Genomic DNA, 72,089 nt, shown 5'->3' on the forward strand with positions numbered 1-72,089 from the left:
ATGGTATAATGGTGTTGAATGCTGAGCTGTAATCGATGAACAGCATTCTTACGTAAGTGTCTCTGTTGTCGAGGTGGGAGAGGGCGGAGTGAAGTGCCGTTGAGATGGCATCCTCCGTACTCCTGTTCTTGCGGTAGGCAAACTGATAGGGATCCAGTGTGGGGGGTAGGCAGCTTTTGAGGTGTGCCAGGACCAGCCTCTCGAAGCACTTGGTGATGATGGTGGTAAGTGCAACTGGGCGGAAGTCGTTGAGGCTTGCCGCAGTGGAGTGTTTTGGCACTGGCACGATGGAGGTGGTTTTAAGGCACGTGGGGACAACTGCTTGGGCAAGTGACAGGTTGAAGATGTCAGTCCAGACATCTGTCAGCTGCGCAGCACAGGCCCTGAGCACGTGCCCGGGGATGCCGTCAGGGCCAGCAGCTTTACGTGCATTAGTCCTAATCAGTGCCACGTATACGTCGTAGGGGGTGAGTGTGAGGGGTTGGTGATCGGCAGGTAGCACAGCCTTGATGGCTGTCTCTAGATTGTCCCTGTCGAAGCGGCCATAGAAGTGATTAAGCTCCTCAAGGAAGGAGGCGTCGCTGGATGTGGGGGTGGTGTTGGAGGGTCTGTAGTCCGTGATGGCCTGGATGCCTTGCCACATGCGTCGGGGGTCGGAGTTGTTGTTGAAGTGCTCCTCAATCCTGAGCTTATGGCAGTGCTTGGCCTTCTTGATGCCCCTCTTCAGGTTAGCCCTGGCTGAACAGGAGGCTCGAGCATCGCCTGACCTGAAAGCGGTGTCCCGTGCTTTCAGCAGTAGCCTGACCTTGCTGTTCATCCATGACTTCTGATTCGGGAATATGGTCACCTCTTTGAGGGAGGTGACACTATTGATGGTGGAGTTTATAAAGTCCAGAACAGAGGATGTGTAGGAATCAATGTCCGTGTGGGAGTCAAGGGTGGCCTGGGCTGCAAACGCCTTCCAGTCAGTGTTTCCAAAACACTGCTGAAGTGTGAAGTCCGCTTCCTCTGACCAGACTTTAACTGTCCTCACAGTTGGTTTAACCCGTCTGATGAGATGTGATCTTATAGAGGTGTATAAGATAATGGGAGGAATTGAAAGGGTGAATGTACAGTGCATTCTACTCAGAGTGGGGAATCGAGAACTAAAGGACATAGGTTTAAGGAGAGGAAAAAAAAATAATGGGAACCTGAGGGGCAGCTTTTATACACAGAGAGTGGTGATTATATGGAATGAGCTGCCAGAGGAGGTAGTTGAGGCAGGTACTATAACAACATATAAAACACATTTGGCCACCTAATAGAAAACATTTAGAGGCATATGGGTCAAATGCAGGCAGATGGGACTAGTATAGATGGGACATCTTGGACGGCATGGGTAAGTAGGGCCGAAGGGCCCGTTCCATGCTCTATGACTAATATTTTAATAACTCAACATCATAATTACCTTTAATTTGATTATAATTCTGTAGAATTTGGTCCTCTCCAATAACCCACATATACATTGTTTTCTAAAAGTCAATACCTGTCACATCCATTGCACTTTTTAATGTATCTGTGATCTCAAAGAAATCTGTCAGGTTTGTTGAGCACTTCCTTAATCACTGAAATTTACGTACGTTAGTTGTTTGAAGTTATTTTTATTCCAAGTTATTTTTATTCCATGCAGTTATATGGTGGTTTGATTTTAATTTTTAAAAACGTTTTCTCCATGAAGAATATTAAGCTGTTCACTCACAGAATCCTACAACTAGCTCTGGCAAACTCTCTCTGTTGCACCATTTTGTACTTGGATCTAAATAATATTCATTCCTTCAAGTGCATGTGAGCTGCAGTTTGCTGCTCTGACTGAAGTGATGCTGGCACAATTACAATAATTACATTTTCCAGATTCCTGATGGAAATGACACAGCTGGATCATTAATAATTTCATTCACAGTAATTTCAAATCATTGAAGTCTGAAGAGCCATCTAATTTTCCGTAGCATTGATTAAAGGCAAAAATAAAATAAAATGATAACGTTTATTCTAATTCTTTCCTTGATAGCCTTGATAGTTATTTTGTTTCTCATTTGGAATCCCAGCACATCGGTCTTGGAAATCCTTCACTTGTACCTGCAAAATTTAAGTAGATTTGTAATGTATATTCTCCCACCTCAACCCTACATCCTTTCACACATTTATGTAGAAAACAACCTATGTTCTGTTGACATCTTTACTTCTATTCTTCGGCTTTGCAGCTAATCTGATTAAGAAACCTACAGATTGGAATACTGCAATCTGACATTAGCAACATAGTTGAGAGAGTTACAGTGATCCAGTATGAGGAAAATAGGATGCAAATGTTGGAGGGAATTTTGTGTTAGGGCGGCATGTTGGCGCAGCGGTAGAGTTGCTGCCTTACAGCGCTTGCAGCGCCAGACACCCGGGTTCGATCCCGACTATGGGTGCTATCTGTACCGGGCTTGCACGTTCTCCCCGTGACCGTGTGGGTTTCCTCCGAGATTTTTGGTTTCTTCCTACACTACGAAGACATATAGGTTTGTAGGTTAATTGGCTTTGTATAAATGTAAATTGTCCCCTTGTGTGCGTAGGATAATGTTATATTGCGGGGATCGCTGGTCGGCACGGACACGGTGTGTTGAAGAGCCTGTGTCCACGCTGTATCTCTAAACTAAACTAAACTAAACCTGTAACCTGAACCTCGCTTTCACACGAGGCCCAGTTGCCCTCTTAATTACAGCTCAGATAGGAACAGGCACAAATAATATCTCATAGAGCAGAAGTGAATTTCTAAAACAAATCTGCTTAGTTTTGTTTAGTTTAGAGGAGAAAACAGGCTCTTTGGCCCACCGAATCCACACCGACCAGCGATCCCCGTACACTAACACTATCCTATACACTAAGGACAGTTTACAATCTTTACTGAAGCCAATTCATCTACAAACTTGTAGGTCTTTGGAATGTGGGAGGAAACTGGAGCACCTGGGGAAAACCCATGTAATCACAGAGAGAACGTACAAAGTCTTTACAGACAGCACCAGTGGTCAGGATCCAACATGGGTTTCTGGCGCTGTAAGGTAGCAACTCTACCGCTGCGCCACTGTGCATCATGTTTATTCAAGGCCTTAATAGTACCCACTGGGAAATCTCTGAGAGAACCCAAAGTATTTCAAACTCAATTATAATAGATGATGTCTTTCCGCTGACTGGTTAGCACACAACAAAAGCATTTCACTGTATCCGTGTACACATGACAATAGACTAAACTAAACAGTATATACAGGCCCGTATGAAGCTTTTCAAAAAGGGGGGTGGCATGACAGGATTACAAAAAACTTAATGTGAAATAGTGTGCGCGCTGCGCAGTGCGAAGCATGAAGTCCCTCGATGCCAGGGTCCAGGGCCCGCTTAAGGGCCTTGGAAGCTCAGGGGTTTTAGATGCTCTATGATCCATTCTGAGCCTTGTTTTGGAGCATTTTTGCACCAAATTTATGACCAATATTTCAGAAATTAACAGGAAACTGAGGTAGCTTTTTCACACAAAGGGTACTGGGTGTATGTAACGAGCTGCCAGTGGAGGTAGTTAAGGCTGGGACTATCCTAATGTTTAAGAGACATTTGGACACGTACACGGATAGGACAGATTTAGATGGATATGGGCCAAACGCGTGTGAGTGGGACTAGTTTAGATGGGACATGTCGGTCGGTGTGGGCAAGTTGGGCTGAAGGGCCTGTTTCCACACTGCATCATTCTATGACTAAAAAGTGAAATACATGTAGATAAGTAGAGCAAATTTGAAAGAGGAGTGAAATGTAAAGGCAGAGAGAGGTTTATGGGTGGAAAGGAATATAGGAAAGGAGGGGGGAGAGTGGGCTTGGGCAGATGGGTGAAGGGAAAATAGTCACAAAGTGCTGGAGTAACTCAGTGGGTCAGGCAGCATCTGCAGAGATTATGAATAGGCGACGTTTCACAGAGTGCTGGAGTAACTCAGCGAATCAGGCAATAATGCATTTCGTTGTCTCTGTACTGTACACTGACAATGACAATTAAAATTGAATCTGAATCTGATCTGTGGAGAACATGGATAGGTGACATGTCACAGAGTGCTGGAGTAACTCAGTGAGTCAGGCAGCATCTGTGGAGAACATGGATAGGTGACATGTCACAGAGTGCTGGAGTAACTCAGCGAATCAGGCAGCATCTGTGGAGAACATGGATAGGTGATATGTCACAGAGTGCTGGAGTAACTCAGTGGGTCAGGCAGCATCTCTGGAGAAAAGGTATAGATTATAGTTCGGGTCAAGACCGTTCTTCAGTAATATTCATGATGTGCCATGCATAGACATTCCTGAATGTTACCCAAACCATCGTGAGCTACTTTGTTACGGTGCTTGCCCTCTCATATAACATCTCGGCTGCCTTGGGTGATGCAGGACAGGACACAAGCTTTGGGACACGGTGTGAAGCTGTTGCCGTCTGTCCCAGCCTGGTAAAAACCTGGATGGAGTGGATTTGGAGAGGATGTTTCCACTAGTGGGAGAGTCTAGGACCAGTGGACACAGCCTCAGAATTAAAAGACATTCCTTTAGGAAGGAGATGAGCAGGAATTTCTTAAGTCAGAGGGTGGTGAACTGTGGAATTCATTGCCACAGACAGCTGAGGAGGTCAAGTCAATGGACATTTTTCAGGAGGAGATTGATAGATTCTTGATTGATACGGGTGTCAGAGGTAATGGGGAGAAGGCAGGAGAATGGGTTTGAGAGGGAAAGATAGAGTCATAGAGTGATACAGTGTGGAAACAGGCCCTTCTGCCCAGCATGTCCCTGCTGCACTAGTCCCACCTGCCCACGTTTGATCCATATCCCTCCGAATCTGTCCTATCCATGCACCTGTCTAACTGTTTCTTAAATGTTGCGATAGTCCCTGCCTCAACTACCTCCTCTGGCAGCTTGATCTATACACCTACCACCCTTTGTGTGAAAAACATACCCCACAGATTCCTATTAAATCTTTTGCCCTTCACCTTAAACTTATGTCCTCTGCTCCTCGATTCACTTACTCTGGGCAAAAGACTCAACCATATCTATTCAAATCATGATTTGAATATCATCCTCCTGTGCTCCATGAAATACAGCCTACTCAACCTCACCCTATAGCTCTGGCCCTCTAGTCCTGGCAACATCCTCATAAATCTTCACTGTACCTTTTCCAGTTTGATGACATCTTTCCTATAACATGGTGTCCAGAACTGAACACAATACTCTGAATGCGGCCTCACCAACTTCTTATGCAATTGCAAAATGACCTTCCAACTTCTATACTCAGCCTGACCCGCTGAGTTACTCCAGCACTCTGTGAAACGTCACAGAACAAGGCAAGATTAGCAAGTTTGCTGATGTAACAGAAGTGGGTGGTTTTGCAGATAGTGAACATGGTTGTGAAAGATTGCAGCAGGATCTGGATCAGTTAGCCAGGTGGGCAGAGGAATGGTTGATGGTTGCATGGTTCCTTGAAGGTCGTGTCGCAGGTATATCAGGTAGTCAAAAAGTATTTTGGCACTTTGGCCCTCATCAGTCAGAGTATTGAGTATAGAAGTTGGGAGGTCATGTTGCAGTTGTATAAGACGTTGGTGAGACCGCATTTAGAATATTGTGTTTCGTTCTGGGCACCATGTTATAGGAAAGATGTCAAACTGAAAAGAGTACAGAGATCCCCATCCTGGATCAGTCCAATCAGAGTTGTGTCATCCGCAAACTTGAGAAGCTTAACAGAGGTGTCTGTGGAGGTGCAGTCATTGGGTGTGAAGTGGTGATTGGAGTGGGGTGGGTGTAGAAGGGCCCAGTCTTTGCAGACTGAGGTCAGGCTGTGAGTGGGTGTGAAGTGTTGGTTGGGGTGGGAAAGGGTCCACTCTTTTCATACTTGAGTCTTGCCTTAAGTAGGTGTGAAGTGGTGAATGGGAAGGCCCCCTCCCCCCGATCTCAAAATGGAAATGTTACATCTGTATATAATGATCCCACTAACATGTGTATTTATGTCACAAACTATGGAATTCATATATTTCAGTATTGTTATCAAGGAAAAGAAAGCAGTTCCAATTGTTTGATATTATTTGATATTGTTTAATATTATTCATATGGAGGAGAAAATATAATAGCTCTAAAACCTACCTTAATTTTGCAATCTCACTCAAGATAATCCCTCTTTCCCTCTCCCCTACCCCATCTCTCTCTCCTCTCCCTTCCCCTCTCTCTCTCTCCCCCTCCCCCTCCCCCTCTCACATCCCCCCTTTCTTGCGGGGGGGGCAAAGATGAAGGTGGCGCGGGCCCAGCAGGGGCCCAGCGGGCGGGGGGATGAAGGTGTCGTGGGCCCAGTGGGGATGGCGGGGGCCCAGCGGGTGTCAGTGGGGGTGGCGTGGGCCCGGCGGGGGTGTCGTGTGCTCAGCGGTGGTCAGGGTGGGTGGCATGGACCCAGCGGGGGTCAGTGGGGGTGGCGTGGGCCCAGCGGGGGTGGCATAGACCCAGCGGGGGTCAGCGGGGGTGGCGTGGAACCAGCGGGGGTGGCGTGGGCCCAGCAGGGGTCAGCAAGGGTGGCGTGGACCCAGCAGGGGTCAGCAGGGGTGGCGTGGGCCCAACGGGGGTGGCGTGAGCCCAGCGGGGGTGGCATGGGCCCAGCGGAGGTGGCGTGGGCCCAGCGGAAGTGGCGTGGGCCCAGCGGAGGTGGCGTGGGCCCAGCGTGGGTGGCATGATACCAGCGGGGGTGGCATGAGCCCAGTGGGGGTGGCGTGGGCCCAGCGGGGGTCTGCGGGGGTTGTGTGGGGGGAAGATGGCTTGGGCCCCGGCGGCGGGGGGAGGCGAGGGGAGCGGGCTCCGCCGCAGCGGCGTCTGGTGTTGGGGTTACAGCCGTTGGGTTCAGATTCAGCCACTCCCGCCCAGGGACGGGAAAACAGAGGACTGGCCATTTCCAAAGTAGAAACGTTGATTTTTTTTTCCGATGTTTTTTATTTTGTTTTTTTACCGATTTTTTTTTTTTTTATGGTGACTTTTTTCTTAGGGGAAAAAAAGGGGGGGTGCGGTCGCACCCAACGCATCTCCCCTTCGGACGGCCATGATATATTGCACTCTGAAGGTGGTCAATGGGGACATGCAAAACACCATTAATCTGAGATTTTGGTGGTGCCAGACTGGCAGATTTTCTAGGCTATTTGTTATTATTTAGACTTATTATTTTTTTAGACACTGTATTGTAGCTTGAGACTTTTTTTTTCCTGGAGAATCGGGTAAGTTTAAAAGGAACAAGCTGAGTTTAAATGGACAACAGGTAGAAAGTCAGGTGGGATTCAAGGAAATGGTGTAAACGGAAGCAGGTGAGTTTCAATGGAGCACAGGAAACAGGGTGCTGGTGAAATTGCCTGACCTGCTGAGCGCTTCCAGCAATTTTTGTTTTTATTTATTCAAGAAGCATGAGTGGATCTCTCTGCAGGCTACTGATTGCAATTTGATATATAACCCATCAAGGTTAGACTGCAGCCTTATAATAATTCCCTACAGGAGATCAAGATAAGCAAGCCTGGTGGGGTGTACAATCTTACTGCATCAGGTAAAAACACTGTCCCATTTTCTCCCATTGAGTCAAACGGATGTTCATATAAACAGTTAATGTCAAAACCGTGTATATTTACAGTAAATTAAAGCCAGCATCCTCTGGAGACTTTGTAACCTTTAAATTAAAAGGCCAGCAGAACTTACTTAGTGGAAAACATTTAGTTTAATTACTAAGTGAACCTTATCTGTCAGGTATTTATTATTTTTTAAATTCTATTTCTTCATGGTTCATGGGACTGAAGTTTGTTCAGTTTCTTTCATTTATTGATTTCAAAATAAGCATGTAGATGTGTAAGGTAGAATAAAATTACAATTGATAAATTGCTAAATGAAAATCTATCTATTATTAACACAGACATGAGGTTTGTACAACTCACTCATCCGTTCATCAGGACCAGAAAGGCCATTCGACTCATTTAATCATGGTTCATCTACCTTTCCCTCTCAACCCCATTCTTCTGCCTTCTCCCCGTAACCTTGCTAATCAAAAACCTCCCAATCTCTGCTTTAAAAATATCCAATAACATTGCCTTCACTGCCATATGTGGCAATGAATTCCACAGATCCACCACCCTCTGACTAAAGAAATTCCTCCTCATCTCCTGTTATTCTGAGGTTTCAAGACATCATCACATTTTATAACCAATATGATTACTTTTAAGGAGGAGAAATTGCAACAGCCACTTAACCTTAAATATGTATGAGGTTACTTTAAAGTTTAGATTAAAGTTGCAGAATCATAGAAGCAGGGAATGACACAGTACAGATCAAAGCTATTTGGCCAATTGTGTCCTTGGAAAGAACTATAAAATGTCTCACTTTCCTCCTCCTTATCCAGTGATTGTCCAGTTACTGATTTTAACATGGTTATCAAAATGGCTTGCCTTTCAAGCAGATTTTTTTTGCCTATGTATATTTTGTAATTTTCTTCAAGGGCACATCATTAGCCACAGTTCTCCACTTGGAACCTAACTGAGAGCATATCTTTCTTAATTAAATCTCTGTTTATGTTGCCAAAAGTTCTGCATGTTTTTGAATAATCTCCTTAATTTGTCTTTCCATCTTCAAAACTTGCCTGTTGCAGTAATAATCCTTAATAATGTGATTTATTCAATGAAAACATTATTTAAAACAATTCATATTTGGACTAAGGTTGACTGAATTCCTAAATGAAGCAATGAGGAGCACGGATAAAGGTAGTGTAATTAATATGATTGAATGAACGTGTATAAACTTTGTAAACAATGCGGGTCCCTATGTCATGAATGCATGCATGCTTGAAGTGTGCTACGATCCTCCAATTGTGTTTCAAATATTGACTCTATATCAATGTTTAAGTCGATATTATGTATCAAAAATATAAATTACTCCAATGTCAGATCCTTTTAGCCAATGCTCATTTCAGCCACCATCTCTATTACTCTCTACTCTGTGCATCTCAGCCAAGTCCATACCAATCCAACACAACTCTAGGTTAGTGCCATGTTCTTTCATTCAGATTATGTCTGCATTTAGTAGATTATCATATACATTTTCTAAATCCATAAGCACAGCATCTACTGTTCTCCCACGCATTAAGCATCTGTTACTTTGTTATGGACACTAACACAGTTCATCAAATGTAAATTGCCTTTAATAAATCTGAGGCAATCTGGCTGGCATGATTTTGGACTGCTGTTATTTTTACTGCCACATACAGTATCACAGCTGCAAGAACTGTATGTGGTGATGTTTGATTATAGTAGATATATAAAATTAAGGCCCAAAAGGTGCAAATACCATGAGAGTGATAATCACTAAACTAACAATTTCATTCTGTAAATCCATTGCAATATTCTTTGCAAAAGATATTTCCAATTAAAAGTCGGTCTACAATTAATAGACAATGATTCATCTGTGGGAATGAAATTTGGGATATGCCAGTTAATATAAGAAAGAATCAAAGAAACATTTCGCACTACTTAATAAGTAATTAAGGCTTTGAATGCAAAGCTCTCCCTTTGGACCCTTCTGCGCATTGCAATATTTCATATCACTCCTAGAAGAGGCATTCCAAAGGATGATTGAGCCGCATCTTTAATGTATGAGAAAATATGTTGGCTATCTTCTGCTTAAATAGCTGACAAACCTTTCAATTAATTGAGAATTTGAATCCCACTGCTACAATAAGAAGCCTTATTATGCAATCCTAATGCCACACTTATCAGAAATGCAAAACAGAAAATACGCATTCAAATAATTAGCTTGAGAAAGTTGATGGGTTGAGCAGAATCTGTTGGAGGGTGAGGGTGGGGGTTTTGTGGAGAGCAGAGCAGTTAACGTTTCAGGTCGAAACCCTGCATCAGTTTGATGCAGTTTTTACCCAAATGATTGGCATGCAAAGACACACTTCTCTTTCTTATACACTGCTTCACTGAAACCATAGCTAATCAACACAACTGATAAATCCACAAGACTGACTGAGGACTTGCAGAGATCAGCTATTATGTGCTAAAACTAAACTTATTAGGGATGTTTTAGCACAGTTTTTTTTAATCTTTTTTTCTGAAATAATATAATAACTTTTGTTCTATTTATGAAGCAGGAACTGGGAGTGTTTTATTAAATATGTAAGAATCATATAGCTATATAGCATGGAAACAGGCCCTTCAACCCAACTTGTCTATGCTGACCCATATGCCCCACCTAAGCTAGCCCAATTTCCCCGTGTTTGGCTGATATCACTCTAAACCTTTCCTATCCACGTACCTGCCCAAATTTCTTTAATCCAAAACATTGACGAACAAATACCCACTTTTCTTTCTTCTGATCCAATAAAACTGTATTTTAAATGTTGTTATAGTACCTGCCTCCACGACCTCCTCTGGCAAGAGTAATTACTATGGTGTTAATTAAAAATACCTTTCAAATTACAATTTCTGCAACTGATGTTTACTATATATATGGTATGGTATGGTGTATTATGGTATGGTATAGTATGTTAAATCATATTCTAGAACTAGTGAATTGTTTGTGTGAGAGCTATACTTTGAGTGACTTCCTGTCATCCTTAAAAGTCCTGCAATTCTTTGATTTCTATAGTTTGAACTGTCTGTTCAGATATGCGGATAAAAACGGCAATCTCTGCCCATTATGACAGGAGGCAAGCATGTCCCCTGTGGAAAGGATGACAACTATTATTCCAAAGGTCCATGAGCATTTGCATACCTCATGATGCACAAAGAATGCAGGGATAATGCATAAGAAAACAATAGAAGAATTTGGAGCAAGACTCTACAAATGGCTCTACCATTTATCAAGATCATGTCTGATTTTCTGTGTATGAAGGAACTGCAGATAATGGTTTAAACCAAAGATAGACACAAAATGCTGGAGTAACTCAGCAAGACAGGCAGCATCTCTGGAGAGAAGGAATGGGTGACGTTTCGGGTTGAGACCTCGAAGGATGAAGAAGGTTCTCGACCTGAAACCTCACCCATTCCTGCTCTCCAGAGATGCTGCCTGTCCCGCTGAGTTACTCCAGCATTTTGTATCTCTGTCTGACCTTCTATCTGATCACCATTTTCCTGCACTATCCCAACATTCTTTACTTGATAATTAAACACAAAAGATGGCCGTTCTGTTGGCTCTGCCCAACAGTCCCATTCTACCTCTCCCTAATTCCCAGTATCCTTGCAACTTATTCTCTCACATGCCCATGAAGGCCTCTTTGGTGTTTTGCCACTCTTCTACACTGAGAGATTATTTACAGTCACATGGAGACACAAGAAACTGCAGATGCTGGAATTTTGTGTCAGAAATCACTGGAAGAACTCAACGGGTCAGGTTGCACCTGTGGAGGCAATGGACAGGCGATGTTTCGGGCCAGGAACCTTCTCCAACTGATTATTTCCAGTATCCATTTAACCTATCATCACAATTTTAGGATGCAGGAGGAAACTGCAGCGCTCGGCAGAAGCCCACATGGTCATGGAGAGATGTCACCTGAGGTTAATGTTAAGCGAATCAAACATAATCACAAGTATGGTACAACAGCATTTATTGAAAGGCACACATAACACACTACAGCATGTTGCTTCTACTGTACAGCAGCATGGACTGACTGCACATGTCGGGTTGATGTGAACAGCGTAGTAGTGGGCGGAGCTTCTAATAATAAAGCACTACATTGGTTAGTAAGTGAAGTAACCAATCTACATCTTTCCTTGTAGGAATGAAAATGAAGCACATCTAAATTAAAGTGACATATATGAATAAACATGTTACTATGACTGAATAATACAGTAACCGCAACGCTAGTAGCGCATACAGGGAAGTACAGATGGTTTGATTTTTTGTTCAAGATTCCAGCATTTGCAGTCTTTTGTGGCTCTAGAGATTCCCACTTGCTGAATGAAAACATTTCTCCTCATCAGAGTATAAAACAGCCTATGCATTAATTTGACACTGTGATGTTTGCTTCAGAACTTGTTAGCTAATAAAAACATCTTCTCTGCATCTTGCCTTGTAAGACATTTGTAAGTTTCAATAATATCATCTCTCATCTAGTTTTTAGTTTTAGTTTTAGTACTTAAGAATGCAGTGCGGAAACAGGGCCTTTGGGCCACCGAGTCGGCACCGACCAGCGATCCCCACAGATTAACACTACCCAACACACATTAGGGACAATTATACATTCATGCCTAGCCATTTGACCTACAAACCTGTATGTCTTTGGTGTGGGAGGAAATCGAAGATCTCGGAGAAAGCCCATGCAGGGAATGGAGGGAACATACAAACTCCATTAGACAAGCACCATAGTCAGAATCGAACCTGGTCTCTGGCACCATAAGCAGTAGTTTAACCATTACGCCATTATGCTGCCTCTAACTTTAAACAATACAGTGGGTTGAAGGGCCTGTTTCCATCCTGAATCTCTGAACTGAACAAATCTAAAAGTGCACATCCTTTAAAGAGGCATCAAAAACACCTAATGTCAAGATTTGAAAATGCATGCTGTTTGCATTTTTTTAATTAAAAAGAATAATGCAGATATAAACAAAAAATAAATAGAATAGGTAGCAAAGAAGGGTCAGCTCCTCTAGCCAATGCCAGTAGGACTTGGATGTTTAAAGATCATCCTCTCATTCTAATTAATACTGCAACACTCTTCTCCATATCCCCATGTCTGTGTGCCTCTTTCTCCTGTACTATGAGCCTCCCCATGAAAAGTTTAAAACAATGAATCCACTTGATGTGCCAGTACATCCTATATTCTCACTCTGCACTCTGTGTAAAGACATTTCAAATAATATGTCTGACAAGAGAAAGACACTTAGATCCATCGGGAATGAAAACCAAGGCAGAACAAATCCTTCACTGTGACACATGTATGAGAAAGGTCTGTATTAAGGCCAGCTCCTGTAGAAGAAGCCTAATGTCATGAAAGCTTTGCTGTCTAAGTGCCTCCCATTGAATGCACTGTTCCTCTCCAGATAACAAGTTGCCTTTGAGGAGCAATTTGCTCCTCAATTTGCTTGTGGGCCTGCACTTTTCATCTGAAATATGGGGTCGTTTGAGTGCATCACCAGAATGGGGATGATAGATCCAGTTTCTGAAATTTATTTTGTTTTATGAGGCTCTCACAATGACTGAACAGATGGTGACTTGTAACTTCTAGGGGATCTTCATCCAGAAATGACTGCGTCAAAAAGTCTGTGCTGCACAGCATTTTATCTGTAATTGAGTGATGAAAGGTCATTGAGTCTCGTGGGAATAATATAAGCTGTTGTTTCACTGTGGTTTTATGGATAATTATCTGCTATGGGTATTTAAATTTGATGTGACAGCATTTTCCTGCTCACGATCGTGACGACTGCATACATAAACACTGAATGAGATAGCTACTATTTACGTATCAGAATAGGTCATATAAGCAAGAACAAAAACAACTTACTAGTGTAATGGAGAAGGTTGGTCATAGGAAATAAATTCATGTTTTATATTTTCCCTTTTTTGATTAAAAAAAAAAAAATTATAATTGAGACTGACTTATTGGTGGCACAATGGTGCAGCGGTAGAGTTGTTGCCTCTCAGCTCCAGAGTTCCTGGATGTAATCCTGACTACCTGACTAACTAAACGAAACAAATAAAGACACGCATTTGTAATTCATGCAATAGTCAAATATCTTGGAAATTGGAAGTCTGATCAGGAAACAAAATAAGGAAATGCACAGCAGGTCAGCAACATATGTGAAGGTTGGATTAGAGTTACTCTTTCAGTTAGAATATAAACAGTACAGCAAGTCACCAAGCCCTTCAGCCTACAATGTCTGTGACAAACAAGTTTCCCAGATTTCCATACTGCATAATGGTATGGGGCAGCTGCTTACTACATTCATCAAATGCTGCATTCCCGCCTCAGCATAAACATCGATGACTCTATCTCTATAAGTGGATTTATTTTTCAAAGTGAATGAAAAAACAACCACTTACCAAAAGAAAAGCATTAATCACATTGACTTTGAGTCACAGATGTAATCAAGTTACTCTCAGTCTGAAGAAGTGTTTCGACCTGAAATATCATCTGTTCCTTCTTTAAAGAGATGTTGCCTGACCCGCTCAGTTACTCCAGCATTTTGTGTTTAAGAAAGAACTGCAGATGCTGGAAAAATCGAAGGTAGAGAAAAAAGCTAGAGAAACTCAGCGGGTGAGGCAGCATCTATGGAGCGAAGGAATATGCTGCCTCACCCGCTGAGTTTCTCCAGCTTTTTTGGCTATCAGCATTTTGTGAATATCTTTGATGTAAACTAGATCTGCAGTGACTGTATGGATATTGAGTTCTCTAACTTCAAGTAACCCTTGCAACTCTCCCGCTCGATCCCACCCCTACCCAAGTAGTATTAGCTTCAAAGTCTTAAGTCTCATTGTCTGCAACTCGTTTTCATCTAGACCACAGCTAACAAGCTATTGAAACATATAAGATTATTAAGGGATTGGACCCGCTAGACGCAGGAAACATGTTCCAGATGTTGGGGAATTAGGGATAGGCCATTTAGAACGGAGATGAGGAAAAATAATTTCACCCAGAGAGTTGTGAATCTGTGGAATTCTCTGCCTCAGAAGACAGTGGAGGCCAATTCTCTGCATGCTTTCAAGAGAGTGGTAGATAGAGTTCTTAGTGATAGCTGAGTCAGGGGATATGGCGAGAAGGCAGTAATGGGGTACTGATTGTGGATGATCAACCATGATCGTATTGAATGGTGGTGCTGGCTCGAAGGGCCGAATGGCCTACTCCTGCACCTATTGTCTATTATCTATTGTCTAATGCCTTTCTCCTTTATCATTGTTACTTTTTTGCATATCTTTAATTCATTTGTTCTCAGTCTCTCTATCATCGTCTCTATCTCTGGTTTCCCTTGTCCCTGACTCTGTCTCAAGAAGGGTCACCTATTCCTTTTCTCTAGAGATGCTGTCTGACCCGCTGAGTTACTCCATCTTTTTGTGTCTATCTTTTTGTAATAAAGTAACTCTTTGACTCTTAACAGGTCTGTCAGAGTGAAGCCACAAGCAAATTCGAGGAACAGCACTTCATATATTGCTTGGGCGGCCTACACCCCAGCGGTTTGAACGTTGACTTTTCTAATTTCAAGTAACTCCTGCAATCCCTCTTCTCCCCTCTCTGTTTTTTTAAATTCCAATTTATAGATTTATTTATTTATTTTTAGATTTTATTATTTTTAAAATTTATTTTTAGTGTTTGTTAAAAGTTTGTTTTAATGTTCTCTGGTTTGTCTTATGTGAGGGGAGGGGGAGGGGATCGGGGGAAACTTTTTTTCAGGTTCTTACTTTGCCGGAGATGCGATTGATTTTCGCATCGCATCCTCCAGGCGCTCTGCGGCTTTCCATCAATGGAGCTGGAGGCCTCCTCAGACTGCCGTAAGCCCCACTACGGGGCGCAGAGTTAACATCAGAGCTGAACCCTTGCCTGGGATCGCTCCAACCGTGGCCTGCGGATTTATCATCAAGAGCTCGCAGTCTCGGGAGAGACCCTGACGCGAGGTTCGATCGTCCAGCGCGGGAGAGCTGACATCCCCCGATGCGGGAGCTTGATCGCCTTGACGCAGAGGGCCAAAACGCCGCCGGTTACGGGAGTCAAGATCATCCCATCAATGGAAGACTCAAGGCCCCCGACCGCGGAAGAACAAAGGGAAGAGACTTGAACTTTGATTCGCCTTCCATCACAGTGAGGAATGTGTAGGTGTTACTGTGGTGGATGTTTATGTTAAAATGTGTTTTGGGAGATCTGTTGCTTTTTATTTGTATGTCTGACTTGGCAAATGAAATTCTTCATATGTTACAAAACATACTTGGCAAATAAAGTACTATTCTGATTCTGATTCTGATTAATTTCATTTCTGATCACACCTTCCCCAGCCAACAATGGGCCATTATGGGTTCCACCTTCCTGAGATCATTTGCAGGTGACCCTGATTTGTTCTGGCCTGTTCTCACACCTCTGCCCCCCCTTACATGCTTACATCATCATCCATGCCAATCATTAGTAACGTCATAAAATTACCCTTTGGTGACAGCTCCACAATTTAAAGATTAAATTAGCACATGGACTATGAACATTAAGCAGATGACCTCAAATTTTCAAGAACTTGAGTGGATTAAAAGGGAAATTAAAACACAGTGAATCATAAATAATTTGTAAACATTGCATTATGTTGCTATCTCGTGTGGCTTTGTGGTAAAGATCTTACTTTGATTTCTCCAATTTACCGGGATAGTTCTTTCCGACTTTTACGAACTTGTCATACTTAGGTCCTATTTTGTTTCAGTAACAGATTTAACATCTAGACTCAGTGAGAGTTTAGGGAGCTATTCTTAAAGGTCAAGGAGCCGAATTAATTTTGCTTCAGGTATTTGAAGAGCAAAATAGACGCAGAAGGTCTTGGATGTCCAAGGATTATAATCTATCACCCAGTTCTTGCTATCACCCAGGCAATAGTGAATGCCAAACCACAGCAAATGGTCTATGTTACAGAGATGTTTATATATAGAGTTTTAAATTATAATTATGGATGAGCGTAACTGCTTAAAAACTATTTTTTTTAATAACTTGAAAAGAAGGAATGTTCAAAGTGGTTTAGACCATGCATATTAAAAAATATGTTTAGAATTACAAAAATAGACAATAGACAATAGACAATAGACAATAGGTGCGGGAGTAGGCCATTCGGCCCTTCGAGCCGGCACCGCCATTCAATGTGATCATGCCTGATTATCCCCACAGTAGCCCGTTCCTGCCTTCTCCCCATCTCCCCTGACTCTGCTATCTTTAAGAACCCTATCTAGCTCTCTCTTGAAAGTATAAAGAGAACCGCCTCCACCGCCCTCTGAGGCAGAGAATTCCACAGACTCAAGATTCAAGAGAGTTTATTGTCATGTCCCACAATGAAATTTGTGCTTTGCTTCAGCACAATAGAATATTGTAGGCATAATAAATACAGAACAGATCAGTGTGTCCATATACCATTGAATATATATATACACACTTAAATAAGCAGATAAAGTGCAATAGGCTATTAAAGTTCAGATTTTTTGATAGAAACGGGACTGTGGGTCCCCATCCTACCCCTTTAGTTCCTTGGTTTTGCTGGTGTTGAGAGCCAGGTTATTGTGCTGGCACCATTTGGTCAATCGGTCGATCTCACTTCTACACTCCGACTCCATCAGTGATACGTCCCACAACAGTGGTGTCGTCGGCAAACTTGATGATGGAGTTCGCATTATGACTGGCTATGCAGTCATGAGTATAGAGTGAGTATAGAGTGAATACAGCAGGGAGCTGAGCACACAGCCTTGAGGTGCTCCCGTGCTGATTGTTATCGAGGCTGACACATTTCCACCAATACGAACAGACTGTGGTGTGTGAATGTGGAAATCAAGGATCCAATTGCAGAGGGATGCGCAGAGACCCAGTTCTGAGAGCTTGGTAGCTAGCTTGGAGGGGATGATTGTATTAAATGCCGAGCTGTAGTCAATGAATAACAGCCTGACATATGAGTTTTTGTTGTCCAAGTGGTCCAGAGCGGAGTGGAGAGCCAGCGAGATCGCATCCACCGTTGATCTGTTGTGGCGGTAAGCGAACTGCAGTGAGTCCAGGTTTTTGTCGAGGTATCAGTTGATTTGCGCCATGATCAGCCTCTCAAAGCACTTCATCACCACAGACGTTAGTGCCACTGGTCATTGAGGCATGTCACCTTGCTCTTCTTGGGCACCGGTATTATTGATGCCCTTTTAAAGTAGGTGGGAACCTCAGACCTCAGAAGTGAGAGGTTGAAAATGTCCTGAAAAACTCCAGCCAGTTGGTCCGCACAGGTATTTAGAACACGACCGGGTATACCATCAGGTCCAGGCACTTTCCGAGGGTTCACCCCTCTGAAGGATATTCTGACGTCGACCTCTGTGACTGTGACCGAAATACGATCACGGATGGGGGCTCGGGAAAGCACATCAGTGTTCTCCCTGTCAAAACGTGCGTAAAATGCATTGAGCTTGCCAGGGAGTGATGCTTTGCTGACATTTGAGCTGCCTCCTGATTTTGCCTTGTCAGAGGTGATTGCATTCAGGCCCCGCCACAGCTGCTGAAGATCTGTCTCATCCTCGAGCTTGGAGCAGAAGTCCCTTTTGACCTTTTTAATGGCCTTACCAAGGTCGTATCTGGAGTTCTTGTAGACCTCTGTATCTTCAGACATGAACGGCCGGTGTCTGGTTTTCAGAAGATTACTGATATCATAGTTCATCCAAGGCTTCTGATTGGGAAACACTCGGAAGGTTTTTGTAGAGATGCAGTCCTCCACACATTTCTTTATGGTCTGTAACGGCTGTGGCGTATTCGTTCAGGTCTGTTGCCGAGTCCCTGAACAATGCCCAGTCTACAGACTCCAAACAGTCCTGGAGTTGTTCCTCTGCCCCCCCTGACCAGCTCTGTACAGTCCTCACATCTGGGGGTGCGCTCTTCAATTGCTGCCTGTAGGCAGGAAGAAGCAGCACCGCAGTATGGTCAGATTTACTGAAGTGAGGGCGAGGGATTGAGCGATAGGCATCCTTGATGGTCGTGTAGCTGTGGTCGAGGGTGTTTGGTCCTCTGGTGCTGCAGGAGACATGTTGGTGGAAGTTAGGGAGTGATTTCTTAAAGTTAGCTTTGTTAAAATCCCCAGATATGGTGGTAAATGCCTCGGTGTAAGACGTCTGGTGCTTATTGACCAGGGTGTGCAGCTCCCCCAGTGCCAGATGGACATCAGTCTGGGGAGGGATGTGGACCGCGGTCAGGATGATGGAGGTGAATTCCCTTGGTTGGTAGAAGGGACGGCACTTCACAGCCAGGTGTGGAGAGCAGGAGTTGGACAGGATTGCCACGTCTGAGCACCACTCAGAGTTGACCATGAGGCAGACGCCCCTTCCTCTCCCTTGCCCAGATGCCAGTATACGGTCCATGCGATGAATGGAGAAACCATCAGGCTGGACTGCTGATTCTGGGGAGCTGGGGGTGAGTCATGTCTCTGTGAAACAGAACACAGAGCATTCCTTCAGCTCCCTTTGATAAAGCAGCCTTGTTCTTAAGTCCTCCACTTTATTTCATGGGACTGTACATTGGCCAGAAGGATGGTAGGGAGAGGGGGTCTAAGTCCCCTGCGCTTCAGTCTGACACGAAGTCCTGCCGTCGGCCACGTTTCCAGACACAATGTAGGCCTCTCCATCGTTTCCAGGTACTGTACTTACTATACCTACTGTTTCTGCGAACCTGCGCTAGAACGGGGATTTCTTCACACTCGGCAGCTCCAGCTCCGTACGAATGGGGGTTCTCTCGCAGACGTCAGCTCCAGCTCCATTGCTCCTGGGAGGTCCTGCCCATCGGCTCCGGAGGTCATCCTGGAGTTTTCAGGTACTGTACCTGCGATCCTCCATCGGGTCGGGTGTTTTCCAGCGAGCAAGGGAACGTTTACAGCCGGAGGCTCTTGCAGCTGCAGGAGATCGCGATATGGCTAGTGCATTCAAGTGCACTAGCAGCTTGTCTGTAACAGCGCCGATTTCTGCCGTTTTCCTGACCCAGGTGAGTTGATTGAAGCTGTAAATAATCCTTTTCTGTTGGGCTGTTTTGCAAATGTCGCCACCGGCATGCGCCATCTTTAAAGGTTAAAGAGGCTCACAACTCTGTGAGAAAAAGTGTTTCCTCACTTCCGTTCTAAATTGCTTAACCCTTATTCTTAAACTGTGGCCCCTGGTTCTGGACTTGCCCAACTTCGGGAAAATGTTTCCTGCCTCTAGCGTGTCTAAACCCTTAATAATCTTATATGTTTCAATAAGATAGCCTCTCATCCTTCTAAACTCCAGAGTGTACAAGCCCAGCCGCTTCATTCTCTCAGCAAATGACAGTCCCGCCATCCCGGGAATTAATCTTGTAAACCGACACTGTGCTTCCTCAATAGCAAGAATGTCTTTCCCCAAGTTAGGGGACCAAAACTGCACACAATACTCCAGGTGTGGTCTCACTGGGGCTCTGTACAGCTGCAGGAGGACCTCTTTGCTCCTATACTCAACTTCTCTTGTTATAAAGGCAAACATGCTTTCATCACTGCCTGCCATACCTGCATGCTTACTTTCATTGACTGATGAACAAGGACCCCCAGATCCCATTGTAGTTCGCCTTTTCCCAACTTGACATGATTTATATAGTAATCTGCCTTCCTGTTTTTGCTACCAATGTGGATAACCTCACATTTATCCACATTAAAATGCATCTGCCCACTCACCCAACCTGTCCAAGTCACCCTGCATTCTCATAGCATCCTCCTCACAGTTCACACTGCCACCCAGCTTTATGCCATCTGCAAATTTGCTGATGTTACTTTGAATCCCTTCATCTAAATCATTGATATATATTGTAAATAGCTGCGGTCCCAGCACCGAGCCTTGCGGTACCTGCCTGCCATTCTGAAAGGAACTTGTTAATCCCTACTCTTTGTTTCCTGTCTGCCAACCAATTTTCTATCCATGTCAGCACTCCACCCCCAATACCATGTGCCCTAATTTTGCCCACTAATCTCCTATGTGGGACCTTATCAAATGCTTTCTGAAAGTCTGGGTACACTTCATCCACTGGCTCTCCCTTGTTCATTTTCCTAGTTTCATCCTCAAAAAATTCCAGAAGATTAGTCAAGCATGAATTCCCCTTCATAAATCCATGCTCTCGGACCGATCCTGTTACTGCTATCCAAATGTGCCGCTATTTCATCTTTTATAATTGGCTCCAGAATCTTCCCCACCACCGATGTCAGTCTAACTGGTCTATTATTCCCTGTTTTCTCTCTCCCGCTTATCTTAAAAAGCGGGACAAGGAGTGCTGCTTTTCATATCTTGTGATGAAATAATACATGACAGATGGCACAATGGGCTAAGTGTTTGGCTGGCAACCTGATGGTGGCCGGTTCGAATCCTGCTTGGAGTGTGTACTGTCGTTGTGTCCTTGGGCAAGACACTTCACCTGCCTGGGACTAGAGACGGAAATTAGCTACTGATTGGCTACAATCTCGCATATTTACATGCAAATGTTCATTAATATGCACTGTCCCTATAAACAAAATATTTATTTTTATTTATTTATTCCAATTTTATTTCACCTTTTCAAAGCACATCTATATTACTAAATCTCTGATCTTGACCGCATTTGTCCCACTGTGCTGCGATTTCTGACAGAACGCCGGCACCTACGGCCGTCATTTTTGGTCGCCTCGCTCAGAGCCCCTCTCCGCCTTATGGGTGCGGAGGATTCTTCCCATTGATGAAAGATCAGAGATATATTAATGTTTTTTAAAAATTCACCATTCCCTCTGCTGCCCCTGCTGGAGGGCGGGGGTGGGACTATAAAACCAGGAAGTGGTGTGCCTCACTTAGTCTCTGCAAGATGGATTAAGCCAAGGGTCACGTCTCTCTGAGCTCTGAATAACACTGAACAACACTGAACAAATGTCTACACAACTGTGAGTACCCATATAGGCCTTTCTCACGGGGCGACTTGACGCAAGAGTTAACCAGAGCTTAACATCGTGGGAACCTCGTGCGATAACAGTACGGCATTCGTGGACCACCGTGAGCCACCATGGCGCTAACGGCAGGTAATCGTGTAACTTGGTGACTCGGGAGAAAATTCAAGCAAGCTTGAATTTCTCCAATTCAAGCAAGCTTGAATTTCTCCAAGAGTGACTTGTACACTTGTGGTTGAGCATTGCAACATTATATGAACGTAGTGGCCAGTGCGATATCCGTGCGATATCCGTAATAACTCTTGCGGTTACCGTGGGAAATCCTGCGAACGGTAAACCCGGAAGCTGGACAGAGGGGACAGAAGGTGAGTAAAAAAGGTGTTCTCAATATCCTTTATAAATGTCTGTATTTTAATATGTGTGTCTTTTCCTCTTGGGCATTACTTTGTTTCTGTTGGTGGCTCCACATTTTATGATAGCCTGAAGTGTGATAAAGCTTTTACCTCAGCAGTTTGATTGTCAGTGCTTGTTTACCTCATTGGTAAATAAATATATTTTTTACTATCAGCTTGATGTCTGCAATTCTTCATTAACACATCACTACAAGATGAATGTCTCTAATGTTATAATCCCTCTCATGCTGAAACACAAAATAGTTGAAGGGAGGTGATATAATCACATTTTCATTAAGTTTCATTTTTGAGTGTTCAGGTCCATCAATTGTTGAGCTATTTAACCGTTTGAAAGTTTCACCTCTCGGTAGAAAATAAAATAAGCCAATCAGCACGGTAAATGTGAGACAAAGTCTTTATTCCTATTTGACAATATAAAAAGACGACTTCTTGCACATATTGAGAGAAGGTGCATCACACCAAACATTTGTCTATAAAAGGGCCTCGCAAACACGAAAATCAACAAATGAGGCACGCTAGATTATTTTAAACACATTATATTCATTAACCTCCGCAACAAGCCTAAACTCAGGCATTAAAAGGGACAATGCAATGTGCTAAATGGCAGGTTTTGCGGACGAACATCTTATAGGAAGCATTTTTCAGAGGACAACACTAGAAAGTCAGCTTATTTGCTATGCATTTCTGCTAACATGCAGTAGTGTTCCTGTGGTCGGCTACCCATCAATATAGCTGTCCTGCCACGGCACACTCCCCAATTGTGAATTGTAGTAAGCGCAGAGATGGCCTCTTTGCTCTTTCACACCCAGTGAGACTTCCTCTTAATTCTCTTTTTAATTAATCTCTCCCTTCTGCCTTCACGCAAGCGTCCTCGATGCACATAGTGGGCTGCTGCATACAGCGCGTCAATGAAAAAAACCACCATCCTGTACTCGAAACTACTTAGTATAGGCATGTCTCCAAATGAGCCAATTCAACCAAGGGAGGATATTTATAGTATGTGAAAAAAAAAGTGACATCATTTGTGCCACGTGTAGTTCACAATGTTCATTCAAGATTTAACGGGAAAGCTCGGGAGACGGACAAGTCACTCGCACAAATAACAGAAATGCCGAGTACCGTGGGACCTCTTTATCTACCCCCCGTTATATCGTGTGATATCGTGCTAGACCACGACCACTTCACTCTGGTTACATCTTGCGTCAAGTCGCCCCGTGAGAAAGCACTTTTAATGTGGTTTGAAAATGAAGATATGGTTTGTTTGAAGTAAAAAGGCACTGCCTGCAAATAGTTGTTTGGGTGCTTTGGCTTGAAGTTGAAAGGCACTACTTACTGCAAATGGTGGCGGGTGATTTGGCTTGAAGTTGAAAGGCACTTTTTACTGCAAATGGTGGCTTGGGTGCTTTGGCTTGAAGTTGAAAGGCAGTACTTACTGCAAATGGTGGCATGAAGTTGAAAGGTACTACTTGCAGCAAATGGTGGCTTTGAAGTTGAAAGGCACTACATACTGCAAATGGTGGCTTGGGTGCTTTGGCTTGAAGTTGAAAGGCACTACTTACTGCAAATGGTGGCTGGGGTGCTTTGGCTTGAAGTTGAAAGTCACTACTTACTGCAAATGGTAGCTTGGGTGCTTTGCTTGAAGTTGAAAGGCACTACATACTGCAAATGGTGGCTTGGGTGCTTTGCTTGAAGTTGAAAGGCACTACTTACTGCAAATGATGGCTTGGGTGCTTTGGCTTGAAGTTGAAAGGCACTACTTACTGCAAATGATGGCTTGGGTGATTTGGCTTGAAGTTGAAAGGCACCTCTTACTGCAAATAGTGGCTTGGGTGCTTTGGCTTGGTTGAATTGCACTATTTACTGCAAATGGTGGCTTGGGAGCTTTGGTTTAATGTTGAAAGGCACTACTTACTGCAAATGGTGGCTTGGGAGCTTTGGCTTGAAGTTTTAAAAACATCACCATTCGATCTGCTGCACCTGCTGGAGGGAGGGGGATGGACTATAAAACCAGGAAGTGGTGTGCCTCACTCAGTCTCTGCAAGATGGATGAAGCCAAGGGTCACGTCTCTATGAGCTCTGAATAACACTAAACAAATGTCTACACAACTGTGAGTACCCTTAATGTGGTTTGAAAATGAAAATATGGTTTGTTTGAAGTAAAAAGGCACTGCCTGCAAATGGTTCTTTGGGTGCTTTGGCTTGAAGTTGAATGGCACTACTTACTGCAAATGGTGGCTTGGGAGCTTTGGTTTAAAGTTGAAATGCACTACTTACTGCAAATAGTGGCCTGGGAGCTTTGGCTTGAAGTTGAAATGCACTACTTACTGCAAATGGTGGCTTGGGTGTATTGGCTTGAAGTTGAAAGGCACCACTTACTGCAAATGGTGGCTTGGGAGCTTTGGCTTGAAGTTGAAAGGCACTAATTACGGAAAATGGTGGCTTGGGTGCTTTGCCTTGAAGTTGAAAGGCACGACTTACTGCAAATGGTGGCATGAAGTTGAAAGGCACTACTTACTGCAAATGGTGGCTTGGGTGCTTTGGCTTGAATTTGAAAGGCACTACTTACTGCAAATGGTGGCTTGGGTGCTTTGTTTGAAATTGAAAGGCACTACTTACTGTAAATGATAGCTTGGGTGCGTTGGCTTGAAGTTGAAAGGCACTACTTACTGCAAATGGTGGCTTGGGTGCTTTGGCTTGAAGTTGAAATGCACTATTTACTGCAAAAGGTGGCTTGGGAGCTTTGGTTTAAAGTTGAAAGGCACTACTTACTGCAAATGGTGGCTTGGGAGCTTTGGCTTGAAGTTTAAAAAAATCATCATTCTCTCTGCTGCACCTGCTGGAGGGAGGGGGAGGGACTATAAAACCAGGAGGTGGTGCTTTGGCTTGAAGTTGAAAGGCACTTCTTAATACAAATGGTGGCTTGCATGCTTTGGCTTGAAGTTGAATTGCACTACTTACTGCAAATGGTGGCTTGGGTGCTTTGGCTTGAAGTTGAAAGTCACTACTTACTGCAAATGGCGGCTTGGGTGCTTTGGCTTGAAGTTAAAAGGCACTACTGCAAATGCACTTACTTCCTGTTTGCACTGTATATTGATTTAAGATAAAATGCTACCACTTACGGCTGTGATTTTTGGCCATCTTACTCAGTCCCCCCTCCGCTGAGCAGGTGCAGAGAATTCTTCCCATCAATTAAAAATAAAAGTGTTATTGGTGTTTAAAAAATGTTGAGAATCTCTCCTGTAAATCACGCCCTGAAAGCCACACCTTTTCCGGTGGGACGGGGAGGGGTTATAAAACCCGGAAGTGTGGTTGTGGCTCAGTCTCTGCATGATGGGGGAGGGAGAGGTCATGACTCTGTCTGAGCTGTGAATCAACTGAACACACTGAATGTCTACTGAACTGTGAGTTTGGTGTTTTGTGTGGTTTTATGGTGGTTTCACCCTGCATGAAATGGTATGAAGCTGCATTTGAATTTGGTGGCCTTCGACCCTGTTTGAAGTGGAATGAAACTGCACTTGAATTTGGCGGCCTTGCATCCTGCTTGAAGTGGTATGAAACTGCACTGAATTTGGTGGCCTTGCACCTTGCTGAAAGTGGTATGAAACTGCTCTTGAATTTGGTGGCCATGGATCCAACTTTGAAGTGGTATGAAAGTGCACTTGAATTCGGTGGCCTTGCACCCTGCTTGAAGTGGTTGGAAACTGCACTTGAATTCGGTGGCCTTGCACCCTTCTCATAGTGGTAAGAAACTGCACTTGAATTTGGTGGCCTTGCACCCTGCTTGAAATGGTAGGAACATGGATTTGAATTTGGTGGCCTTGCACCCTGCTTGAAATGGAATTTCAAGGAATAGTCACGAGTCAACTGCCAGCCCACCAGCCGTGAGTTAGCTGCCAGCAGATCAGGCTTGAGGGACTGAGCTGCCACCTCAAGAACCCATACCAGCACTCCAGAAAGCCCCCCCACTGGCCACCAATAATGGAATTGGTGGAGAGGTGGAATATTGCGTCGGTGGACCAGCCCTCCCGTGTGAACATGGGACCCAACGGGTCCCACTTAGTCTAGTTAGATCATAAATTTAGTCGTTTTTTTCTGTACGTTGTTCCTCATGCTAGAAAGGAGGGAATAAGACATTGGTAAAACAGGGTTGTTTATTTTAGGAATATGTGTTGAGAAGAAATAATAGAGTGGAAAGAGAGATAGAGAAAATTAAAATGAAGACTGAAAATTAAAATGAAGACTGAAACATAGTTCATACGATCATAAGATATAAGAGCAGAATTATGCCAATTGGCCCATTAAGTCTATTCCACCATTCAATTATGGACGATATATCTATCTTTCCCTCTCAACCCCATTCACCTGCCTTCTCCCCATAACCCCTGACACCCATACAAGTCCAGAATATAACATGTTAAGAAGGTAGAAAATCTCTTCTGCTAATGATATGGGTCAGTTATTAATTTTAACCCGTGAAATTGGTAGATTTCTCTCATATTTTCTTATTACACAGAAGATAGTCATTTTGAATTTCATGTCAAATGCTTGCTCAGATCAGTTTCATTAGTCACTTTCCCTTACTTGTTTCCTCGTAATGATTAAGGAATGTAGAGAAAAAGGGAGGCATAGGTAATGGATCACCTATGGATTATTCAATGGCAGAGCTGGCTTGAGGGACTAAATGGCTTGCACAACATTCCAAAGTGCAACAAAGGAATTGAGGAGAGTGAAATTTTAAACACTAAAAGGGTGTTAGTTGTGGTTTTCAGTTCACTTCACTTCATTTCAGTTTAGTTTATTGTCGCGTGTACTGAGGTACAGTGAAAAGCTTTTTGTTGCTTGCTAACCAGCCAGCAGAAAGACAATAAACCAATACATGATTACAATCAATCCATTTACAGTGTAAAGATAAAGGAATATCGTATAGTGCAAGGTAAAGCCAACCAAGTCCGGCCAAGGATAGTCCGAGGGACATCAGAGGTAGGCAGTAGTTCAGCACTGCTCTCTGGTTGTGATAGGATGATTCAGTTGCCTAATAACAGCTGGGAAGAAACTGTCCCTGAATCTGGTGGTGTGCGTTTTCACACTTCTATACCTTTTGCCCGATGGGAGAGGGAGTGGCCAGGGTGCGACTCGTCCTTGATTATGCTGCTGGTCTTGCCGAGGCAGCGTGAGGTATAAATGGAATGAACGGAAGGGAGTTTGGTTTGTGTGATGCGACCACAATTCGATACAATTTCTTATGGTCCTGGATGGAGCTGTTCCCAAACCAAGCATTTTACAATGCCAGATGTTGTTGCAGGCCGAATCTCTAGTAGACATTGTATACTTTTGTAAACATAATCCAGATGGGAGTATTACTGTCACGCCCAGCTGATGACAAACTACACTTGAAAAGGGGGCAGTGTGCAATCTTCGCAATCTGCTGTTATCCTCCCTGATGAGTCATGCATTATGTATTACATTGTACCCAACATAATTTAAAATTATTATGTAGAAACAAAGAACTACAGTTGCTGGTTAATACACCAAAGGACACAAAGTGCTGGAGTAACTCAGCAAGTCAGGCAGCATCCCTGAACAAGGATAGGTGACATTGCGGGTCGAGACACTTCTTCAGATGATTGTTAATTTAGTAACTAATGAATGCTATAGCTGTGAAGTTAAAAATGTTGCAAAAAATTGACATTGTTTCAATATTCTGCCTCTGCTCAGCAGAATGGGCAAGTCCACTGGTCATCTGCTTCCATTGTCTAGTAATAATTTAATGCCAGTTGGGCTCAATGGTCTGTTTCTGTTCTGTAAATGCTATTTGAACCATGGAATATTCCTAGATGTAATATCTATTCACATATGTGTCTGGAAATGGCAGACATGTAAGTTCATAATAATGTTGTCTTCTTGAACAACCCTTCTTAAAATTCCTTATGGATTCATTTTTGTCCATTTACATTGTCACTCCATTCAAGGGTGTAAAGAATTCACCAACTTTTGGCAACTGTAAAACTTTCACAAAGGACAAATAAATGACTTTATATCAAAGGCAACAATTGTATTTTTACTTCAGGCAATGTTACACAAATAGGACTCAATCAAACTGCTTCAGTGACTTGATTCTGGGGCTAGGAGCTGTGCATTGAAATTCCTGAGAATTGTACTAGTAATTACTTGTTGGGACAACACCTCAAGCCTGTGCAATCATTGTAAACTTCCACTGTCACTATTGATCCTTTTGAAGAAACTGCGAAGCAAGCATAATTCAAAGACAGACACAAAATGCTGGAGTTACTCTACAGGAAATGCAGCATCTCTGGAGGGAGGAAATGGGTGACGTTTTGCGCCAAGACCCTTCTTCAGACTAGTCAGGGGAAAGGGAAACAAGACTTGTAGACAGTGATGTTGAGGGATATTGGACAAATGAATGAAAGATATGTAGCAATGATAAAGGAAACAGGCCATTGTAAGCTGTTTGCAAGGTGAGAACGAGAAGCTGGTGTGACGGGTGGGGGAGGGATGGAAACAGAGGAAATGCAGGGGTTACGAAGTGAGATAAATCATTTATCACACCACTGGGTTGTAAGCTGCCCAAGCAAAATATGAGAGGCTGTTCCTCCAATTTGTGTTTAGCCTCACTCTGACAATGGAGGAGGCCTAGGACAGAAAGGTCAGTGTGGGAATGACAATGGACAACAGACAATAGACAATAGGCACAGGAGTAGGCTATTTGGCCCTTCCGAACCCATTCCGAACCCATTCCGGCCTTCTCACCATATCCCCTGACTGCTATCTTTAAGAGCTCTAGCTAATTCTTTCTTGAAGGCATCCAGAGAATTGGCCTCCACTGCCTTCTGAGGCAGAGATTCACAACTCTCTGGGTGAAAAAGAAGGGGAATTAAAGTATTTGGTCACCGGGAGACCAGGCGGACTGAGCAAAGGTGTTCAGCGAAACAATCGCCCGGTCTACGTTTCACCTGGGCGATGTACAACAATATATGTATATCTTGAATAATGGATACAGTAGATGAGGTTGGAGGAGGCAAGCATAATTCACCAGGTATTTGTGATAGGCACCAAAACAGGATGCATAATTGTCAGTATATCCACTGCTTTGTAAATTAACTATTTAAATACTAGTGCATCATTTTTGTGCTTTAACATGAAACAAAATCAGATAGAGAAAAAGTTACAAATTTAATTCTGATTCAAATTAAACTAGACTTTTCCCATCACCATTAGAATACAAACAAGTTGCATCTACCACTTTGAGAGTTTGAGTAGTTCAAAGGTAGAATGGGCTGGAACATGAGACTGATGGGTGATCTTTTAGATGTTACTAGACTAAGTGGGACCTGTCGGGTCCCAGTCACATGAGAGGCCTGGTCCCCCAACGTAACCCATTCCCCAACGCAATATTCCACCACTCACCTGTTCCCCCAAGGCAACGGCGGGAGCGTTCTGTCGCAGGGGGATGGGGCGGCTTCAGGCGGGAAGCGTCCTGCAGCCAGGGGAGGGCAACGGTTTCAGGCGGGGCCTGTCAGGGGCTGGTGGGGATGTGTGTGGGGGAGGGGGGGGTGCGTTGTGGAGGCGGGGTGGTATGTTGGGGAGGGGAGGGTGTGTGGGGGAGGGGGGGTGCATGTGCTGATCTCACCATTTTTTAAACCTTCTTAACTTTTGTAATCTTCCACCGATTGAAACTAAACTTGGTGGCTTGGAGCAGAGGAGAATGGTGAGTAAGGTGGCGAGTATTCCTAGCGATATAGGGTACTGTTTATGTGCAAATTTAAATACAACGCAGACCGGAAGTGGTAAGGATGAGAGATTTATTAATTTAGTAGGATAGGGTAGGATAGGGTAGGGTAGGATAGGGTAGGGTAGGTAGGGTAGGTAGGGTAGGGTAGGTGGGTAGGTAGGTAGGTAGGTAGGTAGGTAGGTGGGTAGGTAGGTAGGTAGGTAGGTAGGTAGGTAGGTAGGTAGGTAGGTAGGTAGGTAGGTAGGTGGGTGGGTGGGTGGGTGGGTGGGTGGGTGGGTGGGTGGGTAGGTGGGTGGGTGGGTAGGTAGGTAGGTAGGTAGGTAGGTAGGTAGGTAGGTAGGTAGGTAGGTAGGTAGGTAGGTAGGTAGGTAGGTAGGTAGGTAGGTAGGTAGGTAGGTAGGTAGGTAGGTAGGCAGGCAGGCGAAGATAGAGATTTCTAAAATCATGAGAGGCATAGACAAGGTGAATACCCATAGTCTGTTCTCCAGGGTAAAATAGTCTAAAACTAGAGGGTATACATGTAAGGTGACAGGGAAGCGATTTTAAAAGGACGACTTTTTCCACATAGAAGGTGGTGTGTGTAGAACATAGAAACATAGAAACATAGAAATTAGGTGCAGGAATAGGCCATTCGGCCCTTCGAGCCTGCACCGCCATTCAATATGATCATGGCTGATCATCCAACTCAGTATCCCGTACCTGCCTTCTCTCCATACCCTCTGATCCCCTTAGCCACAAGGGCCACATCTAACTCCCTCTTAAATATAGCCAATGAACTGGCCTCGACTACCCTCTGTGGCAGGGAGTTCCAGAGATTCACCACTCTCTGTGTGAAAAAAGTACTTCTCATCTCGGTTTTAAAGGATTTCCCCCTTATCCTTAAGCTGTGACCCCTTGTCCTGGACTTCCCCAACATCGGGAGCAATCTTCCTGCGTCTAGCCTGTCCAACCCCTTAAGAATTTTGTAAGTTTCTATAAGATCCCCTCTCAATCTCCTAAATTCTAGAGAGTATAAACCAAGTCTATCCAGTCTTTCTTCATAAGACAGTCCTGACATCCCAGGAATCAGTCTGGTGAACCTTCTCTGCACTCCCTCTATGGCAATAATGTCCTTCCTCAGATTTGGAGACCAAAACTGTACGCAATACTCCAGGTGTGGTCTCACCAAGACCCTGTACAACTGCAGTAGAACCTCCCTGCTCCTATACTCAAATCCTTTTGCTATGAAAGCTAACATACCATTCGCTTTCTTCACTGCCTGCTGCACCTGCATGCCCACTTTCAATGACTGGTGTACCATGACACCCAGGTCTCGCTGCATCTCCCCTTTTCCTAGTCGGCCACCATTTAGATAATAGTCTGCTTTCCTGTTTTTGCCACCAAAATGGATAACCTCACATTCATCCACATTATACTGCATCTGCCAAACATTTGCCCACTCACCCAGCCTATCCAAGTCACCTTGCAGTCTCCTAGCATCCTCCTCACAGCTAACATTGCCCCCCAGCTTAGTGTCATCCGCAAACTTGGAGATATTGCCTTCAATTCCCTCATCCAGATCATTAATATATATTGTAAATAGCTGGGGTCCCAGCACTGAGCCTTGCGGTACCCCACTAGTCACTGCCTGCCATTGTGAAAAGGACCCGTTTACTCCTACTCTTTGCTTCCTGTTTGCCAGCCAGTTCTCTATCCATATCAATACTGAACCCCCAATGCCGTGTGCTTTAAGTTTGTAAACTAATCTCTTATGTGGGACCTTGTCGAAAGCCTTCTGGAAGTCCAGATACACCACATCCACTGGTTCTCCCCTATCCACGCTACTAGTTACATCCTCGTGTATAAGGAATGAGGTCGAGAGAGGCACAATTATGTTATTTAAAAAAAACCCTGGACAGGTATGTGGATAGGAAAGGTTTGGGGGATAGACCCACGCGTCAGCAAGTAGGACTAGCTTGGCTAGGCCATTTGGTCACATGGACGAGTTGGGCCGAAGGACCAGTTTCCATGCTGAGTAGCTCTATGACTGTTACAAAGTAAGTATATTCTAACAGGGATTGCAGTTAACAATTGGAATACTAATTGGCTTCTTTTCTTTTTTCAAGCCACAATCAAATGCAAAACCACTGCACATTCGGGCAGCACAGTGGCGCATTGGCACATTGTTCCTATTGTGTAGGGTAATTGCAGGTCAGCATGGAATCGATAGGCCGAAGGGCCCGTTTCCACACGATAACTCTAAAACATTTTTAGCTGACATCTTTACATTGCACAATGAGTTACTAAAGGCAACTTTAGACTTTAGAGATACAGTGCAGAAACAGGCCCATCGGCCCACTGAGTCCGCGCTGACCAGCAATTACCCCGTACACTAACACTATTTTAAACACTGGGAACAATTTTACAACTTTACCGAAGCCAATTAACCTACAAACCTGTATATCTATGGAGTGTGGGAGGAAACCGGAGCACCTGGAGAAAACCCACATGGTCACAGGGAGAATGTACAAACTCCATACATCCAGCACCCATAGTCAGGAACAAACCCAGGTCTCTGGTGCTGTTAGGCAGCAACTCTACTGCTGCGCTGCTGGGCTGGCCTATAACCATAGACAAAAGGTTAAACCATTCATTTAAAAATTACTAAGGTCCCCTTCGGTCGTGGCTGACCATGGACGTTTCCAGGATGCTATTCCCTATATGGAGGACGCCTGTGCGTGACTTTATTTAATGTGGGGAGACTGGTGTACAGACAGCCACCCCAAGGTCCTTGACAGATCTGGTCAGGATCCAGTGGCATGGAGTCCAAGACGACCGGAGACCCTTTTCTGCTGCAGTCTTCAGCCGCCTTCCCAGTCGTTGTGACACTTCACTAAGGTGAGCCATTGTCCTCCGCCTATTCCACCGTTGAGGTCTTGGTTGGATTGCTCTTCGTTAGAGACCTCCCCCTCGATCTGACCACCATGGGTGGCCCTGCCAGGAGTATAGCTCCAGACGGCATCGCTCTCAGGATTTCAGGACCACACAAGCTTCTCCACCATGACAAGGTGACAGTATTCACTCACTCCATTAAAAAGAGTACTGACATTTGTCAAGTGAACATATATAGTATGTTCTAAAATCAGAAACCATTATTCGGTAGCATTTGGAAATATCTCACTGTATAACTACACCTTGTGGAATTGACTGCCACCTGGAGTAATAAATACTTACACCATGAAAATATTTTAAAGCAAACTTCATAATTTTGAAATTATATTGAATAAAAGTATATCTCATTGCTTGATTAAGAGATTGACTGAGTACATTATAAAGAACTGATAAGCCTTTTCAATATTATCTTCTGGAACGAGGATGTAAATTTTCCCAGAAGTCATTTTATTTTGTGTTAAATCTGTTGCACAAATAATTAGGGAATGCGAGTTCAAATCCCACCATGGCAAGCTGAGAAAATGCACTCCATTTAAAAATATAGTATAAAAAGATCAGTGAATGTAATTGTGAAAGTGTTAGAATGTTGTAAACTGTTTTGCTATTGCTCTTAAAGGTAGAAAATCTATTCTCAGTCTAATAATCTGAATTATTTACTAAAGTTCTGGGCTCATAACTACTTTTCAAAGATACATGAAGAGCAGGGACTACATTAAATGCCTCCATTGCCAGCAACACATAAACCGTCTGTGTAAGTTTATGCTATAGGTTTCTGCCTAAGGGGGTGGGAGCAGCTACAATGAATCCTAGGATGGCTGAAGAAGGGTTTCGGCCCGAAACGTCGCCTATTTCCTTCGCTCCATAGATGCTGCTGCACCCACTGAGTTTCCCCAGCAATTTTGTGTACCTACAATGAATCCTAGGCAGGTATTGATAGGGTAGACAGTCTGAACCTATTACCCATGTTTTAAAAAATCTAAAACTAGAGGGCATAGCTTTAAGGTGAGAGGGGCAAAGTGTAGAGGAGATGTGCACGACAAGCTTTTTTACACAAAGGGCGGTGAGTGCCTGGAATGCACTCCTGGGGTTGGTGTTTGAGATGGTTACAATAATGGCATTTAAGCGGTATTTAGATAGGCACATGGATATTCAGAGAATAAAGAGATGTCGTTTATGTGCCGGCAGGAAAGAGTTTGTTTGTCTTGTTATCATGTTCAGCAAAGACATTGTGGGCCGAAGGACCTGTTCCTGTGTTATATTCTATGTCCTATGTATTCCATGTAATAACCGTTCCCAAAATATTCTGAAGCACTTCCAGAAACAATGTCAAATCATGGGCACTGAACCAAAAGAGAACTGACCAAAATCTTGTTTGCACAGCCTTGCTTAAAATAGTCAATTGGAAGTCCCAGATTACATTCAGATATATTGTTTTTCTGCAAGAGGTAATCGATATGAAGCCATTAGGACGGGAAGAATGTGAAGGAGCTTTGTCAAAATGCAAGCAGAAAAAAGAATTGAAGTGTCACTTAACTGGTAGCTCTTGATTTATGTGTGATTTTGCTTCAGTCTTGCACTTTATTGATTTAGTAGCACCACTGTTTTCTAAACTGCTTTGGTGATAACATTCTTCTGACATATTCTGTTCCTAAGAGCCTGAAACTACTTATCGGTCTGTCATTTTGTGATCACCAATAGATTATACTATCACGTCGAACAATCTTTGTTTGTGGCGTACCATGGCCCTATCCCCGAACTCCACCTCCGCTACATCGACGACTGCATTGGTGTTACCTCCTGCACCCATACACAACTCACTGACTTCATCCATTTCACCTAACTTCCATCCGGCACTCAAATACACCTGGACCATTTCCAACATTTCCCTACCATTTCTAGACCTCACAATCTCCATCGCAGGTGATAGACTATTGACCGACATCCACTATAAACCCACCGACTCCCATGGCTATCTGAACTACACTTCTTCTCACCCTGCTTCCTGTAAGGACACCATCCCCTACTCCCAATTCCTCCATCTACACCACATCTGCTCCCAGGATGAGATGTTCCACACCAGGGCATCGGAAATGTCTTAATTCTATATTTTCACTGGCGTGCGTCTGAGGTCCCTGACAACATGCGAGCCAAGTGGAGGAAGAAGCGTATGCGCAGATTGAAGCGTAAAAGACGAAAGATGAGGCAGAGGTCCAGGTGAACTGCCGATGATGCAGTGCTGATCAGACTATGTTGAATCTTCCTTGGCAAATGGACTCTGGACATTTCTGCTTACAATTGTTCCTCTTAAGATCAACAATTTATGTAGATGTTTTGGATGCCGGTCATGAAAGATGCAGAACATTGGACTGTTGTAGTGCTGTTCCATGATGTATATTAGTTACAAAATAAAGTGTAAACTAATGTTTAAAAAAAAAAAAAAAAAAAAAAATTCCTCCACCTACGCCGCATGTGCACTCAGGATGAAGTGTTCCAAACCAGGGCATCGGAGATATCCTCATTTTTCAGGGAACGGTGGTTCCCCTCTTCTACTATAGATGAAGCTCTCACCAGGGTCTCTTCTATTCCGCATAACTATGCTCTCACTCCCCATCCCCCCCACTCATAACATGGGCAGAGTCCCCCTTGTCCTCATCTTCCACCCTACCAGCCGTCACATACAACAAATAATCCTCCGACATTTTCGCCACCTCCAACGGGATCCCACCACTGGCCACATCTTCCCATCTCCTCCCCTGTCTGCTTTCCGCAGAGGCTGCTCTCACCATAACTCCCTGGTCAATTTGTCCCTTCCCACCCAAACCACCCCCTCCCCTGGCACTTTCCCTTGCAACAGCAGGAAATGCTACACTTGTCGCTTTACCTCCCGCCCTTGACTCCATTCATGGACCCATCAGTCTTTCCAGGTGTGGCAGAGGTTCACCTGCACCTCCTCCAACCTCATCTATTGCATGCGCTGCTCTAGGTGTCAGCTGCTCTACATCGGTGAGACCAAGCGTAAGCTTGGCGATCACTTTGTCCTACACCTCCGCTCGGTTCACAATAACCAACCTGATCTCCCGGTGGCTCAGCACTTCAACTCCCCCTCCAATACTGAATCCGACCTTACTGTCCTGGGCCTCCTCCATGGCCAGAGTGAGGCCCACCAAAAATTGGAGGAGCTGCACCTCATATTTCGCTTGGGCAGTTTACACCCCAGCGGTAAGAACATTGACTTCTCCAATTTCAGGTAGTCCCTGCTTTCTCCTCCCCTTCCCAGCTCTCCCTCAGCCCACTGTCACTTCCTTTCTTCTTCCCACCCCTCCTCCCCCCCCCCATGCTCACATCAGTCTGAAGAAGGATCTTGACCCGAAACGTTGCCTATTTACATCGCTCCAAAGGTGCTGCCTCACTCGCTGAGTTTCTCCAGCATTTTTGTCTATATACTATATGGGGCATAATTCTTCACCTGTAATAATTCACCTCAACTTGAACCTATGTGGTCGGTATACGTAGTTTCAACAAATAATTTCTGTCCTAGGTCAGTGTTATATTCCGGGCGGCAGAATGAATAACATCTTACACGCTGGTTGCCTGGATCACGAGAGAGAGATTTATTACCCAACATTCCCTGCTTATATTGAACACCAACTCATTAACATATACATGAATATGTATGAATACATTACACTGCTCTCCCTTTATTATGTATTAAATCATACTCAGTTGCAATTTTGTTGTTGTGATACTTGATTTAAACTAGTTTTCATGAAATTCTAAATGATAACATGATATATTTATTTTACATATCTACACACTGTTGTTTTACGTGCAGTGATTTATTTAACTTTCAAACCTAACTTGACTACTGGTTTACGGATCCTGCCTGATGGTCTGACAGTAACAGGTGTAACAGGTTTAGGTGTTGACTCAACTGTTGGCTTGTTTGGCTCTGTTTTAGTACCCTGACTTTGACCAGAGGAATCTGTTTCTTTGTCTGTACTAACTGAACTTTGTGTTTCAATCATAGTTGTCTCTTCCAACACTTTCAGATAAAAACTCATGGATTAGGACTTCATGCTCAGTTTTTGTTTCATCTTTGGCTGGAATCTTTTGATCAACATGAACACTTTTGATCCTATCTCCAACTTCAACTAAGTATCTTTTTGTTCCACACACTTCCTCTATTTTCCCAACATCCCATTTGTCTCAACTGGACTTGTTAGGAGGACTGAGAACACAAACCTGCTCACCTGGCTTGAAGTACCTCTCCTTTTTGTGGGAGTCAAAATGGCATTTTTGACTTAACTGTTTTTGCTCAACTCACAAGGCCAAATTGGGTTGAACTAGACTTAGGCATATTCTTAGCCTTCTCTTCATCAACAGTTCTGCAGGTGAGTAACCTGTTGTTGTGTGTTGTGTGGTTCTGTACATCAGCAAGAAACTAGCCAAACGATGTTTCATGCTGAGCTTTGAACTACCCTGCAAAACCTGTTTCTTGAGAGCATCTTTGACAGCTCTAACAGACATTTCTACACGTTGGAGGCTGGATGATATGGGGGAACAAGTGTGTGTTTACACCATTCGCTTCATGAACTCTTTGAACCGTTCTGAACAAAACTGAGGCCTGTTATCCAAAACAAGTTCTTCCATTAAGCCATGGCATGCAAAAATTGTTCTTAACTCATCTATGGTACACTCAGTAGTAGTGCTTGACCCTATATGCTTAACCTCAATCCATTTGGAATGACTATCTACTAGTACCAGAAAATGATCATTACCCTTTTCACAAAAATCTACATGAAATCTCTGAAAAGGTCTACTTGGCCATGACCAGGGTCGCAGTGGTGTTTTTGGTGGTTTACTCCGGCAATTTTGGCAGGCACTACATTTGCTCACCAGTGACTCGATGTCACTATCAATACCAGGCCAGTACACAAAACTTCTGGCAATTGACTTCATGCTTACTATGCCAGGATGTTCGTCATGAAGTTCATTCATCATTTTATTTCTCGAAGACTCTGGTACAACCACTCTGTAAGCCCACTTAATGCATCCCTGCTCACATGATAATTCATGGCTTTGATTATGGAAAGGCTTCAGCTCTGAGTTCAGAACTGAGTTCAATCCACTATCGATTTCAGTCCAACCGTTCAATGTCTGTTGATAGACCCACTTCAGCACAGAATCTTTCTTTGTTTCTGCTGCAATTTCTGTTGCAGTCACCGGAGAGTCTTCATCTACAACTTGCAGTGTGTAGTTTCAGTTCTCCCTTCCCACATCAAGAGTTCTCATGGAGCAACTCGGATAAAGCATTTGCAACTGTGTTGCACGTGGAGCTTCTGTACTCAACCTTGTAGTCATACTGGGACAGCAGAATTGCCCAGCGCTGCATCCTTGATGCCGCCATGGAAGGTGTAGCTGACTTGGGACCAAGTATCACTAGTAGTGGCTTGTGATCAATCACTAGGGTGAATGGTCTGCCGAGAAGAAACTGATGGAATTTCTTGATTCCGAACACGATGCTGAGGGCTTCCTTTTCCATCTGTACATAATTGAATTCATTCGGTGATAGGGTGCAGGATGCAAAAGCAATCGGCTTTTCCTGTCCATCAGACTTTACATGGGAGATCACTGCACCTACACCATAACTTGAAGCATCACAAGCAAGTTTCATCTTGCGTGTCATATCGTAGTGAACAAGGAGTTTGTCACTTGTCAAGTTTTCCTTGCAGATATCATATGCATGTTATTACTGTTCCTTTCCCCACGTCCATTTCACACATTTTTGTAGCAGATGATGTACCTGCTTTAACACAGTTGCTAAATCTGGAAGGAATCGTGCATAGAACTGCACCATCCCAAGGAATGATCGTAGCTCTGACATATTGTTGGGTTTTGGAGCATTCACTATTGTTTCCACTTTCGCCTTCTCAGGGCGAAGTCCATTGGAGTCCAAGGTAGACCACTTCTGACTGCGCAAATGCACATTTACTTTGTCGCAGTTTGACATTGTGGCAGTTCAGTCGTGTGAGAACTTGCTTAAGGATTTCCAGATGTTCTACCATGCCCTCTGTGAATATCAGTAGGTCATCCTGGTTGCACACACATTGCGAGAATGCCTTGTAACATTTTGTCCATGACAGACTGAACATTTTTCGGGGAGGATTTCACACCATAGGGCAGCTTTGTATATGAATACAAGCCCTTATGTGTGTTGATAGTCAAGTACTGCTGATTTTCCTTGTCGACATTGAGTTGGGCGTAAGCGTGAGACAAATCCAGTTTAGTGAAGACTCTTGCTCTGCTAAGTTCTGCGTACTGATCTTGCGAGGTTGGTAACGGATATTGTTCATCATCAATGGCTTAGTTGATTGTGACTTTGTAATCACCACATAGTCGAACAGTTTTGATGGCTTTGGGTACGGCCACAATTGGCGTTGCTCAGTTACTCTGGTCTGTCTTCACAAGAACTCCATTCCGCTCTAACCTGTTGAGTTCTTCCTCCACTTGTTGCTTTAGTGCATATGGTACAGGTCTTGGTCGAAAACACAGGACTCACATCTTGCTTAAGTCAAATGTGTGCAGAGTACCCTGTCATTCCCATGAAACTGTCAGCAAAAATGTTTGCATGTTTGCCTATGATGTTTTCAAGACGTGATTTGGACAAATCGACGCTGAAAATGCTCTTCCAGTCTAACTCTATTCTACTCAGCCGCTCCTTTCCAAAGAGGGTTGGTTTATTTCTGCAGCTGGCCACTATGATGGGCAGTGTTACTGACTGACCATTATGCTGAACTTTACAGTTCATTTGTCTACATGTCCCCAAAACATTGCTCGAGTAGGTTCTCAGCTTGACCTTACTCTCAAACAATGGTGTCTGTGGGAACTTTGTTTCATACAGGTCTTTGCTCATGACCGAACAATCTGCTGCCGTGTCAATACACATATTGATTAACTGTTCATTAATCAATAGTTTAGTTCGAAAGTCCTTGCCTTGGCTGGTTGTATGCTTATCGATGTTGGTTGCATAAATGGTGTACAACCCAAGTTCATTTCCATCTGAGTTAATCTCCAAGTTGTGAACTCCTTTTTGGTGTTGTTGCTTGTTTCCCGCAGATTGGTGGTTTCCTGCTTTAAGCTTGGCCCGACATGCTGAGGCGATATGGCCTTTCTTCTGGCAGTTATAGCACTTGGCCATTTTGAACTGACAAAATTGGGATGAGTGATTACCATTGCAACTATAACAACTGGCTGAACCCGGCTCCCCGCCATACTTTGATTTTGGTTTAGAGCCTCTTGGGTTGGCCATAGGCACTACCTTGTGACTATAAACGGCCACTGCAGTTTGTGGTGAACGAAACTCACGAGCATTCTTTGATGCCATCTCCATTGTGGTAGCAATCTTGCATGCTTTCTCAAATGTAAGATCTGGAGTGTTCATGAGTTTGGACCAAATCCGTTCATCCATTAGACCACACACAAATCTGTCATGTAGTGCTCGTCCAAGAAAAGTTCTAATATTACAGTGCAAACTTAATTTTTTCAAGGCAACTATGTACTCATTGATTGTCTCATTCTGCTTCTGGTTTCTAGTGCCAAATTTATAGCTTTCTGCAATTTCCAGAGGCTTTGGGTTGAAATGCTCCTCCAACTTATTCATAATGTAATTGAATGGCATGTATTTTGCCTTTATGGGTGCAAGGAGATTCACGAGTGTGCTGTACACTTCAGGACCAATCTCCATGAGCAGAATTACTTTCATGCATTCGCAAACGGCCTTAATTGTTTGTCACTATCTCTCCATCACCACTAATCTCCATTATGTTGTTTGCCGTGAAAAACATGTTCACTCTCTCCATATAGCTGAACGGCTCTCTACTCTTGTCAAAAGTGCCAAGATTTCCGATGTAGCCCATGGATGCTGCCATCATATCATTCTCTTTTTTTTTGTCAGTTAAAAAACCCCGATTTCCTGTCTGAAGTCATGTTCCGAAGTCCTGTTCCATTTCCGAAGTCCTGTTCAAAAACCCCGTATCCTATCAATTCACCTAAAACTTAGCTGTACAAAGGCTATTCAGCTTGAGGAACTCGACACAAAAAAACTTATACAATCCCAAGGACGGCATCTTGCCATGTAGACACAACATAGAGATAGCCTGATAAGCTCTCGACAATTTGTCCAGCTGCTGTTTTAAACTACAGTCCCCTGCATAGAAGGATCTGCGGCCTATCGAGTCCAGCTCGCAAACAACTGCGACACAACTCCATATTTACTGTTTAAAATGTTAAACAATACTGCATGTTGCAAAACTGTCCTGCACTGTATTTAAAGGATGAGTTCACAAACTCTATCCCATCCTAGTCGCCAATTGTGTTATATTCCGGATGGCAGAATGAATAACAGCATACAAACTGGTTGCCTGGATCACGAGAGAGAGATTTATTACCCAACATTCCCTGTTTATATTGAACACCAACTCATTAACATATACATGAATATATATGAATACATTAAAGTCAGTATGTTATCATTAACAAATCACAGTATCAATATTTTTTTGTAAAATTGGGTTATATTAGGATTGGTAATTGGAATTGGTAATATTTAGGAAATATAAATCACTTTTTAACCAAATAAGGAAAATAGGAAAGAATGATAAGCATTTAAAGGCTTCACAGTAAATGGCAGGACTCTGGGGAAGTGTGTAGAGCAGAAGGATCTAGGAATGCAGGTATATAGTTCCTTGAAAGTCCCATCACAGGTAGGTAAAGTGGTCAATAACGGTTTTGGCTCATTGGTCTTCAGCAGTCAGTGTTTCAAGTATAGAGGTTGGGATGCTATGTTACAGATGTACAAGGCACTGGTGAGGCCATATTTGGAGTATTGTGTTCCGTTCCTGTTGTAGAAAATATGTTGTTAAGCTAGAAAGGATACAGAGAAGATTTACGAGGACGTTCCCAGGACTCGTGGGCCTGAGCCACAGCAAGAGGTTGGGCAGGCTAAAATTGTATTCCTTGGAGGGTAGGAGGATGAGGTGTGTAAGCTCAAGAGGGGAATAGATAGAGAGATGCCCATTGTCTTTTACCCGGAGTAGGGAAATCAAGGACCAGAAGATATAAGTTTAAGGTGAGAGGGAGAAGATTTATTAGGAAACTGAAAGGCAAATTTTAGACACAGAAGGCAGTGGGTAAATTGGATGAGGTGCTGGAGTAGGTAGTTGAGGAAGAAACTATAATAACATTTAAAAGGCATTTGGACAGGTTCATGGGTAGGAAAGGTTTAGAGGGACATAGGCCAAATCATGGAATAATAATAATAATAATAATACATTTTATTGATGGGCGCCTTTCAAGAGTCTCAAGGACACCTTACAAAAATTTAGCAGGTAGAGGAAAAACATGTAAGGGGAATAAAATAAATAGTAGAGACATGACTAGTACACAAAGTAAAGACAGAATTCAATTCAAAACACAATATGAGGTAATTAATGCACAGATGAAAAGGGAGGGGGACGTGGGGCTAAGGATAGGCAAAGGTGAAGAGATGGGTCTTGAGGCGGGACTGGAAGATGGTGAGGGACACGGAATTGCGGATCAGTTGGGGGAGGGAGTTCCAGAGCCTGGGGGCTGCCATGGAGAAGGCTCTGTCCCCAAAACTGCGGAGGTTGGACTTGTGGATGGAAAGGAGACCGGCTGATGTGGATCTGAGGGACCGTGAGGGTTGGTAGGGGGAGAGGAGGTCAGTGAGATATGGGGGGGGGGGGGCGGATGGTGGAGGGCTTTGTAGGTGAGGATAAGGATTTTGTAGGTGATCCGGTGGGAGATGGGAAGCCAGTGAAGTTGTTTGAGGACTGGAGTGATGTGATGCCAGGATTTGGTGTGGGAAAGGTGAGACTAGTGTATATGGGGCACCTTGGTCTACATGGGCAAGCTGGACCAAAGGGCCTGTTTCCGTGCTGTATGACTATGACTATGACTTGCATGTGTAAAGGTTCTTTTCATGTAATGGGCACATTTCAATTGACACCTCAGTTTCTAATCTTTATTTTATCAATATAATGTTGTTGAATTAAACAAAATGGAAGGAAACAAAAATGACTTAATTTTTAATTTCCATAAACATTACCTCATCCAAAATGTTACTTTCTGTACCTTAACCTGAATCTGTTCTTGTACATCCTTCAGATTTGCAAACATACATAGTAGCTGAATCCAACAAAGCTGCATTTTTAAGGTTCTCCTTCAAATCATTTACAAAGCACTCCAACATATTGCCAGCACGAGATTTCCTGTGTATGCCTCCAATTCCTTCCTTCTGCCTGTGTGAATCTGAATTCTGAAACTTTTCCTCAGAAACCTCTTCTTACCCATCCTTCTAAGATGTTCAAAATGCCATCTATGACAACTTCCTTCATCATCTCTTCCAATATCTTGCTATTTTACTCCGTTAAATGTTCTCTAATTACTATCCTCTGAAGAATTTGAGATATTCTACCATATTACAGATCATCCAAATAATTTCATATGTAATGGTGCACATTAAATGCTGTGTTAACATTTAAAACCTGGCATTCCCTATTTTTGAATCTACACCTACGATGTGATTTCACAAAAGGAGGTACCACTTACTGAGGCTTGTCACGTAGACATATAATTTTGCAGCATACAAGGTAAGTCATTATGAAAATCAAAGACCAAAAAACTGCAAATGTTGGGAATCTATCTATACATTACTGAAACTCTCATCTTGTTTGTTTGTTTGTTTGTACCTATATTTGGGCAAAAACGGTACACGATAGTGCTACAGTTTTGGCCCACCTTACTCATCATTGTCCTGCAATGTAAATTAAACAAGTTTCATTCAGATTAATGGTATATTTTATGTTATTGACATTTAAAACTAAAAAAAAAGAAAGCAGCACACCCACTTGCCTCGTCCCCACCTGTTTGCCCTGCCCCCACTTGCCCCGCCCCCCATTTGCCATCTTTACTTGACAGGCATCACAAAGGACACCCCACGGGTCCAGAGAATTTTAAACCACCATCTTTTTTTCCCGTTACAATGGAAACCTGAGGTAAGTTTGCTTCTTCCGGATCCAGCACGCTCCCCCCACCCCCCATCCCCTCCCCCCCGATTCCAGCATGCTCCCCCCCCAACTCCAACATGCTCCCCCCCCGACTCAAGCATGCTGCTCCCCCCCACCCCCCGACTTCAGCCGCCCCCCCCCCCCTCGGCTCCAGCAGGCTCCCACCCCGACTCCTGCATGCTCCCCCCCCCGACTCCAGCACACTCCCCCCCAGACTCCAGAACACACCCCCCCCCCACTTCCCTGACTCCAGCATGCTCCCCCCAACTCCAGCATGCTCTCCCCCGACTCCTGCATGCTCCCCCCCCCCGACTCCAGCACACTCCCCCCCAGACTCCAGAACACACCCCCACCTCCCCGACTCCAGCACGCTCCCCCCGACTCCAGCATGCTCTCCCCCGATTCAAGCATGCTCCCTCCCTTATCCAGCATGCAGCCCTCCCCTGACTCCAGCATGCTCCACCCCCACACCCCCTCAGCTCCAGCACGCTTCCACCTTCCCCCGACTCCTGCACGCTCGCCTGCAGCCCCGATTCCAGCACGCTCCCCCCCCGACTCCAGCACACTTCCCCCCACCCCCTGACACCAGCACACTCCCCTCCCCTCCAGACTCCAGCATGCTCCCCCCCACACCCCAGGCTCCTGCACACTCCCTCCCCCAATTCCAGCATGCTCTCCCTGACTCCAGCCGCTACCCCCCCACCCCCGGCTACAGCATGCTCCCCGCCCACCCCCGACTCCAGCATGCTCCACCCGTCCCTGACTCCAGCACACTCCCCCCCATGATAGCATTGAATTGCGAATGGGTATGTTGCGAAATGCTGGTATTCAAAGGGAAATTGTTGTAATGTTTGAAAACTTGATAAGACAAAACAACCCTTAAAGGGCTTTCTCACGGTGCGACCTGACGCAAGACTTAACAAGAGTTTAACATCATGGGAACCTCCTGCAATAACAGTACGGCATTCGTGGACCACCGAGGACCTCCGTGGCGCTAACGGCAGGTATACGTGTAACTTTGTACGGTCGGGAGAAAATTCAAACATTTTTGAATTTCTCCAAGAGTGACTTGAGCACTTTTTGGTGAGCGTTGCAACATTGTATGAATGCAGATGCCAGTGCGATATCCGTGCGATATCCGTAATGACTCTTGCGGGTACCGTGGGAACTCCTGCGAATGGTAAACCTGGAAGCTTGACAGAGTGGACATAAGGTGAGTAAAAAAGGTGGTCTCAATATCGCCAATGGACCATGTGTCCATCGAGGACGTCCCACCTAATTGTCATTGTTTGAGAATCTTTTTCACAGTAAGACTTGCAGAGATGCCTCTCAGAAAAGCGCAAAGAAAGGGGTCAAAGAAAGTCAGAACGTTTTTAGCCATGCAGGTAAATGAGGAGGAGACTCAGCAAGAGAGACAGGTGGAGAGGCAAGAGGAGATGCCAGAGATACCACTGCCTGTGGGCTCCTTGGAGCAGGGAGAGGGTGATCAAGGTGGATTTGAGATTGCCTCCCCAGTAGCTGTTGCCTCCCCAATAGCCTCAGCAGACGATAACATAAAGGGAAGATGGCAGAAGGTAAGGCCATATAACTTCAACAGAGAACAAGAGGGGGAACTGGTGGAGTGGTACCAATGCAATGAGATTCTCTATGACAAATCCAGAGAGGATTATAGAAATAGGGAGAGAAAGCGCAACCTGCTGGAGACGAAGGCTGCGGAGTATCCCGCTCATGTGAGTATCTATAACAATATATCAGTTTATGTACAGGAGATTAATTTAATGTTATCCATGATTTAAAAATATACAATGCTACAGATGTAAAAGTGCTGTTTTTGCAGTTACCTTTAATTTATCTTATAAGTCTGTCTGTTCCCTGCAGCTGCAATGTAAAAGTAGTGGCAGACAGCTTTTACACCCTCTTTGTTTGAAGTAGGAATCATGTCTCTAAGAGCCATAAAATAAATTATGCATGAGGGCAGGCAATTTTCACTTGTAATGCTTGTCTTCAAAAAGGCCATCTGTATTTACCGACGTGTGCTCTGTTATCCAAGAAGAACAATAAATAGCACATTAAATGCGGAGGGCATGCTCTTAAACAGGCCTCTCTTTACTGACCAAATCTTTAATTTAACGGAATAGATCCAATGCTTGAAGTTCCATTTAATTCCAGCACCCTAGTTTAATGCAGATGACCAACTTTTGCAATGGTTCGCTAACCAGAGGACCATTTACGGAAAAATCACCGCACTTGGGACCAGATCAGGGTCAGCTGGAAACAGACAGACAGAGAGGAATAGGTGGATAGAGGAGAGGTGGCGTTTCCTATCAGGGCATATTGTGCGTGCAGTGACCAGGACTAGCGCACCCAAGGTACTTTTATTACAACAAATTTTTGAGGTCTTGAGGCTCTGGACACTATGTGTAAATGACCATGTAATTCCTACAGGAAAAACACATCATTGAACAGGCGTTGGATGATCCTCTGGAAGGGACTTCCACACCGAGCCCATCCACCAGCCAACAGCACCGCAGTAGGCACAGTGCAAGCATCGACCTCACCACACCCGGAGGTGCTGAAGAAGGGACAGATGTAGACAGCATTAGTAGTGTGAGTATATAAACTTGATGCTTATTGGACAATGCACCCACCCAGCATTTTGCTGATTTTTATATTTGCGCTCTGAATTTTCAGCTCCATAAAACTATTCGAGACTGCGAAAGATTGTTGGAGGAAGGACGCGTGACACCAATGGGCTTCACGCACAGGACATTCGACTTCTGTCACTCAATGATGGAAGATGAAATAAGTGATGGTCAATGGGATTTTGCATGGCACATGATAAATGGGGCGATCACTTATAGAAATAACAAGGTATAGATCTATTCTTAAAATTCTTCCCTTCATTCAGCGTCTCTGTTAAAACTCTTTAATTCTCACATCATAAAGCAACATAGTTTTAATGTGTGGTGTTGTCTGTGCAGTTAATGGAAGCACGTGCACCTGAGGCGCAGCGTCCACTGGTTCCTCAGCCTCGCCCGCCTCACTTCTATGACCAGGTATTAACAAATATATGTGCGCTTTCCTAACTTGATTCATAATCTGTGTTTTTTTTATACATTGACTAATAAATAACTCTGTGATTCTAAAGTACACAGCCAGGTCCTATGGATTGCCGCGTGCAATGGGGGGACATCCACCATTCCGTGCTGAACAGGTAAACTATTGTGTTTAGTGCGATATAAATTTAAAAATAAACATTAGCATCCGCATATGGACAACAACTTATTCATGAGTTGTGTTAATGAGATTCAAGAGAAGAACTGATCTTCAAAGGGAACTTTAATGAAAGGTCCCGAAATTGTAAGGTCCGTGAGAAATTTTTCACATGTACTTCTTAATTTCCTTCTAGAGACATTCACCATCACCTCTGATGTTTGCAGAGCTGCAGCCTGCTCGAAATCCACCTTTGCCTGTTGTTTACGGAGAGGTCCGTGCACAAAGTCCTTTTCAAGAAAGGGCAGAAGGTTGCGCTGACGTCAACTACCCCAGTTAACCCTCGGAAGCTGAGAATATTTTTTGTGGTGTTTCAAATAACAGTTTGAGTTTTAGTTTATTTTATTTCTTGGCCACTCACCATTTGGTGTGACATCTATAGTCCTTTGTAAATGTCTGTATGTTAATTTATGTGTCCTTTACTCTTGTGCATTTTTTTTTCTGTTGGTGGCTCCACATTTGATTATATCCTGAAGTGTGATAAAGCTTTTACCTCAGCATTTTGATTGTCATTGCTTGTTTACCTCACTGCTAAATAAATTTATTTTTTACCATCAGCTTGATGTCTGCAAATCGTCATTAATTAATCACTACAAGATGAATGTCTCTAATGTTATAATCCCTCTCATGCTGAAACACAAAATACCTTAATGGAGGTGATATAATCACATTTTCACTCATTTACATTTTTGAGTGTGCAGGACCCTGAAATGTTCAGCTATTTAAACGTGTTTTTCACCTCTTGGTAGAAAATGAAATAAGACAATCAGCACGGTAAATGTGATACAAAGTCTTTATTCCTATTTGACAATATAAGAAGATGAATTCTGTCACATATTGAGAGGAGATGCATCACACAAAACATTTGTCTGTAAAAGGGCCTCGCAAACACGAAATACAACAAATGAGGCACGCGAGATTATTTAAAACACATTATATCCATCAACCTCCGCTACAAGCGTGAACTCAGGCATTTAAAGGGACAATGCAATGTTCTAAATGGCAGGTTTTGCGGACGAACATCTTATAGGAAGCACTTTTCAGAGGACAACACTAGGAAGTCAGCTTATAACATGCAGTAGTGTTCCTGTGGTCGGCTACCCATCAATATAGCTGTCCTGCCACGGCACACTCCCCAATTGTGAATTTTAGTAAGCGCAGAGATCGTCTCTTTGCTCTTTCACACTGGATGTGCCCGAGTTACCTTTCAAACGCTGCAGTGAGACCATTTTCAACTTGTTCGCACCACTTCTCCAAGCACCTAGTGTTACTTCCCCTGTGTCACTGTCCACTATGTCACCGTCCTGGATGGATGTTGCTGATCCAGCAGCTGCACCTCTCATTCGGATCAGGTTGTGCAGAACACATGCTGCATATACTATACTCTCCACATTCTTGGGCCTCTGCTCCATTGTCTTGAGCAAGCATCTTAATCTGTTTGCCAAGATGCCAAAATAATTTTCTACTACCCTCCTGGCCCTTGACAGCCTGTAATTGAAGATCCTCTGTTCCCTAGTTAGATTCCTCTGTGGATATGGCTTCATAATCCAGGGCCGTAGTGCAAAGGCTTCATCAGCAATCATCGCATATGGGATGTCCGGGCTGTCTTCTCCTGACAGAGGTTCTGGATCAAGCATGCCTGCTGTTCCACCTTCCATTTTCTTTCCAAGCCAGGTTTCTTTCCAAATCCGGCCATCACCAACACTTCCAGGTGTGCCCACATCCACATACAGGAAGTTGTAGTTATAATCAACCACCGCCATGAGTACTTTTGAGTGGAATTTCTTGTAATTGAAATAATTTGAGCCACCTCCGGGTGGTTTACGAATTGCCACATGCTTGCCATCCAAAGCCCCACATGTGTGAGCAAAGTTCCACCTGTTTTCAAACCCCATTGCAACTCTCTTCCACGCATCTGGTGTACTGGGGCATTCCATCACTTCAGCTGAATAAAATTGGATGATCGCCTCACAGGTTTCTCGGACGATACCACAGATGCTGTTGGTGGCGACAAGAAAGTTGTAAGATAGACTTTTATAAGAATCGCCTGAGGCCAAGTAGCAGAGGGTGATTGCTATGCGCAACCCTGGTTCCAGTGCCTTTCTCATTACAGTGTCAGTCTTCTTCAGCAGAGGTCCCAAATTATTCTTTAACTCATTAAAGAGCTCGGGTGAAATTCTGACAACGTTTTTGAATGCACTTTTATCCTCTTCGCACAGCACATTAAGCAGTTGCTCATATTGTCCAAATTGAGGTCTCCGTTGAAACATGGGCTTAACCCAGTGAGACTTCCTCTTAATTCTCTTTTTAATTAATCTCACCCTTCTGCCTTCACGCAAGCGTTTTTGATGCACATGTAGCGCTAATGCATACAGCGCGTCAATGAAAATAACAACCAGCCTGTACTCGAACCAACTTTGTATAGGCATGTCTGCAAATGAGCCAATTCCACGAACGGAGGATATTTATATAGTGTGTGAAAAAAAGTGACATCATTTGTGCCACGTGATTAACTACACTACAGTCCACGATGTTCATTCACGATTAACGGGAAAGATCGGGAGACGTACAAGTCACTCGCACAAATGACAGAATTGCCGAGTACCGTGGGAACTCTTTATCTACCCCCCGTTATATCGTGCGGAACTCGTGCTGGACCACGACCACTTCACTCTGGTGACATCTTGAGTCAGGTCGCACCGTGTGAACCGGCCATTACATTGAAACACGTAAAATGGCAAAGGAAATAATTTGAGGTATACCAGAGGCATCAATTGTCATTCATCCAGATCGTCGACCAGCTATGGAACATGAAAGGCGTTTTAACACACAATTTGCCGACGGAGTTGCCGTTATAATACCAAAAGATAATCACCCTCAAGCAACATCCCGGCACATTGTCGTGAAAGAAAGAGGAAGAGTCCTGAAAATCATTTCAGAATCTCATAGATCATCTGATAGTTTTCAATATGTCCTTTTCTTTCCACATGGAGATGATGGATGGCAAATAAGTAATCACAAGATGGTTCCAAATAAGTAACCACAAGCAATGCAATATTATGCCTATAGGATCATGAATCATGATAAAGAGTTTAACCACTTTTTGAGAGGAGGACAACTCTTTCAACAATATGTGGTTGAGATGGCAACTAAGATTGGGACTGATAGGCTCAATTATATTCGCATGAATCAAGCATCGTTGAGATCAACAACTTACAGAGGCCTCATGGATGCATTAAACGATAATGATGATTTGGAAAACATCGGAAAGCGCATCATCCTCTCCTCAACATTTGTCGGTGGACCGAGATACATGATGGAATGATGCCAGGACGCCATGATGTACATTATGAAGTATGGCAATCCGAAGTGGAGTGAGAGGCGACAGTGCCTCTTTCACAATCAGCAGCCGTGTGATGGACCAGACTTGATTGCAAGAGTATTCGATCTGAAAAGAAAGCTATTCATCAAGTACCTCACTGGACCACATGGCCTCTTTGGCAACCTTATAGCTTTTGTCTCCACTGTGGAATATCAGAAGAGAAGCCTGCCTCATTTGTACTGTATGTGTGGCTTGATGAAGTGACTAAGCCAAGAGCAAAACATTTTGACAGATTTGTTCAAGCAGAAATATCAGCCCCGCAAGTAGTTCCTGAGCTGCATGAATTGGTACTCAAGCACATGATTCATGGACCATTCTGCAACCACACCTCTCCATGTTGGGAGGATGGAAGATGCAGTAAGAGATTCCCAAAACCCTTTTTCAAGAGCACAAGGTGTGGACATGATTCATATGCTCTGTACACGAGAAGATCACCAGACATGGGAGGATTTCAGGGACATCAAGAGCGACACAGGCATCAACCTATTACTTATTGGGTGATGCCCTATAATAGTAAGATTAAACAAGAACTTACCAGTTTGAAGTTTGATCTGTATTTTATGAGGAGTTACGATGAGGGATTACGTGAAGACCCCGTCCAGCATGCATGCGCGACATACTTCAAAGCAGCGGTGTGGAATCACAGAAACAACAGTAATTGAAATAAACCTAGTAAAGATTAGGAGAATTAAGTTCCCAGTTGATCTCTGCAATTGAAGGTGGGTGCGGAGGGCACATAATTCCTCATCATAACTCCTCATAAAATACAGATCAAACTTCAAACTGGTAAGTTCTCGTTTAATCTTACTATTTTACTTCGGAGTCACGTGAGTGACTACGTGAAGATTTTAAAGCTCTGTGATTTCAAACCGTGTAACAGTTCATACTTCACTCGCTGCCGAAGTCATCCAAGGGAGGAAACATAGAAACATAGAAACATAGAAATTAGGTGCAGGAGTAGGCCATTCGGCCCTTCGAGCCTGCACCGCCATTCAATATGATCATGGCTGATCATCCAATTCAGTATCCCGTACCTGCCTTCTCTCCATACCCTCTGATCCCCTTAACCACAAGGGCCACATCTAACTCCCTCTTAAGTATAGCCAATGAACTGGCCTCGACTACCTTCTGTGGCAGGGAGTTCCAGAGATTCACCACTCTCTGTGTGAAAAAAGTTCTTCTCATCTCGGTTTTAAAGGATTTCCCCCTTATCCTTAAGCTGTGACCCCTTGTCCTGGACTTCCCCAACATCGGGAGCAATCTTCCTGCATCTAGCCTGTCCAACCCCTTAAGAATCTTGTAAGTTTCTATAAGATCCCCTCTCAATCTCCTAAATTCTAGAGAGTATAAACCAAGTCTATCCAGTCTTTCTTCATAAGACAGTCCTGACATCCCAGGAATCAGTCTGGTGAACCTTCTCTGCACTCCCTCTATGGCAATAATGTCCTTCCTCAGATTTGGAGACCAAAACTGTACGCAATACTCCAGGTGTGGTCTCACCAAGACCCTGGACAACTGCAGTAGAACCTCCCTGCTCCTATACTCAAATCCTTTTGCTATGAAAGCTAACATACCATTCGCTTTCTTCACTGCCTGCTGCACCTGCATGCCCACTTTCAATGACTGGTGTACCATGACACCCAGGTCTCGCTGCATCTCCCCTTTTCCTAGTCGGCCACCATTTAGATAATAGTCTGCTTTCCTGTTTTTGCCACCAAAATGGATAACATCACATTTATCCACATTATACTGCATCTGCCATAGGAAGTATGTTATCGTAATCAACCATGAATCTGTTTATAAAACAATAATGGTATTTATTTTGAAAACAATAACAAAGTAATATAATGCTCCCCCAGGCTTAAATTATATGTTTGCAGAGTCCAAAATTATTTCTGCAAATAAAACAGGTTCTGCTAACGGCTTGTCGTAGAACGTTTGGAAGGTTTTCTTCCTGGACCACCCTGCTGTTGCCAAGCTGTGGTCTAATGGCATGTCCATTCTTTTAGCCGCCAATGTGGATGCTGCCCTGGTGGAGTGAGATGTGGACGACAGATGGCACAATGGGCTAAGTGTTCGGCTGGCAACCGGAAGGTAGCCGGTTCGAATCCCGCTTGGAGTGCATACTGTCGTTGTGTCATTGGGCAAGACACTTCACCCACCTTTGCCTGTGTGTGAATGTGTGTGAATGTGTGTGAGTGACTGGTGGTGGTCGGAGGGCCCGTAAGCGCAGATTGGCAGCCACGCTTCCGTCAGTCTGCCCCAGGGCAGCTGTGGCTACAGAAGTAGCTTACCACCACCGAGTGTGACTGAGGAGTGAATGAATAATGCGATGTAAAGTGCCTTGAGTAATAGAAAGGCGCTATATAAATCCCATCCATCATTATTATTATTAAATGTCAGTATCCACTCCAGCAGCTCCCAGTACCTGTTTGAACCACCTAGAGGTGGTTTGGCTCGACACCCGACCATGTGGTTTTTTGTGGCTGACCCATAAAGCTTTTTCTCTCCCTCGGGAATCTTTAGTTGTGTTGATGTGTAACAGCAAATGAGTCATGACACATAAACGGGGGTCAGGTGGGTACGCCCGGAATTCCATAACAAGACCTGAAGTTCCTGGTCTGCTCTGTTTTACCAGCTCCTGAATGGTGAATTTGGTCTGGTGTTATGACCATGTTGTCAAGTCTGAGTAAGTGAAGGGACTGGACCCTTTGTGCTGAGACTAATGCCATCAGCATGACCGTTTTCAGGGTTAGCTGTTCCAGAGTGAGGGATCTGGCTGGTGACCATCCCCTTAGGTATGTCAGGACAACACTGACATCCCAGATCTTGGTATACCTGGGTCTTGGGGGGTTGAATTGAAGATCCCTCTCATTAATTTGATCACCAGCGGATAGGACCCAATGGCCTGTTTTCCTGGTGCCTGTCTGAGGTAGGCTGACAGTGTACTTCTAGCACAATTGATAGCGCTATAACTCAGACCTTCATCATGGTGAAGGCTGGTCAGGAACTCCAGTACATGCGTTATGGTGGTTGATGATTAGGTTGTCCCTGTTCTCGAGCAGTATGTTTCCCATTTTCTTATGCTCGAGAGGTATTGTTTCTTGGTGGAGAGTCGGTGAGACACTGTCATCGTGTCCTTGGTCCTGATTGACAATCCCAGGTCCAGCAAAGGTCTTTTTAGAATCTGCAACCCAGTAGGTTAATTCTGTCATGGCATGGGTGACTTTCGCCTGACACAGGGTGAATCAGTAGATCTGGCTTACTGGGAATGGTCATTGGTGTTTCAATGATTCTGTCAAGGACCACTGGGAACCATGGCTGTGTAGGCCAATCGGGTACTACCAAGATGCCTGAAGCAGAGTCCATCTGTATTTTGCGTAGTACCCGACTGATGAGGCAGAAGGGGGGAAAGGCATAGAAAAAATTAGTTCCCCCAGTCCAGTGCGAATGCATCCATCGCCGCTGCCTCAGGGTCTGGTTCCCAAGCGACATACATTGGTACCTGGTGATTCAGTTGGGATGCAAAGAGATCAATATCTGGTGTGCCATATTGCTTTGTGATTTCAGCAAATACTTTGGGATTTAACATTCATTCGGTGTTATAATTAAAGTTGCGTGACCTGGTGTCTGCCACTGTATTTAACTTACCTGGTAGGTAAGTTGCTGAGAGCCAAATATGTTTGTCGACACACCATTACCAGATTGTGTTGACCAAATTGTCACATGATATCGATTTTATCCCGCCCATGTAGTTAATATAGGCCACCACTGTGGTATTATCAATTTGTAAACGAACATGCAAATGGTGCATATTTGTACAATATGCTTTTAAACCATAGAACGCACCCAACATTTCCAAATAGTTTATGCCCAGTGTCTGTAGTAGTAATGATTCTAGATTAGTCCATCTACCACCTGTGCTGGATATGGTATTAGTTGCTCCCCAACCTTGGGCACGGGCATTTGTTTGTATAGTTAACATTGGGTTATTGATGATGATAGGGCTGGAACTATGCCAAATGTTCTCTATCCACCATTGTAGCTCTGATATGGGGTCAAGGAAAGAGCGTTCACGTCGTGGCCCTGTTTCAACCAATCTTTCCACCACCACGCACAAGACGCACAAGAAGCGCAAGACAGACACCATTGTGCAGATGCCGAGAAGTGTGTTCAGCTCTTGCTGAACAACTTCTAATCTTGTGTGTGGACTCGATAAGAAGAAGAAGCTCTGATATAGCTTCAACGGGCAATTTCATGGTTCGGTCAAAATGTCCTACATGTCATTTTAACGCTTGCACCTTTGCTCTTTGTAAGTTTTGATATTGCAAAGGTCCAAACTGGGTAGCTGGAAATGCTGCTACTATTTTTCCAATTACTCTTGCCACTTGACGGATGGTTGGTCGATTGTTGACCATTAATTTGTTACACGTTTGTGCCAATTCTGCTGATTTCTCTTTTGGCAATGTTACAGACATGTGGACTGAGTTAATTGTGAATCCCAGATAGTCCATAGTTGTGGATGGTGTCAACTTAGGTTTTTCTGCATGTATGACAAAACCCAGGGTTTCAAATAAATGTTTAGTAGCTAATACAGCTGAATTAGCTAATTCCATGGTTTTGCCTATTATTAAAATATCATCAAGATATGCCATGACAAAATGTTTTTGTTTTCTAAATATTGCCAAGGCTGGTTTTAGTATCTTGGTAAACAGTCTTGCGCCTGATGTTAATTCATTAGGCAATGATTTTAACTGCCATCGTTGCCCCATCCAGGTAAATTTTAGGTATCTACAAGGATCCTTGTGAATAGGTACTGAATAGTAGGCATCTTTTAAATCGATGCTTGCCATAAAGTATCCTTTGGAAATCAGTTGTTTGGCAGTCACAAATGTTTCCATTTTAAAGTGTATATACTTAACAAAGGTATTCAATGTAGTTAAGTCAATGATGTACGACATCCACCATCTTTTTTGGTTTTGGTAAATATATTTGAAACAAATTCCAAAGGTTCATGTTCAGATTTCTCAATGATACCCTTTGTAAGTAACTTCTCCAGTTCTGCTTGTCTCTCTAGTTTTACTTTTAGTGAGAGGGTAAAGCCCCTTTGGGGTGCATGCTGAACTGGTGGCATGTTTTCTTGAATAAATTCAATTTTGTATCCTTGAATACTGTTAAGTATATAACTATCAAGTGTGATAGTCCTCCATGCTTCCAGGAACAGGTGTAGTCTCCCCCCTGTTAGCACAATTCCCCCGCCTGTTATGTACAGGTAGGAACCAGACCCACCTACCTCCATTGTTATTGGTGGATTTATTTCTTCTCTTTCTGGTTCTGGTTCTTCGTCGGTCGGGGTGGTGCTGTGTGGGGGTGGTGCTGTGTGGGGGTGGCGCATTTTCCATGGAGTCAGCTCTGGTCCCTGGCCTAAAAAAGGCTTCCGGGGATGGTGTGCGGACCCTGAGCTTTCACAGGTCCCATGGAATTGATGTCGACTGATGGATGCGATGGGGTACTGCCGCTTTGGTTGAGTGGTTCTGCTCGTTCCGGGACCTCATGAGGCCAAATGCTTTTGATTCCTCATCCAGGTCTTTGACCTGTTTGGGCAAGTCCTTGCCAAATAGCAGGACCTGTGGTTCTGAGGCCGGTGTTCTGCACAGTTCTGCGAATTTCGGATTGCTTCCTTGCGGAGGTTATTGATCTCGTACTATGTGTTACACAGTAGAGCCAGGGTATCTTGCTGATTCGTAGTCATTTCTACCCCGTCCATGGAACGAGCATAGGAGGTGACAGCCGACGTCAGGAGCTTCAGTATTCGCTGCAGTTTCAGTTCATGGGTTCTTATACCCTGCCCAATGTACCCCCAGATTTGGCTGTTTACAGCAGGTACATTTAGTGAAATGCAGTTTTCTGGAGGCGTGTAGAGGTCCAATGCCTCATTGACTACCTGTTCTTCCTGTGGTGTGAATGAGAGGTAGTCAATGCTGGCCGCCAGTTTTGGCTGTACCGGCCGCCCCGCTCATGGTGTTGCCGCGTAGCGGTTCACCACTCCCAGCAGCTCTTCCTGTTCCTGTACCCCGTGCATACTCCCGATATCTTCGGCCAGTGGCCCTGTTCTGGACCAACCCAGTCCTGGTCGCCAACGCTCCCCTCTGCTGAGGGAGATGCGATGGCCAGTGCGTGGTAGTGCACTGGGGCGGGAGTGCCTGAACTCCCTTGGCGAGCTTGCCCCATCTCCCGGAGCAAGTCACGATGGAGCATTTGCTCCATGAGCCTCTCCATTCGGCTCAAACGGCCACCTTTGCCGCTCTCGGGCGGCGAGTCTTCCGTACCGGACTCGTCGGAGTATACCGGCCAGTCCGACTTCCTTTTTGCCTTACCTCCAGCCCGCTGCTGTTGTTCAGGCTGTGCTAGCGGCGCTGGGGTCGGCTCGGAATTGGTGTCGGTGACTGTGGACCGCAGCGTGTGCGGTCCAGGTGCCGCCAGTCACCCCCCACTGATGGAACTCTCCTGTTCCGTCAGAGTCGAACGGGGAATTACCTTTTTCCCTTGTCTTGACTTGTTCATCCTGTGAGTGCACAAACCAGAACAAGGTATACGAAAAACACGACCTCAGAGTAAGTTACTTACCTGAAGGTCCCGTTTTTAAACTTCTAGCCTGTACTCCCGTTCGTCGCTGTTGCACTGCGTGAGATGCTATGTCGTGCATGCATGCTGGACGGGGTCTTCACGTAGTCACTCACGTGACTCCAATGTAAAATGTTCAACTATTGAAGTTGTTCAAATCTCACATCAATATTGAGATATGATCCTCTGTAAAGTCAGTCAAAAAAGTCATCAAGTACACCTTGAAGGGTAGTGATCAAGCAGTATTTGGAGTTAACAGGGATGACAAAATTACACAGTACTTGACTGGCAGATACATTGGTCCATCAGAAGCAGTGGCATCAATCCTTGGATTTCCGACCATGAGAGACTCCCCTGTCTTTCAACTACGGGTACATCTACCACAAGAACTACGAGTCGTTATCAGTCAATGCTGCTCAGCGAGTAAGCAATGATGATATGACGAGAACAACTTTAACTGAATTCATGGCATTGTGTTCTCGAGAGACATTTGCAAGAATGCTCTACTATGCTGATGTCCCTCGATTTTACAAATGGAACAATAGGAGATGGCAAAGAAGGAAGGTTGGCAAGAGAGTGGAAGATCTTCCAGGTATTTTTGAAGCTAATGTTCTGGGATGAGTATATACCGTGTCTCCAAGATGTGGTGACCTCTACTACTTGAGACTGCTTCTCCATCACGTCAAAGGACCAGTATCCTTTGATTCATTGAAGACACATGATGGAGAAATTCATACTTCCTTCAAAGACGTCTGCAGACAAAGAGGTTTGTTGCAGACTGACGACCATTGGCAACAAACAATGTAAGATGCTGAGAAGACAAGTGCAATGAGAGATTTGTTTTTGTTTTGCTCACGAATACTGAGATCAACAATCCTAGACAATTATGGGATTGCTTCAAGAATTCAATGTCTGAAGATTACCTTGAAAAAGAACGGAGAACAACGAGAGATCGTAATATCATGATTGATAATAAGCATCATGATCAGGCTCTGTTGTATATTCAAGACAAGCTTGAGAATTACAACAAAATAATGGAATGCTTTCATTTGCCATGAACAAGAAATGGAAGGATGCACCTTGATGATGATAATCCAGAATTGCTGCAGGAATTGCAATTAAATAGTACTGAACAACAGCAATTTGTTGAGGAGAATGAGCCTCTGCTGAATGCTGAGCAGTGCATGACCAGGTGTGCAACTGCTTGAAAATGAATCTTCCTTTCATTGATTCATTAGGTGGAACAGGAAAAACATTTATCACCAATTTGATCCTCTCCAAAGTTAGAGGTCAAGGTGATGTGGCTATTGCTGTAGCATCCTCTGGGATTCTTGGTTCTTGGTTTCTTGGTCCTCCAAAATATTCCAAATGGAATTTAAACTGGAGGTGGTGAAGGGAGGGCTTAAGCCAGAAAGGGTTATTGGGAAGAAAGAGCTACTTTAAATTTAGTTGCATCTGGTTGGGTAACTATAGTTGGGTGGAGATTATTCCATGCTTTAATTGTGTGGGGGAAGAACGAATTGCTGTATACATCTGTCTTTGTAGCTGGGATCATAAATTGGATTGAATGCCCTCGTCTGCTCCTAATTGGTTTGGGTTTGGTGTAGGTCTTGTAGTCTATGTCGAGCTGACCATTTAACATTTTGTAAAAAAACAGGTCAAACGGTGAGCTTCACGTCTGTCTTGGAGAGGGTTCCACCCCAGAGAATTCAGAAGTTTGGTGACAGTCGCTTCTCTCTCATAAGTGTTAGTAACAAATCGAGCTGCCGGTCTTTGGACACGTTCGATGGAAGAAATGTTTTTATTTGTGTATGGGTCCCATGCTGCAACTGCGAAGTCCAAATGAGGTCTAACGAGGGTGAAGTATAGCTTCTCCTTGACAGAAGTTGAACAATGATGAAAGTTGCACCTCAGAAAGTTTAGGACACCTGTTGCTTTCACCGTTGCATGATGAGTCTGACCATTCCAACGCAGATCATTCTGCAATTTGATGCCAAGATACTTGGTTTGTTTGGATTCTTCAAGGGTGGTACCAAGTATATTGTAAGATGTTTTGCCTGAATTCCTCTTTCTGGTGACACGCATAGTTTCACATTTGGAAGGGTTGAACTTCATGCCCCATTGTTGTGACCACTCAACCATAGTATCGAGATCCTTTTGGAGAGCATCTTCATCATCAGCTGACTTAATTGGATGGTACAGCAAACAATCATCAGCGAAAAGTCTGGTCGTACTTGCGACTTTTTCATGGAAGTCATTTATGTAAAGCAAAAATAGGTGTGGCCAAGTAATGTGCCCTGTGGTGTACCACTCAACACTGGATGCCAATTGGAGCTCTTTCCGTTCACACACACACACGCTGAAGATGTTTTGTCAGGAAACTGGAAATCCATCGTTTCGTGTTGGAACGAATACCATAGAAGTCAAGCTTCCGAAGCAGTCTCTGGTGCGGGATGACATCAAATGCTTTAGAAAAGTCCAGCTCAACAATACAATGAGAAGCATCAATTCTACATGTATCAGGCGTTTCCCTGGAATCATTAAGGAGTACTTTTTTTTTCAATGCTGTCACTTAGTGAACTAATGCTACTCACTTCCCAACAGAATTCCTCGATTCACTCGCGATCTCTGGATTACCAGCACAGAAATTGGAGTTCAAAAAAGGATCTCCGATCATGTTAATGAGATACTTGGAACCCCCAAAGCTATGCAATGGAACGAGGATGATTGTGGAAGAGCTACACATTAATCTGATTGTTGCAAGAATCAACATGGGAGCCTTCAATGATAACATTGTTCTCATACCTAGGCTAACGCTCAATTTGACAGAAGGCGAAGACATTTCCCTTCCGCGGAGCCAATTCCCGATTCAGTCAAATTTTGCATGTTCTATGTCACAATGGGAACTCAATGGGCGGGAATGGCTGCGCCGCCGGAGAGCCGCTAAGAGTGGATGGGGGGAAAGTGAGGGGGGATGGAGTGGGTGAGTGGTGGGGAAGGTTAAGGGGCGGAGTGGGGGGGTGAGGGGAGGAAGGGGGGATCAAGGGTGTCACAACAGGAACCTGCATCCATGCCTGCGCAGTTGGGGGCTATGGGTGAGTGGTGGAATATTGCGTTGGGGGAGCAGACTCAACGGGTCTGCACTTAGTCTAGTCTAATCTAAAAACAGAAACTGCAACAATTGATCAGCAAGTCAGGCAGCATCTGTTAAGCAACATTATGATTCAGATTACTGACTTTTTAACAGAACCAGGAAAAGTAAAAAAGCAAGCATGTTTTAAGCTGCGTAAGGTGGGGAGGGGGTGAGGGGTGGAGCGGTCATAGGGACAGTGTCTGATAATGGTGAAGGCCAAAGGGACAGATTACAGAATAAAAGAATGCTGGAAAGAACTAGCATGTCTAAAGGTATTTGTGAAGAAAACAAAATTGAATTTCCTTCACAGGTCAATGAACTTACATCAGAGATGGCATGTTTCAATCCATAGGAACAGACAAACACAATATTGTAGGAGCAGGAATAGGTCACCTGGTCCCTTAGGTTTCCCTATGGTTTCTATGATTCAACATGATCATGGATGAACTACCACATATTTTTATTTGTGGTGACAAATCCCATAAGCATAATAATGGGAAATGATGAGAGGGAAGTTTGCCTTTTGCTGGAAAATGCAACTTTTTCCATTGCAAAAGCCTGCAAAGTCCAGGACGGAAGATCAATGTTGTTCTATTAGTTTACATCGGGTTCTACCAAGGCAACGGAGGGAGACTGCAGACTATTCAGAAAGCCAGCAAAATTGAGAACTGAAGTATCATGCAGTTTGAGAGCAAATGTCCTGTGAGGTGATTGACCAATCTACAGTTGGTTTTCGTCCAATGTTTCACGTTGACACCAAATGCATTCGACTAGATTGGAAGAAGTCCATGTGATTCGATGCATCGCCTGGAATGATTGCTTTTGCCACTGGAAGTCTTTAGCCTTTCGACTTTAGAGATGCAGCATGGACGCAGCCCACCAGCCCACGGAGTCCCCTCCGACCAGGAATCACCCATATACTAGTTCTATGCTACACACTAGGGCCAATTTACAGAAGTCCATAAACCTACAAATCTGTTTGTCTTTAGGAGTGTGGGAGACAACTGGAGCACCCAGAAAAAATCCACACAGTCACAGGGAGAACGAACAAACTCCTTCCAGGCAGCACCCATAGTCAGGATCGAACGCGGGTCTTTGTCACTGAAAGCCAGCAACTCTATCGCTGCGTCGCCGTGCCACCTTAAGGAAGTGGGAAGAGAAGAAGTGAATGGACAGGCATTGTATTTATTCTGGTTGCATGGGATGGGAAATGGTGGGGGTTAAGGAAGAGCAGACAAGGGAGTCACAAAGTGAGTGGTACCTATGAAATGCAGCAAGGGGAGAGAGAGAGAGGTGACTGGTGGTGGGATCATGTTGGAGCTGATGGAAATTGCAAAGGATAATGTGTTGAATGCGTAGGCTGGTGATAGAGTCATACAATTATACAGACTGTAACAGGCCCTTTGTCCAACTCATCCATGCCAACTGAGTTGCCTACCTCAGATAGTATTATTTTTATGTATTTGACCCAGATCCCTCTCTAACTTTCCTGGTTATGCACCTGTCTAAATGATTGCTTTGATCACTCTGTTTCCACAGATGCTACTTGACTGGTTGAGTTCTTCCAGCTTTTCTGCTTTTAATGCACATTGAGTAAATTGCATAAATTTTATTTATAGATTATTCATTTGTCAAATTGCTACTACACCATGAGGAAGACAGCATTGATGTATTTTACTTTTAAACGTTATAGGTGTCTTTTTACACTGATATTAATTGGGCAAAATTAATCTTGGCCTGTAATCTAAACAGGGCCATGATTTATCAATATGTAACACTCCTGCACTGATTTTAATGGGAAAAATAAAACTGGATGGATTGTAAAATATCCTGCAGATGTGCCATCATCATTTTGAATAAATTCCCTAGGTTTCATTATCAGTCCCGCTGAGTTGGCATAAACATTCAAAAAACCCTTGATGAGCAGAATGCAAAAACATGAGTTATTTCACCTTCCTGTTTTCCTTTGATTCTAAAGGTAAAGACAATTTTCTGACTCCAGACAATGTTAAAGGCAAAATAGAATTGCATTCTTGTAAAAAAAAACAGCAGACTTAAAGCTTTAAGATCTCAAAGGCTAAAGATACTGATTCATTTACAGATTCATGTTGAGTGAAATGGCTGTCTGGCCTGGAGCTTGTGATAATATATGCCTAGAGCTGTAGGTTGGCACAATCTACTCCCTCAAGCTTACTTGGCTACATCTGTTTATAAGATATCTAAATTGCTCTCATCAGAGAAGGCTTGAAAAGGGTCATAATGCTCAGTTAACAACATCTATTCGGAAATGACTGATTGCTGCTTTTGTTTAAAGTACAGCACTTATTTATACATCCGACCAAAGCATTGGGTGAATCATTATGCATTAATCAGGATATCTTCCAGCATTTGCTTTCTTCAGCTGAAAAGTGCTCAAACATATTAAAGCATTGGATCTTGACTTAAGCATCTTGATAGAGAATCAGCACAGTGCCGGTCCATTTGTCACTTCAGGCCAGAACCATCATTTCAATACAATCCTGGTTAATCAACTATTGGGACACCATGCTGTAATTTTACAAAGTATTGGTTAGGCTGCACTTGAGTATAGCACACAGATCTGGTCCACACAGGAAAGATGTGATTACACTAAATGAATGCGGAAAAGTTTTTCTGAGTTGTTTGTAGTGGGGATTTGAGTTATAAGGAGAGATGGGATAGGTTGTTTTCCTTGGAGCAAAGGAGACTTAGAAGTGACATGATTGAAGAAAATCAAATGTTGAGAGGCATTAAGAGAGTAGATCACAAAGTTTGTTTCCCATAGGTGGGTCTATAATTGGATGGCATGGGTGTGAAAGAGAAGGTTTAAAGAGGATCTAATGTGTAGATTATTCACGCAAGGAGCAGTTGGTAACAGGAATGAAATATACTTCCAGACAAGGTAGTATAGAGACAGGAACAGTAACAAATTTAAGAGGCACATTTACAGCTACTTGAATAAGCAGGGCATAGTGGAATAAGGATTGAATGCAAGTGATGGGATTAGTATGGACAGGCATGGTGATCAACATTTGCTGTACAACATGACTAATTTCTCCAGTTTCATTTTCTTTATCAATGCAAATGTCCTTTAATTCCTCCTTTTCAATGGACTCTTCTGCCACTAGCATTTCAGATAAATTATTTATGTCGGCTTTCATGAAGAAAGAACTAACATATTTACTGTTCCTTCCGTTTCTTTGTTCTCCATCATAATTTCTCCCATTTCTTAATGTAAGTGATCTAAATTTGTCATCACTATTTATTTTTATTTTTACGTATGTAAATTTAATCTCATAGTCTAATTCCCCTTGCTTAATCACACCCTCGATACTTTCATTATGAAGAATATAATGCTCATGTCACCAGTTTCTTCAACTGCACATCACAGGCATTCACTAATCAGGACAATGAGAACAGTTAAACAGATAAATAGTTGGCAAGAGATTTAAAAGAAAATAACAAACAGAATTTGCTGCTTTACACATGGTTGTTAAATAAGAACAGAGGGCATCTTTTATCTTGGCAGCACTTTCCGGCACCAACATTTATCAATCTTGATAATGCGTAACATCTGAGCCACTGCAGATTTTACACGCTCTGGGTGGAAAAATGTCTCTTCTTCTCAGTACTGGATGGTGAACTCATACTTTGAGACCAGCTCTTGGTTCTGACCACTCCTGCATTATCAAGGGTGCAAATGTGTATGTGAAGGAAGGAACTGCAGATGCTGTTTTACACCAAAGATAGACACAAAATGCTGGAGTAACTCAGCCAGATCTAGAAGGGTCTTGACCCGAAATGTCACTCATTCCTTCTATTCAGAGGTGCTGCCTGTTCCGTTGAGTTACTCCAGCATTTTGTGTCTATTTTCAGTGCAAATGTGTATCTTGGTTCACTTTAATTCATTTCCACAGTCAATGTCATTGACAATGCCAGCATTTATTGTTCATCCCTACTTGCCACTGTACTGAGGAGACATTTAAGATGCATCCACATTTGTGGGTCTGCAGTTACATATAAATCAGACCTGATAAGGATGGCAAATTTCCTTCCTGAAGTGTGTTATTGAATCTTGGGATTTTAGAACAATCAAGTTGTTTTGTTGTTGTTGTTGGCTTTAGATTGTTACTTCCAAAATTATTTAATGAGGTGAATTTAAATGCCCAACTGCCATGGCAGAATTTCAACTCTATTCTCTGGATCAATGGCTTGGAAATCTGGCTGCTAGATTGGCAATCACTCATCCTAGAAATTGTCCCTTACTTTTTTCTCAGAGTAATACAGTGTGGAACAGGCCCTTTGGCCCAACAATGGCCCATCTACCCTAGTCCCACGCCTGCACTTTGTCCATAACCCTCCAAACCTGTCCTGTCCATGTACCTGTCCAACTGTTTCTTAAATGATGGGATAGTCCCAGCCTCAACAACCTCCTCTGGCAGCTTGTTCCATGCACTCACCAGCCTCTGTGTGAAAAAGATACCCCTAGGATTCCTATTAATTTTTTTCCCCTTCACCTTGAACCTACAGGTATGTCCTCTGGTCCTCGATTCCCCTGCCCTGGGTAAAAGACTCTGTGCATCTACCCGAACTATTCCTCTCATGATTTTGGCTAACTCTATAAGATCTCCCCTCATCCTCTTGTGCTCCATGGAATAAAGACCCAGCCTACTCAACCTCTCCCTATAGCTCACACCCTCTAGTCCTGGCAACATCCACATAAAATCTTTTCTGAATCTTGTCCATCTAGAGGACATCTGATGTCTGAAATGAAGCCCATGCTATGGACTCATTACAAGAAAATAAGAATTTAATTTCCATACTTAAAAGACAATTATTCACTTCAGCTAAAGAACATATGTCTGATCAGGTTTGTGGATGTTCATGGCTTTTAATCTTAACCTCTTCTTGTTTGCATTATTCAATAGATGGTGCTTCCTATTCTACTCTGCAACAATCCTATTCCATTATGAGAGTAAATCAGATTTTTTTACATTTTTCATGTCAAGACTTTCCTAATCCTGTTCCCGTTAACCTATTATGTCATTAGAGTAGCATTAATTGCCACAATGCCAATTGTTAGACATTTTATTTGTTTTTAGCACTATCACAGTAGAAGATAATTGGGTTTACAATCTAATTTAGGTTGGGAGAAATATCTCTGGATATATGCCTTCACTCATTGCGGATCTATACAAGGAACTGCACAAGCTGGAATCTTGAAAAAGTCTTTGGAGTCTAAAGAAGGCTTCCAACCCAGAAATATGGCCTATCCATATTGTTAAGAGATACAGCCTGATCCACATTGTGTTCTAAGGATCGTGGGTTAGCAGGAACAGGATTGAGGAACCCAAACTATAAAAATAACAGATAGACACAAAATGCTGGAGTAACTCAGTGGGTCTGGAGTAGATGCTGCCTGCCATTGAGTTACTCCAGCATTTTGTATCTATCTTTAGTGTAAACCACCATCTGCAGTTCTTTTTTTCTTTCACATATAAGTAAAATGTGGATCAAACATATCTTAAATCTGGTATCAGAGCAGCTATGTAGGTTTTCACTCAGACCAAATAAACAGATGCAGAGCACAAATGCTTACATTTTTACTTCACTCTGTTCCTCAGCCATCACTCAGGACCAGAAGGCAATCCTTTCAGCAATCTTTTTCTATAGTCTCTCCATCCCTCTTGTCATTCCTTTCCCTCCTTTCATCAAGTAGATGAAAAGAGAGTCTCTTTACCCATTTGCTCTCTCCCAGGATAGTTTTCTGTTCCCAGGCCACTGCTTGTCCTCTCACCTCTCCTGGTGTCATTGGAGCCACAACACACTACGGCACAGCATAGACCACCTCCCACCGATTTTTCCCATAACAAAGCATCTGGAGAGATTTGGATACCTTTTCAATGGTGCCTGTCATCAACAGACCAGGGCCTTCCGCTGCACTGTGAGTGAGTTTTGGATGCAGAGAGCTTCCCTTAGTTCAGACCTATACTACCACCTGAGTGAAACCTGTAGGTTAAAACTATTCCAAATCTGTGACACGCCATCAAATGCTCATGCCTCTCCTTTAGCCATGAACAGCAGTTTAGGAATGTACTGCTTTAGATAGTGTAGTCAAGTGCTTGGAATGCAATTTAAGCACACAGGTTTTTGATTGAGAGATAAGGAGGCTACCACTGAGCTTCAACTAACACTTACAAAGTCAATACTGTGCCAAGAGTGGGATGTGAAGACTAGGCTGCGAGGGTGAGATATTAAAGGACGCCAGAACCTGTTAAATTGGAGATGAGATAAAGAAGAGAGAGCTTAAAGGATTCAGATTCTGTGCTAGAAATATCAGTTTTACTAAACTGAAGTAGGGCAATATATGATGAAAGTTGGCCAGTGAGGATGCAGAATTACTTGTATTTGGGGAATTCAATTGAATAAATCAATAATCCTTTGAATGCTTATTCTGGTAAATTTGAAAATCAGACCCCGAACTTTGGTAGAGTAATAAGACAGCAGCTGGAAATAGCAGATAGCAAAAGAGGTAATGCGAATAAATCAATAGCCAAGACCAAAGGGATGTGTAAAATCGAATTTCAGATGACACATTCAAGACCATAGCACAATCAACTCTTTAGCTTGTTGGTCTGCGGCTGTAAAAAAATATTGGCAATGAAAAAACCCAGGCTAAATGCATATTTTAAGAACATAGTAATGTTAAATAATCATAATCCTGGTCAATAATTCATTTTTTTCTGGATATCTTTTGTTCTTTTAATTTAAGACAAATCAAATTGACACCATCAAAGGTAAAGCAGGGATAATGTACCCTTCTCCTCCACAACCAGCACTCAGCTCATTACAGGCATCCACCATCCTCTATGTAAAAAACATGTTCCGCACATCTCCTTTAAAATGTACTCCTCTCTCCGCAAAGCTATGCCCTCTAGTCTGTGACTTTCACCGTAGGGAAAATGTTCTGGCCGTCTAACCCCTAACTATGCCTCTTATAATTTTATATTTTATATACTTTTATATAGTTGTATTTGTTATATAACTTAATTGAATGTGTTCACAGTCTCCTTTGACCCAAGTCTGCAGAAATTTGAGATACTTTTTATTAATTTGTTTCCTGTGGTTTCCAAAAAACATCTTATGATGAAGTCAAGGATAACCCAGAGTGAAATTCAAACGCTTTTCTCAAGATCTTCTATATACTTAATTTTCACTAATTTAAATAATTTTGCTTTTGCTTTGTTGTGCTGGTGCTTAACATTAAAACATTCAGTTTAATGATCATCCATACTCTTTCAAACTGAATCATGCCTCCCATATCCCCATTACCTCCACAGGTGCTGCTTGTCCCATTGAGTTCCTACACCATTTTATTTTTAAGTGTGTTCATATTCCCAGGCCTTGGGAGACAGCACCATTCAACTGTTCTTCTTTTTAACCACTTTATTCACTCTACAATTAGGCATAATTGTTCCTGGTATTGCTCTATTGCTGGACTGAGTATGGTGTTGTTGCAAGATCCCATGGTATTTTGAAAAAGAAAGGGTGTTTGCTTCATGTCCAGGCCAACATATATCCTTTAGCCGACAATAAAATCAACTTGGAGAAACAAGGAACTGCATATACTGAACTCCAGAGCAAAACACAAAGTGCTGGAGTAACTCAGTGCTCTCTCTCTCTCTCTCAACTCTGTGAGAACTCAACTCTCCAGAGAACATGGGTAGTCAACTTTTTGGGTCAGAACCCTTCTTCAGTTAAAGCAGCTTAACGAGTCATTCATATTATGGTGGACTAGTGGATAGCACAGGAGCATGGCATAGTGATTCATTCACTGCTCAGTGTGCTTCAAGACATTTTAAGGTATTGTAATAATTAATATTTTTATTATATCCATAACATATAAACCAATTTACATGAAATTCTGCCAGAATTAAATAAAGAGAAAAATTATTCAATGTGCTGCAAGTTATCTTATTATTCTGCATTTCAATACACAGTGCATTCCTGTCAATGCATTCCTTTTTAATCTTGACATCTTTATTTGCTCCATACATGTGTGTGGTAGGTTTTTGCCCCTTGGCAGCTTTTTGTTGGAATGGTTTATTAAAATAAAATTTCCATTGCTAGTAGCAGTCGTGCTGTCCTTTGCCAAGACAACTCAGTAATGTGACAAATTCTCGAGAAATCTCCTTGTCACTGAAATATAATGAATTTTAATGATCACAGGTCAAGGGAAAGGATTGCCTGAACATATTCAGCACATTTTTTTGTAAAAAAGACACAAAGGCACAAATTCCTAGGCACAAATATCTCTGAAGTTCTTTCCTGGACCCAGCACCTTCATGCAATCATAAAGAAAGCCAAAAATGCCACAACTTCCTTGGAAGATTGAGTAGATTCAGTCTATCAACTCTCCTGATTGATTAGTAGGACTGGATGTTACAATCCCTAAGGTTTTGCTACAATTGACATTCTTGGGTATGACCACTAGGTGAATTTGCTAACAATCAGACACATCTTCAGTTGTGTACCTCAACGTCACTGGGTATTTCGGCCTTTTATCACAAGACACCCTCAGTCGAGGCAGGCCCACCGCAGGTTGATCAGACCTGGGTGTGTGTCTTATTGTTAGCCTCTAGATGGTCATGTGGCAGCCCAGACAGCATCTTTCCTCTTCAGCCACAGCCAGTGACTGCTCCGTTCGGCGGCATTGGCAAGATCTTTTATTGCCCTTGTTTGTGCCTGCCCTTTGACTCCTACTTCCCTCAGGATCCTTGCGGTGGAACTGGCTACAAAGCCCCTGCACCCCACCTGGCCTAGGTCAAGACGCATTTCCCAGTCCCTGGCTGCGTTCAGTGGGCATGAATTGAGAGGCGAGGGGTTAGTCCTCCGTTTCTCTCCTTCCCGGATAAAGGATGGTATTTGCGGGAATGTTATCTGGGCATTGATAGGCATGGCGTTGGTGGTAACTCTCTTGCACTCGAGTTCAGCTGCCAAACACCTCAGCACCTGGTTGTGTCGCCAGGTGTATCTGCCGAGTTAGGCTGGTCTTATAACTGACCAGGATGTGCTTGAGGTTTGCTGGAACTGCACACAGGGGCAGGCTGGATCCTCTCCCAGCCAAAGATTTAGGTTTGTGGGAGAGGGAAGGACATCATATGTGGCTCTGATAATGAAGCTCAACTTATTTGACTCCATGGTCCACAGCTCTCTCCATGTGATCTTCCACCTCTCAACACCATCCCATATCATCCAGCAGCCGTGTTTGACTTGGGATATGGCTTTGGCACACCTGGCTGCTTCTTTCTGGTGGCGCACCTCCTCCACCACCAGGTGCCGATGTTCAGCTGGAGTTGCCTTTTGCCAGGTAGGTTTCATTGCCCCCAGGCCAAAGCCCCCTCGGCCTTGTTGGACATGGCCCACTATGTCCCAGTGTTGGAGGGCGGATTTTGCGTCCAGTACCACTGCTGCTGGAGTCCATTTCTTCCCTGTTGCTAGGGTTGGAGAAACTCCTCTTATTATTGGGTCCCGGGATTCTGTTAGTGTCATGTCCAGCCTCACTTTGGCACATTTGTATTCCTCCACCAGGCTTGAGACTGGCAGTGAGAGGGCTCCATTCCCATAGAGCCCTATGCTGCTGAGGCATCTCGGTAGCCCAAGTCACTTCCTCACGTGAGTTCACCAGTCTCTCCAGCTGGTTGACATGGGATAAAGTGACCTCATAGATGGTAATTGGCCACATTAGTCGGGGCAGTAGACCGGATTGAAGGCACCAAAGCTTCAGCTTCCCTGGGAGAGCAGTGTTGTTGATTTGTTTGAGGCCACTGATTGTATCCTGCCTGAGTTATTCCACCTGCTCTACATCCTTGAGGTATGCGGTGTACCATCGCCCAAGGTTTTTGACAGGCTTCTCCAGGACAGTTGGTATTGTCTCGTTATTGATGCGGAACCTTTCGTCAGTGAGCCGGCCTTTGACGATGGAAATACTGCAGGATTTGCTGGGTTTAATCTCCATTCGTGCCCATTTGATGTTTTCCTGGAGTTTATCCAGCAGGCGTTTGGTGCATGCTTTTGTTGTTGTTATTGTGGTCATGTCATCCATGAACGCCCTGATTGCATGAAGACGCAGCCCACTCTTCAAGCGTTCCCCTCCGACCATCCATCATGATGCTCGAATGATGCGCTCCATTGCCATGTTGAAAACCAGAGGAGAAATGGTACAGCCTGCCATTATGCCTACCTCAAGGTGTTGCCAGGCGGTGGTGTTGTTCTGTGTTGTGATGCAGAACTGGAGGTCCTGGAAGTAAGCTTTTACCAGCTTTGTGGTGACCTCTGGGACCTGGAAGAAATTAAAAGCTGCCCAAAGAGTCTCATGGGGCACCGAACCAAAGGCATTGGCAAGATCTAAGAAAACCACATGCAGATCTCTCTTTTCCTTCTTGGCAGTTTGTATAGTTTGAGACATATTGACTGGTTGCATCACAGTCTGGTTTGGTGACTCGATTGCTCAGGAACAAAGGAGATTACACGGCCCAGCCCAACACAGGTACAACCTCCCTACCATCAAAGTGATCAAAAGGAGGCATTGGCTCAAAAATTAAAACTGCATCATCAAGGATCCACACCACCCTGGTATGCTCTCATTTCACTCCTGTTGTTGGGAAGAAGGTATAGGAGTTTGTAAACTGTGACGTCCAGGTAAGGAACAGCTTCTTCTCAACAACCATCAGGCTATTGAACTCTAAGAACTTCAACTAAACTCCGAATTATGAACTGTCTTGGTTGCACTAAGGACTTTGGGCTTTATATCGTTTTGCACTATATTGTTTTTATTTTATTCATTTAATTTTTTTAGGTTGTTTATTAAGTTATTTATTGAGTACTGTGTTTACAAACCCACAAATAAGAATGTCACTGTTCCCATTCAGTACAAATGACAATTAAACATTCTTGACTCTTGATTACCAAAGAGTCTTTGGAGAACTTTTGACTTATGATACATTCCCATCCTGACCATTTCTATTGCCTCAACACAATATTTATATTTTGTACATCAGACATTTTGATGATTTAGGATAAATAAGTGAGCTGAGACAGCCTCATGGTTCTGTGAAACTAGTTCACATATCCAGCATTACAACCTAACAAGTTAAGTGGTCTTAACATATGTTGCCACCCAAACTTAGTTTATTTAAGGAAACAAAATGAATTATTAATCTGTTGCAGGGATCCAGAGGAGATGAACTTGGAAAATACTCTTTTCATGAATAGAAATATTTCAAGTTATTTTATGTGTGACTCAGCTTCAAAAATAATTATGTGGCACGATGATATTGTAAAGAAAACATGATTATTAATATTTGATTTTATATTATTTTCTGTCAGTTCAGCAGCACATGCCAAATGTCGGTGAGCCTTTTAAAAATCAACACAAGCTTAATCTATTAAAAGGAACATTGCAATCACCATGAAAAGATAATGTTACTTTTTCAATCTAATACATCAGAGTAGAAGAGTGAGTCTAAGATGTGACAGGGTTGATTGATTGATAAAATTTTATTCACTCCCCTGGAGGGAAATTGGTCTGCCGACAATCATAATCCACAAGGTACACAAAAACTTGAAATTAAAAGTGAAAACAAAAAGAAAAAGACAAGTAATTGTTGGCTGGTTGCCGAGTGCACAGCACCTTCACCGGAACGAACGAACAGTCAAACAATCCCCTGGTTCCCCCACGCCGGGTCCCCATTGTTCTTCACGGTGGTCCCCGCACGCTGGGCCCCCATTGTCTTCCCCTCCCCCTCACGCTTATCGACCGCGAGGACCCACCACCACCG

At 43.5% G+C, this 72,089-nt stretch overlaps 1 long non-coding RNA gene across 1 annotated transcript; it reads left to right on the top strand.

Moving 5' to 3' along the window:
- The first annotated feature begins 44,770 nt into the window (after positions 1 to 44,770).
- On the top strand, positions 44,771 to 46,599 carry LOC116972366. Its single transcript, XR_004411788.1, has 4 exons — positions 44,771 to 44,823; positions 46,007 to 46,188; positions 46,265 to 46,426; positions 46,511 to 46,599. It is a non-coding gene; the product is annotated as an uncharacterized LOC116972366 (long non-coding RNA).
- The last annotated feature ends 25,490 nt before the right edge of the window (positions 46,600 to 72,089 follow it).

This window comes from Amblyraja radiata, chromosome 4, assembly GCF_010909765.2.
Source record: "Amblyraja radiata isolate CabotCenter1 chromosome 4, sAmbRad1.1.pri, whole genome shotgun sequence".
Taxonomy (NCBI): Eukaryota; Metazoa; Chordata; class Chondrichthyes; order Rajiformes; family Rajidae; genus Amblyraja; species Amblyraja radiata.